The sequence below is a fragment of the Trichechus manatus genome, unplaced genomic scaffold (genome assembly GCF_000243295.1).
Source record: "Trichechus manatus latirostris isolate Lorelei unplaced genomic scaffold, TriManLat1.0 scaffold00096, whole genome shotgun sequence".
Lineage (NCBI taxonomy): Eukaryota > Metazoa > Chordata > Mammalia > Sirenia > Trichechidae > Trichechus > Trichechus manatus.
In genome coordinates, this window is record NW_004444032.1 from 7,663,712 (window position 1) to 7,726,303 (window position 62,592).

General features: G+C 38.6%; 2 protein-coding genes across 3 annotated transcripts; one reads left to right on the forward strand and one right to left on the reverse strand.

The window, feature by feature from the left end:
- Nucleotides 1-8,782: 8,782 nt before the first annotated feature.
- Nucleotides 8,783-41,691, forward strand: SLC26A3 (solute carrier family 26 member 3). The gene is made up of 20 exons (XM_004382595.2): nucleotides 8,783-8,913; nucleotides 9,447-9,586; nucleotides 10,868-10,978; nucleotides 11,238-11,410; nucleotides 12,690-12,854; nucleotides 14,780-14,932; nucleotides 15,589-15,671; nucleotides 19,019-19,166; nucleotides 19,274-19,387; nucleotides 19,499-19,576; nucleotides 25,803-25,898; nucleotides 27,343-27,449; nucleotides 29,128-29,197; nucleotides 29,293-29,385; nucleotides 30,702-30,797; nucleotides 31,116-31,349; nucleotides 33,033-33,087; nucleotides 36,381-36,523; nucleotides 36,647-36,712; nucleotides 38,462-41,691. The coding sequence occupies exons 1-20, from the start codon at nucleotides 8,783-8,785 to the stop codon at nucleotides 38,483-38,485; spliced, it is 2,280 nt and encodes a 759-aa protein (XP_004382652.1). The 3' UTR covers nucleotides 38,486-41,691.
- Nucleotides 41,692-42,612: 921 nt separating this feature from the next.
- CBLL1 (Cbl proto-oncogene like 1) lies at nucleotides 42,613-60,714 on the reverse strand. Of its 2 annotated transcripts, XM_004382596.2 has the most exons (6): nucleotides 60,249-60,714; nucleotides 55,024-55,191; nucleotides 51,455-51,555; nucleotides 50,990-51,073; nucleotides 48,692-48,765; nucleotides 42,613-46,099 (listed from the first exon to the last, which is right to left on the reverse strand). In XM_004382596.2, exons 1-6 carry the CDS (start codon nucleotides 60,259-60,261, stop codon nucleotides 45,064-45,066), a joined length of 1,476 nt encoding a protein of 491 aa, XP_004382653.1. In that variant the 5' UTR covers nucleotides 60,262-60,714; the 3' UTR covers nucleotides 42,613-45,063. The 2 variants fall into 2 exon arrangements, with proteins under 2 accessions (XP_004382653.1, XP_023592812.1); XM_023737044.1 differs by lacking the exon at nucleotides 60,249-60,714 and having other exon boundaries at nucleotides 43,972-46,099; nucleotides 55,024-59,919.
- Nucleotides 60,715-62,592: the final 1,878 nt, after the last annotated feature.

The following is a 62,592-nucleotide window of genomic DNA, read 5'->3' on the forward strand; positions in this document are numbered from 1 at the left end:
ATCAACTCCACAGCAATGGGTTTGGTTGGTTTGTTTGTTTTCCGTGTGTGTTTGAAGGAGCCTTGGTGACACAGTGGTTAAGCGCTTGGTGGTTTGAACCCACCAGCCACTCTGCAGGAGAAAGATGTGGCAGTCCGCTTCCATAAAGATTTATAGCCTTGGAAACCCTGCGGGACAGTTCTACCCTGTCCTATAGGGTTGCTATGAGTTGGAATCGACTTGATGCAACGGGTTTGATTTTTGGTGTGTTCTTGAATTTATCCCATGAACATTAGATTTTAAACAATTCCACTAACTATAGGCTAAAATTTTACGTCTGGAGCATTAACAGTGTGAAGTAAATATATGAGTAGTCTTTAATTGACCAATTAAATAGCTGTATGGATTGCTAAGGCTTAAACAGCCTTTTTGAAGATGACAGAACTTTTTGCCTTAATTATTCAAATAATTCTTATAGTTCTTCAACTAAATCTGCCTTCATAGGTAGATCATCGGATCTGAAGGCTGGGAAATGAAGCAAACTTTTTGGAAAGGGTTTCTTCAGGAGAGAGAATCATCTATTAGAAGGGCTTTAGAAAGGCCACCTGGTCCAGAAGTGAGAGATTTATCTGCCAGATACCCCGAAAGTCCAAGATTAAGGACAAGGGGGAGAGGGGAAAAAGAAATAGATGCAAGAAGGGTAGAGAGTGAAAGAAAAACAAGGAGGAGAGAGAGAGAAAAATGACTGTCATTGGAATATGGTAGAGTGCCCTATGTCACCAGTAATACTAGACCTTGCAGGGGTACTTATCCCATAGATTACCAGCCCTAACGAGATAACAATTTATTTCACTTTTTAAAATGTCAAGAAAAGACTTCACAATTTTCTTTAAGTGTGCCTGTGATGAACAATTTATAAATTGTTGGATTAAATAATTCTCTTTTCCAAGATAAATTTGTACCTCAGAGGAACAGAGTAGCAAAAGTCAACCACATAAAGACTGTTCCTACTGAGAAATTATGAAGCAACTATTTGATATTGGGAAGCAAGTAGTTTGTAGTAGTTTAACACATACTTTGCCTCCTCTGTCTAGATAAATGAATAAGTTAGGTATATAAATAAATGAACAAAGCCGAACCTGCTAAATAACCTATGCTTGACTAAGAACATGGGTTCACACAATGAGAATGAATTTTTTAAATTACTGAAATAAATCAAATAATAACTTAGTCCAGCTTCCCTCCACAATGAAGGGCTTTGATTCTCCAAACAAAGAGAGAAAAGCCTCCTCTGGCCTCTCTTTCACTTTGTAAAGAAACAAAGGAGAGAATAAGCCACCTCACTTCAAACAGATTGAGCCTCAGGTTATCCAGGCTTGTATTTTGTGTGTGTGATGTTTAGAGTTTGGGTATGGGGGAGGGTATGCCTATGCTCAAGGGAGAGGGCACTGAGGCTCTTTTCTCTTGCCTGTCTCTCTTGGGGATCAGGGCTAACAGGTCCCCCACATCAACATGCCAGAACATAGAGAAGAGTGGGTGGTGGAGAGAATCAGACAGTCACTCCCAAGACCAGGCTTCTAGCTCTGTCACTTGCTAGCTGTGAGACTTCTCTGAGCTCCATTTCTTCATCCGGGAGGTCGTGACAATAACGCCTACCTTCTCTGCCTTGTTGTTGTTAGGTGCTGTCAAGTCCGTTTTGACTCATAGCAACCCCATGTGACAGAGTAGAACTGTCCCATAGGGTTTTCTTGGCTGTCATCTTTATGGGAACAGATCACCAGATCTTTCTCCCGCACAGCCACTGGGTGGGTTTGAACCTCCAACCTTTCTCTTAGCACTCAAGCACTTAACTATTTTACCGCTAGGGCTCTTTCCGTCTCTGCTTACTTCACAGGAAATAAGTGAAAGTGCCTTGAGAGCCACAAAGCCATATGGAAATGTGAGAGATTCTCTTTATTCTTATGTGAGCCTGCTAGGTTGGCACATCTTAACGTTTTTCTAACGGTCAAGCCTTTTCTCCAACAAAGACTTCTGTTTCAATTTTTGGATTCCTCACTATCTTTTGAACATGATTTGCTTTCTCTGCTTTGTTATCACTCCTCCCAAATCTATCTGTCCTTGAATGCCTAACTCAAGACCCACAGTCCTTCATGAAAACCTCCATCACTTTCAACCCATATTCATGTCCTTTCTACGATTTATTAATTCTACCAGTCATTGTGGGCACTCATTCTCTGTATGCAAACTTTCAAGTTCAGGACTACATCATTTATCTTTTATATATATTTTTGTTCATATTTCAGTTAATCTCAACAAACACTTTTGAGCACTTACCCTGTTACGGGCACCATGCTAGAGAGGATAAAAGATGATTAAGACTTGGGCCTTGCCCTTGAGGGGAACTCACTCTGATAAGGAAAAGAAACTTGCAAACAAATAATGACAATACGATACAATATGGGATAGAAATATGTACAGACAGAAATACAAGCTACAGAGAAGGAAATGATTAACTCTATCAGGGAGAGTTAACAAATGCTTTACAGTGTCTTCTTAACTTATATAACTCGGTTCCTGATAAACCATAGGCCGATAAATGTTTGTTCAATGAACAAAGGCACAAATCAATGGTCAGGGACAGTCGAGTATTTTTAAGGATGCATTGGAATTTACCAGGTGTTGGAGGAGAGGAGAGGAACACAGATAAAGGATACAATGTTTGCAAACCATAGAAATGTTAAATACCATGGTGTGTTTCTAAACTACTATAATTGTGAAGGTGGAGGGGGAGTAAAGACGTTTAGGGGACAGGTCAGAGTCAAAATATGAATCACCTTGTATGCCATGCTAAGAAGCTGGTACTTTCTTCAAGCTATAGTGAGCCACTGAACTTTTCTTAAGCCATGGGAGTTACTAAGATCAGCTTCCCATCTTAGATAGGTAGATGCCTAAAAATTACATTAAAATACTGAAGTGATGAAAAAGATTTAGAAATAGATAGTGGTAATGGCTGCACAACATTGCAAATGTAATTAATGTCACTGAACTGTACACTTAAAATGGTTAAAATGGCAAATTTTATGTTATATGTATGTTGCCACAATAAAATGTCTTTAATTATGTTAAAATAAACAGGGGTGAAAATGGAAAACTGCTACTTCTGGATATAAGCTCAGAGTAAACATGGAATGAAGTCATAGAAAAGTTGTCAGCAGTAAAATTTTCAGACAGGTTCCAGTTGACTTTGTCATGTAGGCAGAGTTGTAAACAGGGTCTACATAGTCAATATCAAACTCAGCCCTGGAGTCCCTGCATGGTGCAAATGGTTAAATGCTTGGTTACTAACCAAAAGATTGGAGGTTTGAGTCCACCAAGAGGTGCCTTGGAAGAAAGGCCTGGCAATCTACTTCCAAAAAAGCAGCCATTGAAAACCCTATAGAGCACAGTTTTACTCTGACACACGGGGTCCCCTTGAATAAGAGTCAATGCGACAGCAACACCTTCCCTTCAGTCTTGACAACAGCCCTACAAGGAGGGTAATAGCACCGCACTTTTACCACTAGGGAAACTAAGGCTTGAATCACTTGCTTACTGCAACACACTTAAGCAGTGGCAAAGCAAGGATTAGAAGCCAGGTCCACATGACTGCCAAATTCTCCCTTTATTCTGCTGCACCCCAACTATGTTTTAGGTTTGATTTGATTTTACATACTATGGAAATAGTAATGATAGCAATAGAATTGACTTTAAAAAAATATATTGTCTAAACTAAGATTAAGCTAACAATGAGCTAAATTCCTAGAAGATGTTATATGGCCACTATAAATTAAATAAGTAACACAGACTTCTTGAATTAGAAATGCAGGTCACATTTTATGTTCCTGCCCACAATGGCCGTGAACTAGAGTTGTCTGAAGTATCCATATTATTTTAGGGAAAAAAATTCTAAACTTTTCCTTTCGCCACCTTGCTTTGGGACTCTGGGGAGGAACTGCCTCCACACCCTTAGGATCTTTACCCCAGTCCCACCGCTTTCGAACCCTTTCTATAAGTCAGCTTATTCTCTCTCTCCAGGGAAAGACTCTGGCTGCAAAAACAATCTGGAAGGACTTGTGAGGATGCTAATAGCTTTCAAAGGATCATCACCACCAAAACCCAAAAGTGTTCCCCGGACACCATTTTAGCTCAGTAATGAGGTCCCTCTCAAGGTTCACCCTTCAGCCAAAGGTTAGACTGGCCCATAAAACAAAATCAGACTAATGGGGCACAACAGCCCAGGGACAAGGACTAGAAGGCAGGAGGGGACAGGAAAGCAGGTAATAGGGAACCCAAAGTTGAGAAGGGAGAGTGTTGACATGTTGTGGCGTTGTTAACCAATGTCATAAAACAATATGCATACTCACCGTTTAATGAGAAACTATTTGTTCTGTAAACAATCATCTAAAGTACAATAAAAAAATTAAAAAACAGAACTTGCCATTGAGCCACATGATACAGAGTAAAACTGCTCCATAGAGTTTTCTTGGCTGTAATCTTTATGGAAGCAGATTCCCAGGCCTTTCTTCCAAAGTGCTGCTAGGTAGTTTGAACTGCCTACCTTTAAGCATAAGGAAAAACGGGAGGGTTTTTCATATTCTAAATGATTATGGGTTCATTTATTTCTCCCAAAGAAATAGCTACTCAGCTCAGGTACACATCTATGATGCAGCTTAATTAATTAATTACCCTGCTATGTTTCAAAAGTAACTGAAGCACACAGGAGTCACAGCATGTAACTAGAAATCATTGCCTGCCCCAGCCCTTGACCCCTTCTGACCTCTCTTCATCAGTATTAGCACTGAGACCCGCTCACTCCAGCCCCAGTTACTCCTAATCACCACTCTGGCCTTCTCTGATTCTGGTGCGATGGTCTCCCTGCTTCTCGCCAGCTTGACATCAAAGAGAATGTAGGGCTTTTTGTGCCCTTGATTTCTGGTCTCTCTTCAGCTGCTGTTTGGGTGCATCTCAAGGTGCTCAAGGGAGTAATTCTGTTTATTCTCCTACCTTTCACTCCTTCCCCCAAGTACAGTTATCAGGAGACTGTTGCACTTCTCCGTTGTCGAAGGACTTACTCATGAATAGGGCTGGCTTACCTCTTCTTTTCCGCTGACTGGCACAGGGGAGTTCTGAGATCGATCAAAAGAGCAGCGTTCTCAGCAGATTTCAGACATAGTGTGGCATTTTTAGTGGCGTCTCCATGAAGACCCTCCTTAACTTGAATGGCTAACGAGGGGTGGTGTCTTTGAGAGGCTGCCTGCTGCATGAGTGGCGGATGCATATAAAATGACTGGGGGGAATGCCTGGGAAATGTTCTTCTGCACACCTGCTGGCCTCCTGGTTTCAAATTACCATTAATTAAAAACAAATGCTAATTATCAGTTATGAGTGTCTGGGTTCAAAATAGTTGTTTCCCAGGAGAAAGCAGACCCCTGAAAGACTAGAACACTGAATAGATAAATGTTGAGGAGGAGAAAGGCCATAAGACACTTCTCAGTGGAGTGGGGCCAGCAGAGTGGAGATTCTCAGGTAACTGGAGGCCAGGCTTGGGCTGCAGGTTGGAGACAGGTGGAACTTAGGGTGGGTGGTATGTACATGACCATCCCTAGAAATATCTAAAAGTTACTGGAATAGTTGAGAAAATCAAACTTCAGAAATTAATCCCAGGATTAAATTTCTGCTCAGAGGGGAAAAAAAAGCAAAGAAAAATAAATGTGTATGACTAAACCACAGCACCATGGTATGTATGTATATGTATGTATATGTGTACATTTATGTATGGATATACACACACGTATATAAGCATAAAAGCTAAAAAAAATTAAAAAGAGCACATCATAGGAAATGAAACAGAAGTGGGAATGTATACAAAAAAGAAAATAAGGCTTGGACTTCTGAATTTCCCTGAGAGTAAATTTCAATCCTCCAAAAGTCACTAATACCCTAACGACATCGGAGAGAAATTTTAGTCAAAAAGATAAAACAGAATATGAAAAGGTACACATTAACATGGGCGTAATAATTGAAAATGGAGTTGTGATACTAGAAACAGGAAAAAAATATTTTCCAAGAATTGCTGGGGAAAAGATAACTTGATCAGGTAAAAAAAAAAAAATTAAGAAAATCTCTTTGAATTCCCAAGAATCCCAGCAATTATGAAATAGAGAGTGACATTAATTTGTGACCATCTGGAGCTTCTCTTCAGCAGAGGTACCACCATGGTGGTCAGCTTAGGGGCTAACTTGTTACACGTGGAACATGAGGCAGCAGCTTTTAGGAGCATGGATGGGAGCTAGGAAAAAATAAAAAAGACTGCAATGCGGCCCTCAAGTCCTCTCTCTCCAAGTTCTGGAAAGATTTCTACACTGCCCTTTGAGCCCTTTCCTTTTAGGCAGTGCTTGAGTGCAAGGAGGGGGTTTTTCCAGGTCTCTGGCAGGATGAGCAGAGTTCAGGCCCTTGTTGCAGCTGGAGGCGTGAGGGGATCACTAACGAACAAGCTGCGGTCATTCTCGGAGAAGGAAGTTAAATAGAAATGAAGTTATTTCTGCCATCACTGTCACTGGCAAAAAATTAGGCCGTGACTTAAAATGTACTATAGAAAAAGGAAGAAAAGAAGTACCTTCAGGGTCTTTTATTAGGAACAGAACTGATGAGTTTCTGTGAATCCTTGGTAAAAACGTGAAGAAAGCAACAAAAGAGTGGAGTCTTTTTTGATGTGTTTGTTCATGGCAGCATCCGAGAGAAATAAAAATACTCAGTACTTTAGTCTTCTTCATCCTGAGGTTGGCGAGGCAGGATACCTCACAGGAGTAAAGCTGATCTTGAAAGACACTCTGGAGAGCCTTAGCAAGATATCCAAGATGTCAGGAGTCATTGACATGGGTTAGATCTTAATATTAATGACTCACCTATATTGTTGGTAATTGGCAAAAAGGGCAAAAGCTCAAGCCATGCATAGTGATGGGCAAGCCAACTCCACTTCAACAACAAGTTCTTCTGACAATGGGAAATACTATAGAGTTAATGGAATACGATACCTGGAACAGGGGGTGGGAAGGAAAGAGGATAGAGATGGGAGACAGGGAGGACAAGCAGCTGGGCAAGGGGCTGCTCAGAAGGAATAGCCAACCAAAGTGCATCTAAAAGTCATAACAAGCTCAAAGGGACTCAAATTATGGAGGTCAAGCCAGAGAGGGGGCAGAAGCACTACATTACTGTCTGAGAGAGCCAGTGCAGGGGAAGATAGAGGAGGCTAGGGAATGGAACTGGGGAGAGAGCTGGTGGTCAGAGACAGGTCAGGCAAGGCCAGGAGATAGAGCTAGCATCTGATTCCTGCCTATAACTTTGAGCTCTGCAAACAAGCTAAAAATCCTTTGATCTGTAAAACAGCACCGAGTAACACGGGCAATTTAGTGTGAGATAATTTAATAACTGTGATTGAGGTCAGGGAACAAAACTCTGGACATTATTGGTGGTAGCACAGAACTAAGATTTTTTTAATGGTAACAGTCGGGATGTTCCCCAATTATGTTCATTTTGGTAAACAGAAAAGCCACGTGTTATAGAAGAAATAGCAAAGGAAGTCTAAAAATGGAGCCCCATTTTCAACAGCTGTATGACTTGTATGAAAAATTACTTAGTTTTTTTCAGGGGGGTGTGTGGTAGGATTTTCTCATTTGTAAGAAGAGAATAATAATAATGGTACATAGTAAGTGCCTCAAATAATTGTGAGGGCTGAACAGTAATGTGCATAAAAAGATTTTGTAATACTTCGTAAAAATGATTTTTAAAGTATAATAGGAACAGAATTGAGACAAGAATAAAAAAATTAAACATTTTGTGCAGAAAATGCTAGTAGTTAAAATAATAACTACCATTTAGTGAATGCGTATATTTACTTCATGTCATAGTTTACTCAACTGTAAACTGTAAAACTTTCTAACTCCCAGAAACAATAGAAAAATAAATGGACAATATCTTTGAATTTCACGAGTTAAAAGTATTTTATAAGATACGACAAAGATTGTTGTTGCTGTTAGGTACTGTCAAGTCAATTTTGAGTCATAGCAGCCCCGTGAGACAGAGCAGAACCGCCCCATAGAGTTTTCTAGTCTGTAATCTTTATGGGAGCAGATCGTCAAGTCTTTCTCCTGGAGGTAGGTTCAAACCAACAACCTTTCAGTTAGTGGCCGAGTGCTTAACCATTGCCTACCAGGACTCCTTATTACAAAGATTATAACAGGTAAATTGGAACAGCTTTGATGGGAGTTAGGGGCAGTGACTAGACTTTAAATCTAATCTGTTCCTGTACTCCAGTGCCAAACTTTGGATACTTCTCTAGAAAAAAAAATTTAAAGTAAACGCCTTTTCGTGATGAGAAGAGCTTACTTTATAAGTAAAAAATTGACTGACCTATTAGTAAATGGAGTCCATTTTTATTACTTTTTGGCAATCTTTTTCAAAAAGTAAAATAAAAGCTGTTGTTTACTTACCCAAAGGAGCTCTGTCCAGCTCGTTGGAGTAAAAAGTGGTATCACTGTGGCAAAACACAGTCTAGGTCCCTTAATCCTTCCTCTTTTGATCTCAAAAGGTGGTAACATTCAGTTCGGCGCTCACTCATCTGTAAATTGCATCACATTGTCTCTATGTTATTTAAGAAGCAAGCTCTGTTTGGTTTCAGGCATTTTAACCTTCCAAAGGCAAGAAGAAGCGTTTGCCACAGTTGTTCCAAGGGTCCTCCACTTGCACAGCCACCAGGGAAAGGAAAATGATCGAATCCATGGGGAATCAGTATATTGTGGCCAGGCCAGTGTATTCTAAAAACACTTTTGGGGAAGAATATAAGAAGAAAGACAGATCTCATAAGACATTTCTGGATCATCTCAAAGAGTGTTTTAGGTAAGAAATTTTTTAAGATACTAGCCTTAGGAATAAATGAAGAACTTCCTGCTAAATTTTCAAGTTTCAGGCTCTCCTTCCTGGCTCTAGCCCACAGGCTACAGACTTTGCTGGTTTCCCACAGATTCTTTTCATCTTTAGCTTCCAAACCTCCCACTGCCTACCAGAGTTGGGAAGGTAGTCTCTAAAATGAACACAGTCTTTCCAAATCGGAAGCCTAATAGATGGGGACAGAGACAAATTCTCAATTGAAATGTTGCACAATTCAAGCTGAGTATGACAAATGAGCTCTGTTACAGCTAAAGACAAGCAGCACTTTTCTTTAAAAAATTCTTTGATAGTGGCCAGGGAGTGACTGATATGGGTAAGGAGGTGAGTTATTAGTGGGAATGGAAGTGCTAATATATTAATTGTTAATATATTAGATTCTTTACCAAGGCACCTACCAGTCCTTCCAATTTTCCACCTACAATTAGGTGCTGAACTAAAAATTTAATATTAGTTGACTGACCTGTGGCTTTCCATGTTTTCAGCTGCTCCTCAAAAAAGGCCAAGAGAATTGCCCTGTCTTTGTTCCCCGTAGCATCTTGGTTACCAGCATACCGGATAAAGGAATGGCTACTCAGTGACATTGTTTCTGGGATAAGTACAGGGCTGGTGGCTGTACTGCAAGGTAACTTTTTTTTTTTTTTAATTGAGATGTAATTCACATACCTTAAAATTTACCCCTTTAAAATGTACGGTGGTTTTTGGTATATTCTTAAGGTTGTATGACCATCGCTGCCATCTAATTTCAGAACATTTTCATGACCCTCCCCAAAAAACTTTTGCCCGTTAGCAGTCACTCCCCATTTCCCCCCATTCCCCCATCCCTGGCAATCACTAGCCTACTTTCTTTCCTACGGATTTTCCTATTCTGAACATTCCATATAAATGAAATCACACAATACATGGCTTTTTGTGTTTGATTTCTTTCACTTAGCATGTTTTCAAGATTTGTTCATGTTGCAACATGTATCAATACTTCATTCCTTTTCGTGGACAAATAATATTTTATTGTATGGATATACCATATCTTGTTTATCCATTCATCAGTTGATGGATTATTTTCATTTGGAGGCTATTATGAATAATGCTATTATGAACATTTGTATGTAAGTTTTTCCATGCACATATGTTTTCAATTCTCTTGGGTATATACCTAGAGTGGAATTGCTGGGTCATATAGTAACATTTTGAAGAACAGTCAAACTGTCTTCTGCAGTGGCTGCAGCATTTTGCATTGCCACCAGCAATATATGAGGGTTCCAATTTCTCCACATCCTCACCAACACTTGTTATTCTCTGCCTTTCTGTTTATAGCCATCCTAGTAGATGTGAAGAGGTATTTCACTGTTGTTTTGATTTGTATTTACCTGATGACTAATAATGTTGAGTAACTTTTCCATGTGATTATTGGCAGTTTATGTATCTTCTTTGAAGATATGTCTATTCAAATACTTTTGTCCATTTTTAAACTGGGTTATTTGCCTTTTTATTGTTGAATCATGAGTTCTTTATATATTCCGGATACTAGACCCTTATCAAACATTTGATTTGCAAATATTTTTCTCCCACTCCGTAGGTTTTCTTTTCACTTTCTTGACAGTGTCCTTTGAAATACCTTTTTTAAATTTTGACCAAGTCCTATTTATCTCTTTTATTCTTTGGTTGCTTAGGGTTTAGACGGCCTATCTAAGACACCATTGCCTAATCCAAGGTTACAAAGATTTATACCTATATTTTCTTCTAAGAATTTTATTGTTTTTGCTCTTGCATTAATGTCTTTAATCCATTTTGTGTTAGTAAGGTAACTTATTTTTAAGGTCCAGTCTTAAATACTTGAAGAAACTAAAGAGAACTTTTCTGATTCCCCTTGCACAAAATAAGGACTCGACTGCTTGTGTATTTACAGGTCTAGCATTTGCTCTGTTGGTCTCCATCCCCCCAGGCTATGGGTTGTATGCAGCCTTTTTCCCAGTCATAGTCTACTTTTTCTTGGGCACTTCTAAACACATATCTGTGGGTAAGTGAGCTACTGAGCTAATTAATGTTCACATTACTTTTTCTTTATGAATTCTATTAGCCACAAATTCTACCAACTCCAAATTGGACACCATCTGGGAGAAAAGTCAAACATTTCCTGTAAAAATTAGGACTGGAGTTTGGGAAAGGAGGGCAGAGTTACAGATGGCAGCCTTTTCGTATGTTCACATTATGGTTGAAAGACAATTATGCTTTAGGGAGGCATATTTTGACCACGATTCATCCTCTGTGTTAATTAGGTCCCTTTCCAGTTCTGAGTATGATGGTGGGAGCAGTAGTTGTGAGAATAGCCCCAGATACCAGTGAATCTGCTACAGAATTCTCTAATAGCTCAATGAGTAATGGCACAACACTGGACGAACAGAGGGTGATGGTGGCTGCAACGATCACAGTCCTTTCTGGAATCATCCAGGTAAGTACTTTCTCCTGAAACCTATCCTCCTCAGTCGGCTCGTCCTGACTGGTACACATTTTTCTCATTTTTTCTCCCTCCTGCCAGCCCTCCCTACTCTTCCTTTTGGTTGGTATCCCTCCTTCAGTGGCCTACAGCCAAATAATTTAAGAAGGGACACTCACTGCTACCAGAAGTAGAGGGGCAGATCCACATTGCAAAGATGAGTGAATACAGTTCTGGACAGGAGGAAGAATGGGTACAGGGAGCCACATGTGGTGAGGAGTGAAATGCCCAATTAAATACAATACCTGGGGATTGACAGTCACTAAAAATAGCTATACACAAGTAATAGTGACAGTGAAGGCTTTGAAATGTTTTTCTAATTCTTTAGAGACTGTAACCTAAATGAAAGGGGTGGAGACTTCGCACTTTGAACTATGCACATTAAAGATTTGGGAGAAGCTGACAAGGACTGTGGAGGAAATTAAAGCCTCCCTCCCAAGCCACCCCTGACACAGTAGTTGAATAATGAAGATCTCATAGACACTTCAGGATATGGTCTAAGTTTATGGTTACTGATATTATTGTATAAGATACCCCTAAAGAAAGAAAAAGTTGATTTCTACAAGGACATAGTGGTGTTTCCTATTGACAAACATCGTGGTCAGAATACCTTTTTTGGACCTAGTGCTTTTGTGTGCTCATAGCTCCAGCTGCGTTCCATGAGACGTGAGTGGAAAGACAGGCCAGGTATCCAAGATTATTGCAAAACACCAGTGTTGTGGGGGAATTAACCACCTCTGTTCTCCAGTTAAAACCGTGCAATTCTAATGTCCAGAGTACACTTATGATGTCCAGAGTACACCTGGACATATGCAAGTTAGAAACTTGTTTGAGGGACTATGAATGGACACTTGCCTACACATGCTACAGCAGCTGGAAAGTATAACTTAAAATTATGTGGGCAAATTTATGAGGGCTGATGCCAGATAAGATTCTGCTATAAAAGGTTTATGAAAGACTCTTCTAAAGATATTGCGCTTCAAAAAAAAAAAGGGATGAGGAGAATAAGCCTGTTACTTCTTATGTGTCTACTAGACTTTCATCCTACTGAGCACCGTGTAACATTCCATGGGGGTGGGGAGAGCCCTGGAAAGGGCTTCAGAAGACCGGGGATCTGCTTCTTCAAGGCATACAGGAGCAGGCTGAACCTTTACATTTTAAATCATTTAAATTGCAGATCCTTGACTTTGCTGAAGTGTCCTCGTAACAAAGGCCTTTGTCCTTCTCTTTCCAGTTGATCTTGGGGGTTCTACGGACCGGATTTGTGGTGATATACCTGTCCGATGCCCTAATCAGTGGCTTCACCACAGCTGCCGCAATTCATGTTTTGGTCTCCCAGCTCAAATTTATTCTTCAGCTGACAGTCCCAGCACACACTGATCCATTTTCAATTTTCAAAGTAAGTATTCCTTTCCTTTAAAAAATACTGAAATATATGAAACTCACTATTTTGTTTTTGGAGACCTTTCTTTAAATGCCTTTCCTGTGGGGCTTACCTACAGCTTGCAAGAAATCAATGGGTTGTAAAATTTATTCACATCAAGAAAAAGTAAGTGGCAAAGAGAAGAACACTAAAAATCAGTCACCTCTACCATACAGCTAACATTAGCAACAGCGATTAAGTGTTATTTCTTAGATTTGACTCTTGAGTATTTTAAAAATATCTAAGTACATTGCTGAAAGCTTCAATATTTTGTTCCAATTTTTAAAAATTTTCCCATTTGAAAACTTGAAAGAATTTTGCTAATTGAGTTATAATGTTTTCTTATGTCTCAAAAAGCAGGTCTTGTTATTTTAGAATTAAGGTTCTTCTGAACCTTGTACAAGTCCCTGTTTATAAAGCAAAAGGAAATGGCTGATGTGTAAAAGGAGCAGATCCTGCTCTTAGCACTTCTAGCAAATAGTCTCTGGGAGTTTGAGACAGAGCTTGTTTCAATCTGGAACTAATACGCTCTGCTTTCATCCAAAGCTGCTCCAGAATCAGTGTACCCTAGGAGCAGTTCGGGAGCCAACTTGGACCTGCCTGAGGTGTCATGGGCCCTATGGGTATGGAAGTCAACTGGTTTCTAGAAGTCAGACTATGCATAGGGCACAGTTAGCCAGGCAATCATTTCCAAAGGTGACAAGCAGTGTCGGCTAAGAAATGTAAAAGGTATAGACCTAAAGGAAGCCAGGAATTAAGGGGATGCATGCTAAGAAAAAAACTATCAGGGACCAGAGGTTATTCCCTGGTCAGATCAGTAGTGATTATCGTGAAATAAAGAAATGATGACTGTCTTAGTTATTTAGTGCTGCTATAACAGGAATACCACAAGTGGATGGCTTTAACAAACAGAAATTTATGTTCTCACAGTTTACAAGGCTAGAAGTCCAAATTCAGGGTGCTGACTTTAGGGGAAGGCTTTATCTCTCTCTGTCAGCTCTGGAGGAGGGTCCTTGTCTCTTCTGAGCTTCTGCTCCTGGGCAATTTTCATGTGGCTTGGCATCTCTCTTCCCCCATCTATGCTTATTCGCTTGCTTGTTTAATCTCTTTTATATCGCAAAAGAGATCAACTCAAGACACACCCCATATTAATCCTTCCTCATTAACATAACAAAGACAACTCATTCCCAAATGGGATTATAACCACAGGCATAGAGGTTAGGATTTACAACACATATTTTGGGGGGACACAATTCAATCCATAACAATGACCAAAGAGACCTAAGAGCAGAAGAGACCAGTTGTAAAAATGGGAAAAACTATCCAATAAAATTTGGCATTAGCCTAAGAGATTCCCAGCAAAAATGCCAGAAGCATCCTTACAGCAGTGTGGTGCCCACACTATGCTTACTTTGTTGTTGCTAGTTGCCACTGAGTCAGCCCCCACCTCATGGCAAACCCATGTTGTGACCCATAGGATTTTCACTGGCTGATTTGCAGAAGTAGATTGCCACACCTTTCTTCCTGGTCCTTCTTAGTCTGGAAGCTTCACTGAAACCTGTTTAACATCATAGCAACACACAAGCCTCCACTGACAGACGAATGGTAGCTACACACGAGGTGTATTGGCTGGAAAGCAAACCCTGGTCTCTCACATGGAAGGGGAGAATTCTGCCATTGAACCACCACTGCCCTCTCTGTGCTTACTTACCCTCCTCACAACTGCATGCTGGTCTCTACAATGTCACTTGTATGGTTAACATGAGCAAAACACAGAATCACTATCAATCTATGTCGGTACTTTTTCTTAAATGTTAATTTTTATCTATTTGGAATTAAGTGTTGAATCCAAATTATACATTAATATAGGACTTGAGTGGTTTTTGTTTTTATAATTTTAGGTTCTACATTCTGTATTCTCACAAATAGAGAAGACTAACATTGCAGACCTGGTGACAGCCCTGATTATTTTGTTGGTAGTATTTGTGGTTAAAGAAATAAACCAGCGCTACAAAGCCAAACTTCCAGTGCCCATTCCGATTGAACTCATCGTGGTAACTGAACATCTTAAGACTTTTCTTTCATAGTTTGTTAGTCTAGTGTGTTTACGTTGAAAGTCCTTCAGCATTTGTAGATCAGGAGGTTTTTATGGGACCGAGATGCCATCTCTGCAATTTCTGGACATAGTGCTTAGTCATTCAGAATTTAATAACGTTCTTTTACACCTTTCAGTTTGTTCTTTCCATGTAAGACATGGATGGTACAGAGAGCAAGATGTCTGAGATGGCATGGTGATAGACCCATTTGAATTAGAGTTGTGGTTTCCAACCTGGCAGCAGTACATTAGAATTGTCTCAAAAACAAAGCAAAATAAAACAAGTTGCCCTGAGTCAACTCTAACTCATGGAGACACCTCCATAGGGCCTTCAATGGCTCATTTTTGGGAAGTAGATCACCAGGCCTTTCTTCTGAAGTGCCTCTTGGTAGACTTCAACCTCTAACGTTTCAGTTAACAGCCAAGCATGTTAACCATTTGCATCACCTAGGGACTCCAGAATTGCCTCAGGACCTTTTAAAAAGTAACAAAGCTTGGGCCTGGAGATCTTTAGTTAACAAGCCTAGGGGTGGGGTCTGGCAATGGTATTTTTTCAATGCAAGACTCTTCATTTTATCTCAGATTTCTAATTCGGGTAATTTTGCAACTTTGCAGACTGTGATTGCAACAGGTGTATCCTATGGCTTTGACTTCAAAAACAGGTTTAATGCGGCTGTCATTGGGAAAATGCAAAAAGGGTGAGTCTTTTATGATGGCATCTGTAAACACTAATCAGAGTGTAAGCAGTAGTTACTGAGAGAGTCGTAGGAACTGAAATGCATGAACCCGTGTCAGAACTCTCTCTGCTCCGGGCATCTGTGAGAAAGGTTCCCTTCTCTCCTAGGAAGGGGCCACGAACATGGTAAAAGTCCATAGTTAATATCAGAAAGTTTCTCTTTGTGGAAGAACTCATAAGCCAGATGACGAGCAAGCACTCACACCTGAATAAAAATTAGTGAAAGTAGAAAAACAGGCAACATATACCCATTTCTCCCCATAACGAAATACCAAATGAAACCAGATTTCCTCATCTGTAAATTACTATAAACAATAAGTAGTGTTTTGTTTGGGGTTACTGGAGCCAAGTTCTGAAAGTTCAAAAGAGATACTAAGGAAGACCCGCAGTGCTGGAATAGTTCAGAGAGGCACACTCTGTCCTTTCTCATGATCGCATTCAAAACAAGACCAGAGCAACTTACCGCTGCAGGAGGCTGGGAGGCCTGTGTGTACAAGGAATTTGAAAATGTATTTCATTGCATTTAACGGATTGAGAAGGGAGATCCAGTTTTGTGCCCTCTTCTTCCTCTCTTTGCCTTCTGACCAGAGATAGCATCAATTTCTTCTTATTTGCTTACCAAGGAAAAGTTGCTTTCCTGTTAAAATGAAAAAGCTCTCTCTCCCTCCACTACCTTACCCTGCCTGAACAAGCATTTGAGAATCCCAGAAGTCAGTATTAGGTTAATGTTAAAATATCCAAATTCTTTTAAAACAAGTATATATATATTTTTAAGCCAAAAACATTTTTATCACCAGATCGTCATCTGTTATACTTAATGAATGTAAACCATCACTTTTAATCTTACAGAGTTTTTAAGAGGAAGTTAGGCTGAAACTGAAAGATGATTTCTAGGGTTTCCACCTTTCAACTTTTAAGTGATTGCACTTTAGTTAAATGTATTGGGAGACATAAACCAAATAGGAAAAAAAATGAGTTTAAAGCGGATTTTGTCAGAAGGGTTTTGAAATAAAAGATAAACTTAACATCACTGAGTTACAATCTTGGAAACCCCACTTAGTAAATATATTTTAAATGTCATGGACCTCTTTCTACAAGGTGTGTGGGTGGGAGGAGGGGGCAGCTCGCGTTTATTAAGCATTCCACTCTACAGAGAGGCAGGGCCACCTAGCAGATAAGCTGCATATTCTAGAAGCAGAGTGCCTGGGATTTATTCTTGACTCACTTCTTGACCTCAAGCAAAACTACTAAATTCTGTGCATCTATGTCCTTGGCTGTAAAATGGAGCTAAAAATAGTAGCTATCACGGAGGATTCTTATAAGGATTAAGTGAGATAATACCTGTGACGTGCTTAGAACAGTGCCTGGCCCGTAATAAATGTTCAACTTTCATTACTCCTATTGCTAATTTAGCACCTAAATTAGGTACTAGGAGCTTTACATGCTTTCTATACTCTAATTTTTTCCTGGTTGATGACTGAGTGGGCCTTTTACATTTCTGATCATTGCAAATAAATTCTAACTGAAAATAATGGTTATTAGCGGTTAATCAGCAGTTGGAATGCACCAGCCACTCCATGGGAGAAAGATGTGGCAGTCTGCTTCCATAAAGATTACATCCTTGGAAACCCTATGGGGCAGTTCTACCCTGTCCTATAGGGTCGCTATGAGTCAGAATCGACTCAATGGCAATGAGTTTTTTTAATCTGTTGTTAATGAGTATACCACTTTAGAAGTTATTTTGTGAAGTCACACACATTGAATGAAGATGGCGGAATGGAACCGAGCATTGAAAGGGAACACAAAGGATATATTCACATTCCAAAGGGATCCCATAATAATCGCTAACAGGCACATTGTATTTTATAGTGTGTAAATACTATTTGTCTTTATGATTTTATTTGGCCCTCCCACAAAACTACAAAGAAAAGAAAACAAGCTTTATTGTCTTCATTTACAAATGAGGAAACTATGGTTCAGGGAGAGAAGAAGCATAGCCAGGAAGTAAACCCAAGTTTTGAGACTGTAAATCTCCATCATATCACCTTGTCTGTGGTGTTCAGAGGCCGAGCACTTAACCATTGCGCCACCAGGGATCCTTGAGACAGTAGTACTTCTTCAAAATTAGAGCTGAAATTTCATTAACATAGATAATCCCCAAACTTGGACTATTTCAGAAAAAGTTGAATGGATTCAATTAACCTTCTTCTAATAAGTTTTAGGTCAGAGATAGATTTTTACAGGAGCTGAGCATTTCAGTAAATGGATGTTGAGCTTGAGATATTTGTACCTTTTGTCATACAATTAGTAAATATCATTTCACTGCTGTAAGTTCGTGAAGCATAAACAGAGAAGTATCCTCTCTGAGTTGGAAGTTTCTGTGACACTCTATCACTTTAAACTGGAACCCACTCTCCATCACAGCCACAGTTGGCTCCAGCACAGGGCAGAGTCCAAGGCCCATCTGTTTGCCAGGAGTTTTCCATGAAAGGTTATTGTTTTCAATAGAGGGAGGACTTTCTTGCTTTCCTTGTCTCAGGATTGTGTTTGCTCAAAGAACCTTCAGCCGTGGATAACTAATGGAGGGATTGTGGGTAATGCTTTGCAATCCAATGTAACAATACAAGTGGAATCTAACATATTTTACATGAAGCTTATGAGGATATAAGTGTACATGATAATGTGGTTATACTGGCGAAAACATAGATTTACCACTATCGTTGGACTGGGTTTATAATCTTGTATCAAATTCAGGCAGTACTGCTTTTCAACAATAAGATAGCAGATTCCAAAGTTTTCAGTGGCGCTAAATTCTTTTAGGTGATAGTCCAAAGTGAGGTACAAGTCAGTCTAGATTTCACTCATTTCCCAACAGTCACCTACTATATGCCAAGAAGAGTGTCTGACTATTGACATGGTACAGTGGATCAGACAGTCACAGTTCCTGCTCTAAGTCTGGGTAGAGAGTTACAGGGATGTGTGCAGAATACCCAGCAGGAGCTGGCAAAGCATGGAGAATCTTGCCTAATCCTGACTTTATGGTCAAGGGAGACTTTCTGGATGAAAGGATGGGGATTAGAGGGATGGTTCAGACAGAGGGAACATTAATTGGAAGGCTCCAAGGTGAAAGAGTGACACCTTCAAGAAACAAAAAGAAGCTTGGTCTGGCTGGAGGATAAATTTGGGAAATGATAGCAATTAAGCTGGAGAGGTGGGGCTGAGTTTGGACTTTTCATAAGAGCAAATAGATGCCATTGAAGAATTACAAGCAGGTTGGCTACATTCAGGCTTGCTTAATCTCTATTTCAGATTTCAGTCCCCTATTGCACCTGACGTGGAGGTTTTCCAAAACACCATAGGCGATAGCTTCGCCATTGCAGTCGTTGGCTTTGCAGTGGCCTTTTCAGTTGCCAGCGTCTATTCCCTCAAATACGATTATCCAGTTGATGGCAATCAGGTAAGTATACAACTTGCACTGGGTCTAATTAGGCAACTTTAAATAATATTTTGTACCTAATTGTAATAGTGCCACTTCTAAAAGTTCCCTCCTTGTTCTTCTGTCAGGAGTTAATAGCCTTCGGATTGAGTAACATAGTCTGTGGATTCTTCAGAGGATTTGCATCGAGTACCGCCCTTTCCAGATCAGGGGTCCAGGAGAGTACAGGAGGCAAAACGCAGGTACTTCAAGGTCTTTGTTGTGTGGACCATCCTAGCACTAGTAACTGGACAATCTGAGCCAGAGAAAATGCTGAGCTTGTGATAAGATTTTTTTTTTTTTGGTCTTCACAGATTGCTGGGATTCTCTCTGCCATCATCGTGTTGATTGTCATCGTTGCCATTGGATTTCTCTTGGAGCCACTACAAAAGGTAACACTCTTCTCTATTTGATCTTTATTTGTTTATTATTGTGAGTTAGATAAATATTTACAGAACAAACTAGCTTCTCGTTAAACGATTAGTACATATATTGTTTTGTGACATTGGTTACCAGCCCCACGATGTGTCAGCACTCTCCCTTTCTCAACCTTGGTTTCCCTGTTACCAGCTTTCCTGTCCCCCTCTTGCCTTCTAGTCCTTGCCCACGGGCTGGTGTGCCCCTTTAGTCTAGTTTTGTTTTATGGGCCTGTCTAATCTTTGGCTGAAGGGAGAACTTCAAGAGTGACTTCATTACTGAGCTAAAAGGGTACGATCTTCTCTCTTTGGGTAACATTTCTCTCCTTTGGGTAACAAATCAAGGACCCGGATTCTTAAACTCTGGAAACTATTTGCTGTTGATCCAGTTGACTCTGACTCAATGGAGACTCCATGTGTGTCAAAGTAGAACTCTGCTCATAGGGTTTTTAATGGTTGATTTTTCAGAAGTAGGTTGCCAGGCCTTTCTTCTGAGGTGACTCTGGGTGGACTTGAATCTCCAACCTTTCCGTTAGCAGCTGAGCAGGCTTACCATTTGCACCACTCAAGGACTCTTTAAACTATACAAATACAAACTAAACTAGAGAAAATGAGGTAATTACAACTCTCAAGTACTCTTCTTACTCAATACTCTATGGGCCCAAAATATTTATTTTCCCCTTGGCAGCATTTTATGAATGTTAGGAATGCAGATGCCCAAACTGCCTTATCTGCTCTACTCTTCGCATGTTCATAGCCCCAGATATAATTAATTTTTAAACAGGAAGGCACCCTGGCACCAGAGGATTGACTGAAATGAAGATTTTCCTAAAGGTTGAAGCAATCAAGTTCTCTATCTAATTCAGGGAATGGTGCTACCAGCCACACTACCAGTCATTAGGAATACGCCCTACAGCTGTCATAGCTTGGTTTGGCTCCAAGACCAACACTGTCAGATTGCAGGAGGGGAGCCTGATTTCCTGCCCAGCCGTAGACCTCCCACCTCCCACCTCGTGTTACTCGTCCATCTCTCCTGAACTGTAATTTTTCATGGTTTAGTCTAATGCTTTGTACACTTCTGCAGCACTCAGATTTTAAAAAAATAACAGCAGACACTGGAAAAAATAGGACCTCTAGGAAACCAAACCAAACCCATTGCCGTCAAGTCAACCCCAACTCATGGCGACGCGGTGCCACTGGTTATTGGATGGGTGGGTTTGAACTGCCAACCTTTACGTTAGTAGTCACAAAAACCATTTTCACCACCAAAGGGCTCCTCTAGAAAACCAAAACCAAATCAAACTCCTTGCCATGGAGTCGATTCCAACTCACAGCAACCCTGTAGGACAGAGCAGAACTGCCCCATAGGGTTTCCAAGGAGCGGCTGGTGGATTCAAACTGCCGCCCTATTGGTTAGCAGCCAAACACTTAACCACCGTGCCACCAGGGCTCCTCTAGGAAGCTTGACAATGGTAAATACATTGTCCTTTGTGGTTTTGATATGATTTTGAGGTGATTCACAGAGCACTGGCTCTGGAGGCCTGTAAACCTACTTTGAATCCTGCCTAAATTTGCTATGGGGCCAATAACTTAACATCTCCGAACCTCAGGTTCCCCATTTATAAAATAGGGATGGGGGATAGTATCTACCTCACAAACTTGTTATGAAAATTAAATGAAAGAATGCATCTGAAATACTTACCCAGGGCCTGGCACATGATAAGCACTTGGTAAATCATAGCCATTATTGTTAGTATCATTATTATCATTATACAAATATTCTATTCCGATTTTGATGTAGAGATATGATCCAACCCACCAATGTCTGTTGGTTGTTATCTAGTCCTTTTTTCCTGGTGGGTTGGTAATTGAACTATGAACTTGGTCCCAGGTTTCTGGACTCCCAGTGTGGTCATTCCAAAAGAGGCTCACTGGTAAAATTGATCTCAAGCCGGGCGGAGTTCTGTTTGCCAAACATATGTGTTCTCCATCTAAACTACTGATTTCAAAATGAATTACATTAAAGGAATCAAGAAGTCACCACTAATGGAACAGAAGAAAGTGTATTTCAATAAAAACAAATGCACACACACTCACCTTTACATAGAGATGAATTCTGGCCTGGTGTGCTTCTTCCCACAGGTGCACTTGGGTGCTACCCAGCCAATAGCCATTTAGAGAAATGAAACAATTACTATTTAAAATCCTAGCTCCCTTCTAAATAAGCAACACCTGAGGACCTTGTCCATGATGTTAATCAAAATCCTTTCTGTAACAGATCCATGTGATAAGCTCTTGTGAGACTATTGTGTCAGAAAGTCTTTGTTTCAACTAAATAGCTGGTTTGCTTCGTTTTATCATTTGAGGGCAACAAGTCCACAATAACAGCTAAATAGAATGTTTGATGAGTGCTTACTAAGCATCAGCAGAGATCTAAGCACATTATGTGTATTTAATCCTTTACATCTTTTGCAGAATTGATCCCAGGTTCCTGGTAAAATTGTACCCCTTTTCATTTCTACAGTTTCTCAATGCTCTGTAAGCTTTTTTTTTTTTTTTTAAGTTTTCTTTTTTTTAATTATTGTGCTTTAGGTGAAAGTTTACAGAACAAATTAGTTTCCTATTCAATAGTTTATACACAAATTGTCCCGTGACATTAATTGCAATCCTCACACTTAGTCAGCACCCTCCCCATTACCAACCTGAGTTCCCCACTTCAATTCCTCCAGTTTTCCTGCCCCTTCCTGCCATCTCATCTTTGCTTTTGGGCAGATGTTGCCCTTTTGTTCTCATATAGATGATTTTTCTAAGGAGGACTTTCCTCACGGGAGTTACTGTTTATTTTGTAGGCCTGTTTATGATTTGGCTGAAAGGTGATCTCTGGGAATGGCTTCAGTCCCAAGTTAGAGGGGTGTCTAAGGGCCGTAGTCTCAGGGGTTCCTTCAATCCCTCTCAGACCAGTAAATCTGGTCTTTTTCATGAATTTGAACATTTTGTCCCACTCTAACCGGCACCTTCTATTGTGATCCTGGTATCATCTAGTTCTTATGGTTTCAGGCTAGTGGAAGCTGTGGTTCCTGTGGTCCATTAGTCCTCTGAACCAGTTGTTTCCTTGACTCTTTGGTTGTCTTCACTCTCCTTTGCTCCAGATGGAAAGACGCCAACAGTTGTATCTTAGATGGCAGCTCACAAGTTTTTAAGACCCCCAGACACTACTCACCAAAGTAGGATGTAGAACATTGTCTTTATGAACTATGTTATGCCAATTGACATAGATGTCCCTCAAGACTATGGTCCTTAGCCTTCAAGCCCAGAAACTCAGTCCCACGAGGTGTTTGGTTATGTCTAGAATGTTTCCCCGACTGTGCCCCCTGTGTGCTCTATTATATATATGAATATACATGCAGCACATACAAATATGTATGTAGAAATATCCAAAGCCAAACCCTATATATGTACGTGGATGTGCCCCCATTCGGTAAAGCACTTGGCTGCTAACCAAAAAGTAGGCAGTTCGAACTCACCAGCCACTCTGTGGGAGAAAGATGTGGCAATCTGCTTCTATAACGATTTACAGCCTTGTCCTATAGGGTCGCTATGAGTCAGAATCAACTCGATGGCAGTGAGGTTTTGGTACCCCCATACACCCTCCCATACCTATTCAGCATACGTATCTACTTATGTATCTACTCATATATTATTGTTATTACTGTTGTTGCAGGGTTGTATATATTATAATATTTGCCATCATTGCCTTTTATTCTTGCATACTTCTCAGTGTCTTCCCTTGCCTTGGTCATGTGGTGCTGACTTCCCCATGTTGTGTACTGCCTTTCCCTTCACCAAAGTTAACACATGTCTACTTTCTAGTTAGTGATTTTCCCTCCCTCCCCCTCCCATCCTTGGTAACCATCAAAAAATGTTTCTTTTTTTTTTGTGTAAACCCTTTCTTGACTATTTATAATAATGATCTCATACAATATTTGTCTTTCTGTGAGACTGACTTATTTCACTCAGTATAATGTCCTCCAGATTCATCCATGTTGTGAGATGTTTCACGGATTCATCATTATTCTTTATCATTGCTTAGTGTTCCATTGTGTGTATATACCACAGTTTATCCATCATCTGTCGATGGGCACTTAGGTTGTTTCTTTTTGCTGTTGTAAATAATGCTGCATGAACATGGGTATGCATATGTCTATGCTTGTCATGGCTCTTATTTCTCTAGGATACATACCTAGGAGTGGGATTGCTAAATCATATGTTCTTAAAGTTTTCTGTTGAGTATTTTATTGTAAATTGTTTGTAGTTGTTTTTCTATGGAGTAGTGACCAAGTGGGAAATAATGCTAAATGAAAAGAAAAATGATGTGTCTCTTCTAACAGGTGGCATTTGATATGTTTTATATGGATAGTAAATTTCCCTAAAGGAAAAACTTATTGTCTAACAGGATAAAGATACTAATTTTTAATTATAAGTTTGCTGTTGCAATTTCTTTTTATTCTTTTAAAAAACTTTTTATTTTGAAATAATTATAACTCGTCGGAAGTTACAAAAATAGCACACTCAACTTCCCTTAATGGTACTATCTTATATAGCTATAAAAAAAAAAAAAAACCCGTTGCCAGCGAGTTGATTCTGACTCATGGCAACCTCATGTGTTTTCCGAGTAGAACTGTACTCCATAGGGTTTTCAATGGCTGTACTATTTTCAAAAGTAGATCACCGGACCTTTCTCCAAGGCGCCTCTGGGTAAATTTGAATCCCCAACCTTTCTGTCAGAAGCCAAGTGTTTAACCATTTGTGCCACTCATGGAACCATTATTCAGTAAAATCTTCAAAAGCCAGAAACTGTGTAAAGTGGAAACCTGTGAGAGAAGGAAAACTCAAATATTTTCCACCAAAACAAACAATAGAAAAGTGGTAAGATCGCACCCTGTCAAAACCAGAAAACTTGTGGGACGTGGAAAAACAAGGCAGTCTTGTTGAGTTCCAGCTCTCACAGATTCCACTGTATAGCTATGTTGTTGTTAGATGCCATCGAGTCAGTTCCAACTTATAACGACCCTCTATACAACAGAATGAAACATGCCCGGTCCTGCACCATCCTCACAATCATTGCTATGTTTGAGCCCATTGTTGCTGCCACTGTATCAATCCATCTTGTTGAGGGTCTTCCTCTTGTTTGCCATATTAAAACAACAGCAATGGATTTTTTTTTAATGTGCATTTCGAAGGAGTCCTGGTGATGCAATGGTTAAGCACTCAGCTGCTAACTAAAAGGTTGGCAGTTCAAAGTCACCAGCCACTCCGCAGGAGAGTAGACCTGGCAATTTGCTCCTGTAAAGATTCCAGCCTAGGAAACCCCATGGGGCAGTTCTACTCTGTCCTATAGGATCGCTACAAGTTGGAAGTGACTCAGCGACACACAGTAACAACAACAACATGTGCATTTGGGAATCCCTGGGTGGCACAAACTGTTAAGTGCCGGATTACTATCTGAAAAGTTGGTGGTTTGAACCCACCCAGAGGCACCTCAGAAGACAGGCCTGGCACTCTGCTTCTGAAAGGTCACTGCCCAAAAAACCCTATGGAGTAATTCTACTCCGCACACACTGGGTCACCATGAGTTGGAATCGACTCAACAGCAACTCATTTTTTAGGGGTTTTTATGGGCATTTGACCACAGTAGGTTCCAGAGATACCACAGGGAACAAGATGAACATGGTTCACACTGTCCCAGAGAGTCTGCTTCAGATCTTTGTTAACCTCTCTGTGATCTTTAGCTTCGTCTTCCAAAGTGGCATGATGGCTGTTCATCATCAAAGGTTAGAATTTAGATCCAAGTTATCTTTTACAGACAGCAGCCCCCTGCCCCCACCTCCAATAAACAGACACACATTAGACTGTGCTTGGGAAGATCTGCCTTCCTCTGTCCCAAGGAAATAGCTCTTAGGTGCCACCAGATCATCCATGGCATAATCACTACCACTGTGTTGGGAACAAAGCCACGCACAGGGACAGGTCAGAGTCCCAGTTCTCCAGTGTCTTCCTTGGCCTCTGCACACTGGAAAAGGGCATATCCTTTGATATGCTTTGAGGCCCTTTAAAGGACTCACTTATCTACAACCTTCACCTTTGCTTCTGCATGGTTTATTTGACTAACTTAAAGTACATCTGGTATTTATGTTTTTAACAGTCTGTCCTGTCAGCTTTAGCACTTGGAAATTTAAAGGGAATGTTGATGCAGTTTGCTGAAATAGGAAGACTGTGGCGAAAGGATAAATATGATTGTGTAAGTAGAAGTAACAGTATTTTAAAGAGAGATAAATCGGGGTGGCATTTTAACACTGATGTAAAATGCATATTAATTTTGTAAACCAAGTGAAATTTCATTCGTATATCTGTTCAAAGCAATCTTTGTTTGTTTTAGTTGCTGGCTATCTTTAAACTGCATATTTCTAATGATCATTCTCTGGGATTTCATTTTAAAAGGATAGGCTACTTGCAAATACAGAACTTTCTTAGATCTGACCTAAGAGTTCTTGCAGTCATTCTGAATGCCACAGAAGCTCTGAATTTTAGGGTATGCATTGCTTCTGTTCTTCATTACATAATATATTAGTTTCCAGAGAATCTGCGATTCATAGTGACCTTATAGACAGAGCAGAATTGCTCCATAGGATTTCCAAGGAGCGACTGGTGAATTCAAACTGCCGACCTTTTGGTTAGTAGCCGAACACTTAATAACTGTGCCATCAGGGCTCCGTGAAAACCTTAAATTCTAAACATTCTTTTTTGGAAATACTTTACAAACGTTCTCTCTTGCTCTCAGCATGCCTTGCTATGAGAAAGAGTCCATAGTTAACAACAGGGTCAAAGTCTGTGGCATAAAAATGCTGTTAACACATCCTATGCTACTTAACAAGCATAAAGTAATAATGTTACACTTGGTTTACTTTTGTTCCCAACAGATAATTGTTGGAGATTTGAACACCCTTTTGGCATGCTAAAATCTTTATAGAGGTAAAAACCAAAACCAAACCCATTGCATCAAATCGATTCTGACTCATAGTGACCCTGTAGGAGAGTAGTACTGTCCCATAGGGTTTCCAAGGAGCAGCTGGTGGATTCGAACTGCTGACCTTTTGGTTAGCAGCCGAGCTCTTAACCACTGAGCCACTAGGGCTCCTTTGTAGAGAGAGTAGCCATTAATTAAACCAATAGAGCAAGAATAAGAGGTTAGTATAGGGAACAACCGAAAAAAGGAGAGTGAGAATGGTTGTACAACTTGATGTAATCAATGTCACTGAATTGTACACATAGAAATTGTTGAATTGGTGTATCTTCTGCTGTGTATATTCTCAACAACAATAAAAAATAGAATAAATTTTAAAAAAAGAGGTTAGTATAGGGTCTGCCAATTAATTTGATAGTTTTAATGAACAGCAGCTGGTTCTGGAATTCTAGCTGTGACAGAGATACAATCACTTCTTTAACTGGGACAGGGACGGGATTAGAAATAGGTACACTCTGTGGATCATTTTATATTTGCTTATGTTTCCGTGTTTGAGAACCTGAGGCAGGTCCCTTCTCCTGTACATTTGCTCCCTAATCCAAGATTACAATTTCCAACCTCTGTTTTTGGCCCTAGAATTTCATGCTTTCTTATAGTTCTGGACCTAAGACATTGTATTTTAATCAAAGTAAATTGTAGTGTATGTGTTGTTTCTTTTTAGCTCATTTGGATTGTGACTTTCGTCTGTGCCATTGTCCTGGGACTTGGTTTAGGCCTGGCAGCTAGCGTTGCATTTCAGCTCCTAACCATCGTGTTCCGGACACAATTGTGAGTGTTTGCTGTGCCCTGCATCCTTGCAGCCTTTGACCTGCCCAAATCAAAAGAGAAAAAAATTTTGTCACTGGTTACGGGAAAAGTAGTTTGGTTAATAAGCATGCGTGTCTGTTAAGAGTGGCCAGTATATTCTTCCTCAGTCGCCCCGAGACCTGGAGAGTAACGTGATGGCCTGGCTTTAGAAACTTTGGCCAGTTAGCATACCTGCTGTTAGTCTGCTCCCTGCTTTGATGCCAGTTCAAAGAAATCATATAAATCTCTGAATCTGTTTGCCCAGCTGTAAACCAGAGTAATTATATTCTAAGAGGGTTCAATGTCTTTCCCTTCCACTTGTTAAACATGAGAATGTGTTACTGACAGGAGTGTCAGATTCTCCATGTGTCATGGAGGATTCTCTTTATAGGTAGATTATACTCCCACCTTAAAAGCATGGAGCTGGAGTGGAGAACTTTTCAAAGGCCTCTCTTGTCCTAAAATTCCACAAAGATAGACAGACAGACGAATGGACAGATGGTTGGATGGATGGATAGACAGACAGACAGGTAGATGGCTGTCGTTGAGTCAGCTCCAAGTCCTAACAACCTTATGTACAATAGAATGAAACGTTGCCTGGTCCTGCATCATCCTCATAATCACCAGCATGTTCAAGTCCATCACTGTGGCCATTGTGCTAATCCATCTCACCGAGGGTCTCCCTCACCCTCGCTGGCCCTCTGTTTCACCAAACACGATGTCCTCCTCTAGTGATTGATCACTTCTGATGACATGTCCAAAGCAAGCAAGTAGGACAACGTTCTGTTGTGATCCATAGGGTTTTCACTGGCTAATTTTCAGAAGAAGATCGCTGGGCCTTTCTTCCTAGTCTGTCTTAGTTTAGAAGCTCTGCCAAAACTTGTCCACCATGGGTGACCCTGCTGGTATTTGAAATATTGGTGTCATAGCTTCCAGCATCATAGCAACACACAAAACACCACAGTAAGACAAACTGACAGACAGGTGATAAAAAAAATTCCACAAAAGCCACCAGAATTCTTGATTCTTAACAGTCATCCAGTCCAAACAGCTTTTTGATTCTTAAATCTCTGTTGTAATACCACCACCATGTGGTCACTCAACTTATGTTGGTTTACAAGGTGTGTCAGAGAAATAAGACTCCTTGGGAACTAACGAATTTGAGAACAGAAGGTGTTTTTATCATAGTTAAAGCTAATCCTTGACTGATGAAATACATTTGTATTAAAATGTTCCCTTACTCTTTTATTCATTTGTATCTGCACTCATTTCTCTACGGGGGACCTAACAAACATTGAGACAAACTGAGTGGTCAGAGCCAAGTCATTTTACTTCTCCATGTGCTCATCCATAAAATAGATCTGCCTTACCTCACCAAATAGCTGTGATATTCAGAATCAAAATGGCAAAAGCATATGGAAGTTGTTTGGTAACAGTGACATGGTAGGTGCAAGGCATTGTTTTAGCAGCTGTGTGGGAGGACACAAAGATAAGTAAAACAAGGTGCTTGCCCTGCAGACTCTTGGAGGGTATGATTCCCCAACCTTCCAAATTTTGAAGAGTGAGCCTGCTTTGGTATGCTAGGAAAAAAATCAATGTTAGCCTTATAGGCCTAACAAATATGCATAAATGATTCATTTGGTGTTGATTTTCCCTACAGTCCAAAATGCAGCACACTGGCTAATGTTGGAAGGAGCAACATCTATAAGAATAAAAAAGATTACTATGATGTAAGGAAGATTCTTTTTGTTTTTTCTTTGACTTGCTAAATCATGTTAATATGAGTTTAATGGACACCATCTAATCTTACTTCTCTACCTTGTAGATGTATGAGCCGGAAGGAGTGAAAATCTTCAGATGTCCATCTCCTATCTACTTTGCAAACATTAATTTCTTTAAGCAGAAACTTATCAGTGCTGTAAGGTTTGGGGTTATTTGATGTGTGTGTGTGAGAGAGAGATTCCACTGAATATCTGGGAAAGAAATTTTTGTTTTTTAACAAGAGGGTCACTGACTTCATATATGTTGGGCTGGATTTTGTTGGTGTTTTTGTGTTCCATGTCCCAGGCAGGTGAGAAGAACTTACAAACGGTCTGTTAGTATGTGGGAAATAAACCTCTTTCTATGAGGTCCAAGGCTTTTACCAAATTCTGTTCTAAAGATGTTTTGGGATGCTGGCTTTTATAGATAGTATCCTACAGATTTTCTTTGGGCAACTTTAGAAACAGCGAAGGGACATTTAGTATTTGAATGCATCGTTGAGGAGGTTAAGGATAACAGTTATAAATGAATATTGAACACTAAATAACTATAAATACTGAGTGTCCCCAGTAAACTGGAGATAACAAGGAACCAGTTTTCAAAGTTAAGAAACAGCATGCCTTTTGGACGGCTCTGGACCTTGCATAGAGCTTCTGCCTTAAACCCTATTATTATTACTTTGGTACGCATTGGATATTTTTCTTCTGTGTACTTTGCTCCCTGGCCCAAGATTACAACTTTTTACAAAATGAGATCATATTGTATATATGGCTTTATATACTGCCTTTTCCACTGGATCTACTATTTTTCCATCTGACTACATTTTTATTAAGGATTTTTTTTTACATGATTTGATCCTCCTTATTACTCTGGAGTTAAATATTGCATCAGTAAGAACACAATTGTTTTGAAAAAGGGAAAATGAGAGTTGGTCCCAAGTCTAGTACTAAAATTAGACAATGAAAGCATGCAATAAAAAAAAATAATAAAATAAAATCATATAATTTTAATATAGTGAAAATTATACAGAAGCAGAATACTAACTAGAAACCCATTGCCATAGAGTGGATTCTGACTCATAGCAACCCTAGAGGACAGAGTAGAAGCGCCCCATAGAGTTTCCAAGGAGCACCTAGATGCCTCCCTTATTCAACAAATAGAAAATAAATAAAATTTAAGACTTACGTAGGCCAAAAATGCAAGCAGGTTTAAATAGAGTTTAGATACATAGATGGATGTTCATGGATAAATCCTAGACTGCGCAGGGGTTTTAGGGTGTTGCTAACCACATACAAACTGACCAGACCATAGTTCTTATGCAATGTTGTTGTTTTAAGCACTTCTAAATTTTATCACAAGTATCTTGATTATTTGCCCGAATCCCTCAACCCATCCCAGTTAAAGTTATTAGAATTATACTATATAGGTAGCAGAATATTCAGTACTCTTGTAACACAGAAATGGGCTTTGCAGATTGGCTTTAGTCCACTTCGAATTCTACATAAGCGCAATAAAGCTTTGAAGAAAATCCGAAAGCTGCAGAAGAAAGGCCTGCTACAAGTGACACCAGTAAGTTTCTTGTTCACATTAATGTGCATTATAAGTAAGAGCTTAATAAAATACAGTTCAATGTGTTAGCTCCATTCCCTTAAATGAAATGCCTGCTAAATAAGGCATCTCATGTGTCATTTAACGTCAGTGTTTTTAAATGGTGTCTTTGAGGGTCTCCTTAAAATGTTTATTCTCCTGGACAAAGTACCAAAAAAAGTATCTACAACCTCATTGTTTGTCCCAGCTTTGAATCTGGGCTTCAGAAACACATGGGTTACCTGACATACACAATTTTTTCTTGGCCAGAGTTATCATGTTTTCTATCCCCTTCTACAGAAAGGATTTATATTGACTGTTGATGGCTTAAAAGATTCTGATGAAGAGCTGGACAATAATCAGATAGAAGAACTGGATCAGCCAATCAATACCTCAGACCTGCCCTTCCAGATAGACTGGAATGATGATCTTCCTGTCAATATTGTGGTCCCCAAAATCAACCTTCACAGCCTCATCCTCGATTTTTCAGCAGTGTCATTTCTTGACATCTCTTCAATGAGGGGTCTCAAAAAGGTAATTTCTTTTTTCTTAATGGAAACAACCAATCAGGGACTAAAGGTAAAAAAAAAAGTGTTTGTGGAAGGATGCTCCTTTAGATACTATATGCTTAATTAGAAGGAAATTCTAATCTTAGAGTATTCCATGGTGGAAGGGGAGCTGACAGGGGTAGGGAGAGAAAGAGGTATTCAATGAACTCTTGAAAAGTACATTTCCCGTGGGACTGCATAGACTTTTGCAGGCAACCACAACCACAATCCTATTGAATGCCGAACCTGCTCTCACACTCCTATCAACTTTCAGTTCTGTGGTGTCCTCAAATTCTCATGGGCATCGTACCTAAATTGTCCTCAAATCAGAAAAGACTGGGAAAGGTTCTGGGGAAAAGTGGAATAGTTTTTACCATCATTGATATGAGCAGATAAAATTTCATTTGGCTATTTAACAATCTTTCTCAAAAAAAAAAAAAAAAAGCCAAGTAGATATATAAAAGAATCAATGTCTTGTGTGATTTAAAAACAGGACTGAAGAATCAGGTTGAGATCTGTTTTATTTCCATAGTTTTGTCAGCATTCCTAAAATAGTTTCTACCAGAAATGCAGAAAAAGATGTAAAGCACATTTAAGAAATTCTGCATTTGCCCCACTTCTTTGGGGTTTCCACAAAAATCTGCCCATGTAAGAGCTGAGCTAAGAACTATTAAGCATGGGTGAACTGAATACAAAATTAGAAAATGGGATTTAGTTTCCTTAAAGCTTATATTAACATCACATAACTCTCTCAAGGCTGCTTACTTTTTCTTTTCTTTATTTGAGCTGAGGAGGGAAAAAATGCACATGCCCACATGCACACACACCCACACACCTTTAGTTTTTAGTCCTAGAAATATAGCACAAAGGATGAAGACTCTGACTTAGGTTTCTTTAAAGCCTTAATTCTTAGTTCATTGCCTAGTAGAGGTTCTACAAGTTTATCGATGATGATATTAATGATCATCTAAATTGATCAACAGTAAAAGCTACTTTTCTTACCTTATATGACCTTACTCACATCACTACTGGTATTTTCTCTTAGCCTAAACCAAACCCGTTGTTGTCAAGTCGATTCAACTCATAGTGACCCTATAGGATAGAGTGGAACTGCTCCATGGGGTTTCCAAGGAGCGTCTGGTGGATTCAAACTGCCGACCTTTTGTTTAGCAACCAAGCTTTTAACCACTGCGCCACCAGGGCTCTTCTCTTAGCCTAGAGACCAGGAAACAGGATTGAGATACATTGGTGCTAGATACATCTGGTCACTGTGGATAGAACAATCTAGGAGCCATAGGTTTTTTGTTGTCTTTTTTTTTCCCTTAGTTTTTATATAGATAGAAATCTCTAGATCATCCTATAGAAGATCTTATTTTAAAATTAAATCAGAGCTGATTTTGTGACTTTGAGGCAGAACATTTTTCCATAATACTTCCCTCAAGAATGAGCATTTTAACCTCTTCCTGAAAAAGAGGGCTATTTCCTTTGGGTTTATTTCTTTCCGTCATAGAGCCTTGTTTTGAACATTGGTACCTCTTTATATGATTACCTTCTCAAAATGTAAAAGGTTTCTGAAAGCAACATATCACCCATAAGCTATAATTGTGATAGTTTATGTTTCTGACAACTAAAACTGTTCCCTAAGGAAGATGTACTTCCTTTTTAACAGATTTTGCAAGAATTTATCAGGATCCAGGTGGATGTGTATATTGTGGGAACTGATGGTAGGTTGGTTTACTTTTATTTTTTATGTTCTGACAATCACTTTAGGCTCACTGCCAATTCACAACATAAATCCAAAAAACCAAACTCATTGCTGTCAAGTCGATTCTGACTCATAGTGACCCTATAGGACAGAATAGAACTGACCCACAGGGCTTCCAAGGAGTGCCTTGTGGATTCAAACTGCTGACCTTTTGGTTAGCAGCCATAGCTCTTAACCACTACACAATCAGCGTTTCCATTCGCAACATAGACAACCTCAAAAGAACAGGTATTTTATATGGTTATCAAGAAGGAGATCTAATTGAGAATGGAGCCTATAAAAATCCCTATGGAAATAGCATTTAGATTTTAGTTGTATTGATATATAATTAAATTAATTTTACAATTTGATTCCTAATTTAATAGGCAGCAGAAGAGTGAACATGTAACCATTTTTTTTACTCTAAACTTCCTGGAAAAGTAGCCTTATTTTCTGTCACTCTTCCTCATCTCCCACACACTCCTCAGCCCATAACCTGGTTTCTGCTTTACCTCATTGATGAGGCTGCCCTTGCCAAGGTCATCAGTGATATCCAGATTGCCAAGATCAACTGCCTCCATTCTAGCCTCATGCTATCAGAGATTTCCTTAGCATTTGCCTTGAAATGCTCTTCTTTCCTGACTTCTGCAAGACCATTCTCTTCTGATTCAACTTTTTGCCTCTCTAATAGTTCCTCAATTTCTGGTATTAGCTCCTCCCCACCCCTTAATAGTTGGTCTTTCCCAAGCTTTAATCTGAAACCCTGTGGTTTTAATTAATTCCATGGACTCTTTTCTCTAACTCCATGGACTCTGTCTAGTCAATTTCCTACATGTTTATGAGTTCAAGTGTATCTACATGTTAATGAATCCCCAAACTACACCTCCAGTCCAGACTTCTCTTGACTGAACGCCCATGTATTCAACTATCTGGATGTCCCCCAAGCAACTGAGATACACGTTCCAAACTAAATACATGATCCTCCCTCCCATAACTGCCCTTCTCTTTTCCTCTCTCAATCACTGCATCCCAGTTGCCCAAAGTAGAAACCCTGGAGCCATCTTCAATTTCTCCCTCTCTCCTCCCCTTTACAGTCAGTGAGTGACCCACCAAGTCCTATAAATATTTCCTCTTGAATCAGTCTCTTCCTCTCCATTTCTACAGCCTTAATCCGAACCTTTATCATTTTTCACCTAGGCATCTGGAAGAACCTTCTAACAAGTGTCTTTGTTTGTCCCTAGAATGGTCTTCCATTTTGACTAGAAATCTCCTTAGAAAATTTATCCTTTAAGAACTGTGAAAACGTCTTGCTTCTTCGGGAAGAGCACTGTGCTCTTCAGGCTTTTGCATCTGCAGAATACATACATATCCCATTATTCTGCAGTTCTGCGTTTATGTCCCCATTAGACTATAATCTCTTCCAGGGCAGGTACTGGTCTTGTTTATCTTCTTATTGAACAGACGTTCAATAAAGACTTAGTGAGCACCTACTATTTGTCAGGCACTTATTCTGGGTACAGAGAATAAGACAAGCCCCTGCCAAATAATAAGCAAATAAAAACATACTTGTGGGTAGTGATAAATGCTGTGAAGAAAAAAGCAGAGTTAAAAGGCCTAGAGCAAGAGAGACAGTGTTATTTTAGATGGGCAATCAGGGATGCCCAGTAATGTGACATTTGAGTAGAGTGGAATGAAGGGAGGGGGTCAACCTTGACAATATCTTAGGGGTAAGCATTTTAGGGAGGGGGACGGCAAGTAAACAGGTCCTGAGAGAGGCATGAAATTGGCATCTTAGTCTTCTCCTATCCACTGGTTCCTACTCTTAAACTTACAGATGTTCTAGCTTCAAGGGTTCCTTATACTTGAAAACATTCTCTTGATCCTGTTGTTGTTGTTACTTGCCATCGAGTCAATTTCAACTCATGGTGACCTTCCCTATGTGTTTCAGAGTAGAACTGTGCTCCATAGGGTTTTCAGGGCTGTGACCTTTTGGAAGTAGATTGCCAGGCCTGTCTTCCGAGGTGTCTCTGGGTGGGTTTGAACCGCCAGCCTTTCAGCTAGTTGAGCATTTAACCATTTGTACTACCCAGGGATCCTAGTAACCCCTTAATCTACTAAGCAGTTTTACTCTATCATCCCAGATCTTGAAAGTGTCTGTTCCTGCCATCTTTGCTGCCTGACATCCCTTTCAGTCTTTAAATAAGATCATCATCTCCATCCCTTGCTCTGGTGGCCACTATGCCCTACTCTCTCTGTGTCCCTTGTCACTGCCAGGTCCTGTCAGTGTTAGATGCTTGCCTGTGAACAGACTTTCCAACCTTCATGCTTTCCCACCTTCTCTTCTTCCAAATCCTAGTCATTCTTGTAAATGTTATCTGCTTTGTCAAGTTTTTCCTGATACCCACCAACAAGAAATAATAATCTTTACTTTCTCAGAATTTCCACAGCACATGATCTGTACCTCTTATTCATTCAACAAAAGTGTGAGACCCTAATATATGCTGGGCATTATTTTAAGAAGAAAACAAATAAAAAAAGATCGCCCCTGCCCTCATTATTATACACTTTTCCTTTTAGTACTATAGTGATACATACATATTCTACCTTCCTTAAGGACAAGATTCATGTCTAATTTATCTTTTGATCCTTTATATTACCCAGCCAGGGATTTATGGATAGCAAACACATGGTAATATTTGGTTGGGTAATCTGTGCAAGTGCTACTTAGTGCTTGAGACCCCTCAAAGATGATGGGAAAGGTAATGCAAGGTGCAAAGAAAGATGTTTTCTGATGGAACCTAGCAGCTTTGGGAAAATGGGCTACAGATAAGTAACTGGCAAGTAACAGGTTTGGCGATCAAGAATCACAGTGTGTTTCTGGTCCATAAACATGTACTCTATTTTGGCAGAATCCCAGTTTTTAATAAGAAGCCAAACTTGATGCTTCAATCTAATAAGCAGGGAGATTAACACTCCAGGTTCCTGCCTAAAGGGGAGTGGACTGGTTTTCTTCTAGGAGCTACTAAAGTTTTTCTCGTTTGAACCTTTTCCTTCTTCCTTTTGATGGGCATTAAATCTATATTAGAAAGATATCCTTTAGTTCCAGAAGACACTGTACTAATACTACACTGGTATTGTACCACTGCAACCCACAAACACTTAAACCACCATAAAATGCACATTTGCAAACAGAAATTCAAATCACTAGCCTCACAGAGAAATCTGTGGCGAAACAGTTACTTCTTCCTAAATGTTATTCTGTCTTTTCTTCAGATGATTTCGTTGAGAAGCTTACTCGGTGTCAATTTTTCGATGATGAAGTCACCGACTCAATATTTTTCTTAACGATCCATGATGCTGTTTTGCATATTTTGATGAAGAAGGATTATGGTACTTCAAAGTTTAGTCACAGCCAGGTACCAGCTCTTTGGTGACTTTCACATTTATATAGTCAATCATCTGTACTTCTTAAAATTCTCTTTTTCAACATTAAAAAAAAATTCTTGTTCCTAACCCACAATTACTTCTGTTTATCTCAGGAAAAAGAAATGAAACACGACTTTACCATAAATACAAATGGAGGATTACGTAATCGGGAATGTCAGGTAATGTTTATCAACACTCTTTACCCAATCACCACAACAAAAAAGCTTGGAAGTAGTGACATCTCTTCCAAGTGCACAACTCCAGCACTCATTTGAGCCTCTGTTCCCCATGCCTGGAAAAGTGAAATAATGCCAACCAATCTCATAGGGACTTTGGGGGAAAATAAACTAGTACAAAAAGAGTGGAAAATAGTGATACTAGTTCTCTATTAATGCAGTACTGAGCGTGTATATAGAACTTTTTGCTTTTCAACCTACTTAAAACCATCACCTTTTCTGGCCTTTTAATTATCCATGAGGCAAGGTAGGCATTTCTATTTCCATTTACAGATGAATTAGTGATGGAGCTGAGAAGCTAATATACATCTCCTGACTCCCAGGTGCTTGGGAAGTCCTTAGCACAGTGCCTAGCCCAGCAATAAAAGTTAAGCGATGCCAAATCATTGCTTAACTGGAGAGTTCTATTTCATTCTAGAACATTCATTTCTAGAATATTCTATCCTTTAAGGCAATGTTTCTAGTTTGGAAGAAGCAGGATCACAAATCAAAATACGTATCTGCTGTAGACCAGGTATGTGGTAGGTGCATTACATTCATCCTCTTAACCTGTACAACAATATACAAAGACCATATCTTCATTTTGCAAGTAGGGAAACTAAGAAACAGGTTCACAAAGGTTAACTAATTTGCTTAAGGTCATACACCAAGTAACACCAACAGGATTTGAACCAAGATCTGTCTGATACCAAGACCCATGGTCTGTTTATTATGCTACACCACCTGTATCCTTCGGTGAAAGACTGATGGAATTGCGGTTCCTGAAAAGAATCTAATGATTGTCTCCAACTATGGGAGGTGGCTGGTGGCACTTCTCTCTTAGCTGAAGAAAGGTCTAATAAGAAAAGCAAAAGGAATCTCAGTTACAAATGAAGAAATTCATACCATAACCCTGGACCATTATCGAGTGATATTAAGTAGGAAAAGTTTAGATAAAAAAGACATTCCAAAAAGTTAAATAAAACTGAGGCGAAAGGAGAGCCTACGTTAGCCCCATCCTGTTTCCCATGGCTGGCTTCCAGAGAAACCCAACTGTCCATCTTGCCAGAGCACCCTACAAGAACCTCAGACCAGAAACCCTCTCCCCAGTAGGTGGATCCAGAATTGTCATCAAGTTTTAGGGTATAAAGAAGAGGAACAGCATTTAAACCTAGTGTCCGATTGGAGCTTTAGAACCAACTGTCAGACAGAAATTGAAGTCAGTGTTATCTTGTATCTCAGTTTCTCCATCTATTAAAAAAAAAAGGAAAATTTAACAACAGCTATTTGCCTTACTTAGAGAAAGATAAATGAGCATTTGTGAATAGGCCACCTGTGGTGATTCAGGCAAATGCTCAGTGTCAGAAGTGCCTGGCCAGCACACAAAGCCCCTTGGAGTTCCTCGTGTGGCCTCTGAAACCAATGTGAAGAAACAGATTGCTACAACAGAATGTATTGTTATTTTGATTAAATGAAATCTTTGAAAGACACACTGAAACGATAACATGGTTATCAAGTAGGTCTGAGTTAACCAAGTGAAAATGGAAGATATTTAGTCATTAAAAATGAAGACAAAATATTTGTTGATGACTGGTAAATTTTGGCTCCTAATTCTGACCGGATTGGCCAATTTACTTTTTAAATACAAGACATGATTATTGAAAAAGATACAACTTATCAAATTTTTTAACTTTTAACTTTGTCTTCTTCCAGGTACCAGTTGAAACAAAATTTTAATCGAAATATAATTCAGAGGGATCATCATCTGACCGCCACATAAAGAACAACTTTATGCCCGGGATGTTATTGATGCATTCATACATTGTATGAAGAGTATTTTTATTTCACAGAATTATGTTTCAAACTTTGGAATGAGATTGTTCTAGCATGGTATATTTTTCACGTATCTAGTACAAAATTATGTAAATAGTCTTAATTTTATATCTTGTAGATTTACCGAAGGAAATTTTGTTTATATGTATTTTTTATAGCACTGAGCAATTTCCATCCAAGTCACTACCTTCATGCATGTTTTGCAGTGTATTTACACCACCGCTTTGGATCTTGTAATTTATAAAGTTCTTACTAATATATATTCATTTTAAAAAAGATTAAGTTGTACAGCAGATATGTCTTGTTTTGTTAAATTTCTTGTTAGCTTTCTGGAAAATGCTTGCTTGTGGATCCTCTGTAGTGGTCCAGCTGGGAACAAGCTTCAGGGGAATCTTCTAACAAACCCTCTCTAATGAGATGTCTTTTCCCAGATTTTATATGGTCATCACTCCAGCTTCTTAAAGTATCCTATCTCCTATCCAGATTTAGACACAACCCTTCTAATGCCAAATCTGTAACTACAACTAGCTTTTGATTCAAATCCTTATTCCCCCCGCCCCCTCTTCGTATAAAAATTGTGTAAGTTAATGGAGCTGTAAAATAAAAAAGCAAGAAGGTGAGTGGTAAAGAGCATAATGGGTAGTCAGTTCTTGGACTCACTGGGAAGAAAACAGGTGTTAGGAGAAAGTGGGATTCTTTTTTTCTTCACTACTGGTTATTACTTGTCACTCACAGGGCGGAGTAACGGCACTAGGGCTCAGTTTAGCGAGAGAACAAGATTCAGCTGACAAACGCTTCTCTTTTTTCACTGGCATATTCTTGGTGCAAACAGCATCAGCACCAATAGAAAAAGATTCAGTGCCCTCTCTTAAACATCAAACCACTTTCTTAATTGCAAAAACTGTTCCAACTGTTTTAGATCCCACCTCTAAACATTTATTGCCAAAGTGCTCCTCCATCCTTTATAAGTGTCTATTGAGAGAGATTGTCTGTTGGACTTAAAACCAAATACAGAAAGGTAAAATAAAGGTTTATTTACATAGCTAATCTTAATGAAAAAACTAGAATATCCGCACTTTATAGCAGTGTTTCTTAAACTTTTTGAGTCATGGACATCTTACAGTCTCGTGCACCCTATGGACTTCAGGGGGAAAAAACCCACACATACGCATTTATGTATAATGTCCTATGAATCTCAGGTTAAGTCTCTTTGAGAGCAGGGAGTGGAAATTGAACACACGAGCCTATTGATCCATTTGGCCTCAAGTGCAGTGCAGCAAAAGCCTTATATAGAGTTGGTGCTGATGCCAGCATTTTCCCATACAAAGGTACCCCTCTACACTTCCTTACCAACCAAAATAACATGAAGCAGGAACAAATACTGCAATTCTTGTACCCACATCACAATATATTCAGCCTTAATATCTTAGAGGTTCATTTATTCTCATCCTTAAATGTTTTTTTCTCTTATGCCTCTAGGGTGGATTACTCTGGGTAATAGGAATACATGGCCTCTACTTGCACCTTGAAATAAATACTGCAAATTGACTAGTACAAAAATCTGATCCCTGATTTAGGAAGAGGGCAAGAGACTGTGTTGGAAGAGAAAAATAAAACTTATATAAACCAGAGCAAGACTAAAGGGGAGAAGATATCCAAAGATGCAATTGGGAGACAACTTGGGAAGAGATTACTGAAATTATGAAAGATTAATACATGAAATTTATCTTTAAAAATCATTTAATAATTCTTTAAACATTTGATACATATTCTTGTCTAAACACAGCAACTTACCACTTATAAATGCAAATGAAATGTTTTACACACAAGCCTGACCCTACACTTGAATGAACAAGAAAAAATGGGGAACATTTAGTTCATTTTTCTGGCATCACCATGTGGATGTCAACATATCCAAAACTGATTTGATTTTTCTCCCCCTAATCTGCTCTACCAGCACCTTTTCCACCTCAGTTGATGACAAGTCCATTCTTCCAAAAGCCCTAGAATCATCCTTGACTCTTCTCTCCACCTCAAATCTAACCTGTCAGGAAATTGTATTGACTTACCTTTCAAATATGTCTAGAAAAAATTCATTTATTTCTCAAAACAGCCTGTATGAGGTAGGTACTACGATTATCCTCATTTTTCAGAAAAGCAAGATAAGTCAAAGCTGAAAGAGGACAAGTAACTAGTCAAGGTTATATAGTTTCAAGTGGTAGAACCAGAATTCAGTATAGACAGCCCAGAGTGCAGGCTCTTAATTATTAAGAAACATTACCTCCCCAAAGAAACTAAAGCCTGCCTAAAAACAGATTTATTAGTTTCACCCATTACAGTTCCTGGGCATCACTAAACCCAAGAATAATATAGTTGCATTCTACAGATTTGTTCCAGTGTCACTAATTTACTTATTTAGCACTGTACAATGTACCCAGAAAAGCTATTAGGAAATATATTACTTATGTTCAGACATAAATTTAACATCTCTCTCTCTCATGGTTATGTGTGTGTATCTGTGTGCTGGTAATCTACTTTCAAATGTAATTTTTTTCCCCTGGCCACTATGCTTTGAAAAAGAATGTAAGAAATTTCTTTGAAGAATACTTAAGGATGACCATCAAGAACGATTCCTAGATAAGTTAGAATCTAAGCTCCTAAAGAGCCGTATCTGTCTTGTTCATTATTACATCCACACATCTAACATTTAATAGGTGCTTCATTTTATGTACATATAAAAGGATATCCTTCCACAAGTCACTCACTTGACACTTAAAATGATACCACCAGGATGTCTTCTGTAGATTATTAACAGCCTCCTGACTGGTCTCTCTGCTACCTTTGCCCTTCTAGCCTTTTCTCAACACACAGCCAGAGTAATCCTTAAGAGCCAGATCATTCCACTCCTTTGCTCAGAACCACATGATGGTTTCCCATGTGAGAGTAAGGTCAAAGTCCTTACAATTGTCTGTAAGGCCTTTTATGGTCTCCCCACTCCGTCATTACCTCTTTCCAGTCTCCTCTTCCTCAGGAGTCTTGCTGTTTCTCAAACATGCCAAGTACAATCCTACTTTAAGGCCTTTGTGTTGGCTGTCCCCTCTGCTTGGAAAGCTCTGCCCGAAGTTATCTGCATGGCTAACTCTGAAATCTACTTCAAACCTTTGCTCAAATGTCACCTTTTCAATGAGTACTACGCTGACCACTCTATTTAAAATTGCAAACATACTACCTTACTTCCTTGCTTTTCCTTATATCACACTTTTAACATTTTATAGAATCTAACGATGTTTATTGTCTCTAGAGACTGGTGTATCCTAAGTGCTTAGAATAATGCCTACCACATAAATACTTCCATAAATTTAACAGTTCTCTCTCATTATCGTTGTGTGTGTTACTAGCATATTTTGAAATGTAAATTTTTCACTTGGTTTCTAGACCACAATTGAACAGATTACATGCAGTATCAAACCAGCGAAGAAAAATAAATCTGGCTGAATCAGAATATAGCATGTCTGAGTATGATTATGTCAAACTTCCATTAACATCAATCACTTGCTGGCTAGTCTATTAGAGAAATATATTTTTGTTTTAGGCACTTATGAGTTTTTTCCATGTACTTATAATATAGGACTTTTCCAAAAAGACGAAACTCTTCCAATGTATTAGAAAAAAACTTAAAATGCAGCTTAGTAAATAGTCACTTCGAGTTTGAAAACTACGTTCAAACACTGTTTCCATTTTTCTTTCAGTGCACCTAATATTTACACAAGTTTTGAGCAAAAGGTTTTTAAATGACAAAATGGATATATAGTACTGTTTCCTACAGTCTTAGCAACTGATCTCTCCCCAAATACTCTATTATAGTCTGAACAAATATGCCACTGAAGAAATACCTGTAACATTCAACTTGATGACTTTAATCTTCAAAAAAGGAAATCTAATTTTACCAGAGAAAGTTGTAGCAATATAAACATGGAAAATTCTATATTCTCCCAAATGTCATCATTAGGTAAAAATTCATCTAGGCAAAATAGTATTTATGCTTTCATTTTATTGTTTTTAAGAATTAAACTGCCACCTCAGTAGTCTTTTAAGAGCAATATAATGAAACATACATACATTGAATTTAGACTTATGTCCACCATAGCTTCAAAGGCTTCCCTGAAATAAGGCTGGGATTCACATCTTTTTCCTTAAGGAAAGGAACACTAACAGTAATTTTATCCTTCTACACACCCACCCTCATTCAAACAAAAACTGTATGAATTCAAGTCTAATACCACTTAAAACTTTTGTCTGCTACAACACATTCATCAGATAGGCCTCCCTGCATAACATATATTTCTTAAACCTAACGGAAATCTTTTTTTTTTTTTTAAAGCCTACTTCTCTTAAAATGTGGAATTTCATCATGATACTGACTTTTTTGACCAATAATACACAGGCTGGCTAAGGGGTTTCACACCACATTCAACCCTAGTGAATTTCAATAAAAAAGGTGAGCTCTTCATAGTAGAAAAGCTCTAAAGTGAATTTGGCTATTTCCTTACTACATGAAACAAAGAATGGTAATGGATTTTCAACAGTACTATTTTAAGAGCTCCTAAACAGGGGCATGAAAGGGAATCAAGTTTGTACCAGTCCAAGTACCTACAGTAATATGACAGAAGCACTCACCACCACCATTTCAAACTATCTCACTCCCATGCTTCTAATAAAAAGAATTTCTTACTAGAAATACTGAATTAACATTAGACTCTCAAACTGCTAGGTGTGAAAATGACTTTTTTTTTTTAAGTGTATTAGTTATTTTTGGCTGGTCAAAGGTTGAAATGACCTTTTATATTATTTCTAACTTCAGCTCTAAGCTCAGAGATGCCTTTGCATCTGATCATCTAGGATGGGAATCTGTTTCGTCTGTACCTGACAGAATAAAATGGCAAATTAGCAATCAGCTGATCCTTCGCCAAAAAGAAATATGTTCTAAATTTATATACTACAAACTATCTAATAAACGAAATCTGTATACTACACATTTCATGTTTATATTATGCACCATTTTAGGGGGGACAAAAAATTTCACAGGGGTTTACTCAAAGGATATATAAGAATATCAATTTATACATATGAGTTCTGTAAGTGGTTATCTTAGCTGGACTATAACAAGTCCCTATAATGCAAAAGCTGACTCTAAAGGCACCTTATAAAGCACTGAAATTCACAATTTAGTCATTATTTTTCTCCAATACAAAATCATGTGGTAGTCTTCACTGTTAACTTCATGCTAAAATGTTCCAAGTTTAGAATGCTCCAATAAAAGGAATAAGAAATAATAGTTTTTAAATTTCAAGTTAGAAGAAAAACTTACACAGTAATGAGACCTGAGCAAATGCAAGTTTGTGATTTTAAGAATGTCTTTCATTAATACGTTATCCAAATTCCTCCATGGCATTCAAATTATAGTTTAAATCCAATAAACAAGAAACCACTTACACACAGGATCAAACCCTACTACGAGATGAGGAATTGTAACAAGCCTATCCAGCCCTTAATATTTAGTTTATGACAATTAGCAGAGCAGGACACATTTCATCTAAATGATACCACTGAACAGTAATAATGTTATTTAAGATTAGTAAGTGTGGTGCATTATGTGACTCCAACCATTCACTAAAAAAGGATGAATGAGTAACCACATCCCCCACCAGCTTGGCACCTATAGAGACAGTTACTTTTACCATATCCTTCCAAATAATTAGTAATGCCTTTTAATATTACAAACATAAATAATATTTTAGTACTGTAATTCCAATGTATTTTGGTGCTCCTGAGGCTGCCTAAAGATGAAAAGGCATCCAAGTGAAGTGCATTACATACTTACTATACCTCAAAATTTCAGTGCCTACTATGTGAAATAATTTTCTGCCATTTAACTGCCTGCCTTACAGTAAATTCTAGTAGATGTTTACTTTGAGAATTTTATTGTAACTTTGGGAAATTAGTGGTAAAACATTATGGTTTTAAAAAACAGTACGTGGCTGCACTTAAATTCACGTAAAAATAGCATTTTTACAACCATATTGAAATTTAATCCGTTTACACAGGTTAACAAAATGTATCACAAGAAAAACTAAACATTGGGTTTAACAAAAGCAATACTTTTGAAAGTGGAACAATGAAAATTTTTTTCAGGAAATAATATTACAAATGGTCACCTCTGGGTCGATTTACCACACTAGGAGAACAAAGTTGTTAAAATATAGCTGTGCTCAACTGAGCCACTTAAATGCACTACAGTATAGTACTTGAAATCAGTCCTAAGGTCAAGGTTTAAAACCATTTTAAGAGACAAGACCCTAAAGTGTTTTACAGCCCCCTCTGTAAGAGGTGCTTTTCCTTCCCCAAACAGTCAAAGCTTAATTAAAAGGTTGACTACATGTTTTTTTTTTTTCTCATCATATCTTCAGTTCAAAATACTATTATCATTGGTAATAAGGTCTATATCTTGTCTGATCTGGATGATGGGGTCCAGGAAGTGGGGTTTGAGAAGGCGGACCCTGCATTCGTGGAGGAGGCGGCGGCCCTCTTGGTGCAGGCCATATACCAGGACTCATTCCCCCTGGTTGTGTAAATGGAGGGCTCAGAGTTCCTTGATCTTCAGTGAACTGGGGTAAAGAGTTAGGATTATAATGGTGAGGAGGGGGTGCACTTACAGGTGGACCACCATGTTGAGGTGGGGGAGGTCCTGGAGGAGGATGATTCATATAAGGTGGCATCTGGGCAATAATATGTCCAGGGGGAGGGGTTATTGGTGGTGGAGCAGAGGTCATTGGTGGAGGTGGAGCTTGACTATAAACCAAGTGAGGAGTACCTGCAGCCTGGGGAGGATGTGGCATTGGATGGCTTATTGGTGGTGGAGGAGGTGGGGGTGGTGCATAATGTTGCTGTGGAGGCATAATATGATGAGGGTGCGATACCACTGGTTGACCCTGATATTCAGGATGATGGTGAGCAGGTGCTGGGGCAGGAGGTGGTGGTTCTCTAGCACCTGAATTTGAGTCATCCTGAATAGGGACAGTTATTAAATTGCTGTGTTTTCTTGTTGAAATACGAAAGGTTTCCTGACTGACCGAACGAGGTGGAGGTGGAGCCATGGACAACTCTGCTGGAGGAGCACGAATATCCTCATGTGGTTGATTATAGTGCTCGTGTGGCACGTGTTGCAAAGGAGGTGGTGGCATCATGATGTGCTGCTTTGGTGGAATATGGCTCATATGATGCTTGTCTGGCGGCATTATAAAACGATCAGGGATTTCAGTTGGTGGTGGGGCAATAGGAGGATGAACGTTTTCAAGTGAAGCACGGGTAACAGGTTTTCCAGCTCTCATATGGCGATGGTTGATATGAGCCTGTAAGTCTCTTTGAGACAAATATGTTCTCTTGCACCCTTGAACAATGCTACACATGAAGAGAGAACCTCGTGTACACTGTTCAATTCGCTGCACAGGATCACTACAGCTAAATTAGAAGGGGGGAGAAATCAGATTTACTAAAAACAATATAAAAATAATGCACTTAATTTCAGAGATACACCTATTTTTAAAATTTGATTACTGTGTAAAATATAGCAAAAGTTCACAATTGAAAATTATAATTATCATCACTGAATCTTAAATCTTCCCCAACTTGTCATCTGCTAGCTATTAAACATCAGCATTTCTATCCATCTCAGAACTCTTACTACAAGAATAAATGAAAACTATTTATTAACCAAAGTATGTTTTAAGAAAAGATCTTATTCTTTCCCAAGGCCTAAAATTTATCTAATTTTCTCAAACAATTCTATGCTTTGCCTCCATTTGGGTAACATCCAGGAAGGACAAACCAGAGGATCTGTCAGTTACAATCACAGATTTCAAACTTGCACAGTATTTAATGACCATTAAGTATTTGTTGAGCAAATAATACTAAGTGGAAGACACTAAGTGGAAAGTGCTATAAGAAATACAAAGATGATTAAGATCATCCTAATCATCAGGGTTCTTAATGTAAACAATTAAAATTCAAACCTTGACTATTAAGAGTCCCTCAGGACTCAAGTCTTTCTGAATTGTCAGACAAGTTTACTACTAAAAAGGATTATACCTTACTACCTTTCTAAATAGTGAGGACTAAATTTAACTCATCTTTTCTTAATGACTCCAGATCAATATTATATCTATTTTTCATTTCACTATATAATCCACTCTTTGCCATCAGAGTCTGCTTGGTATAGTGGCAAGACGACTGAACTAGGAATCAGAAGAGCTGGGGTCTAGTATGGGCTCCGTAATCTTGAGGAAGTCATTTAATCTCTCCGGGTTTGCTTCTTCATCTGTAACATGAAGTTAAAATGTCTACTCTACCTAACTTACAATCTGTTCATACCCACTTCTCCTTACTTTAAAGGATACCCTTAAGATCAAATGAGACAATGAAAGTGACAATAATTACCTGTAAAGTACTATATTATGATAAGCTATTATCATTTAATGTCGAGTCCTTTGAAACTATATTAAATGGCTCCATACTCTTGATTTTGAGTTCTACTTTTCCATCCTTGCTACTATAAGGCTGGCACTTCTTATTGAAACTAGTAGGCTTCCTTTTAGTAGTCATTTGGCATACCTCTCATTTTTTGCTTCTAATTCGCTGTAAGCTCAGAAATATGATCGTGTTAACAGGATTACGATGTACCTTCTTTTGGGTGATGCTCAAAAGCAATAGTATATAATACTTAACATCAACACTGGCATGGCTGCTGTGGGAGTCTTTTTTTTTCCTTTCATTTACTGATTTGAGGCTGTTAATCCAGACAGACTTATGTTCTAAGACAGACAAGGGCCATAAAAGCAAGTACTTACTGGAGTTATTTAATGCCTTGAAAATGAAACTTCCTTTTAAATATGAACATTATGTAAAAGAGCAAAACCTTTCAAAGCCCTCTATACAGTGTTTTATCACATCTGAAATCCTTTATTTCAATGAAGCAATCAAGTTTCCTATATAATATAAAGTTAATGTGCATTGTTAGAAAATTAGGCATTAAAAAACCCAAAATAAGTGAATATGCACTTTTAATTTCCTAACTCTTCTGAATTATAATTCTAGGGAAGAAGCATTCATTACACTTACAGTACAGAATTTTTAACAGATTAACAATTTTAACAGAATCTGTTACTTTAAGTCTATGTCAATATACCAAAAAGATTAGTTGTTACTGAGCTGTCAATAAATCATCACTTTCTTTCCCAGTGATGCCCATTTTCCTATGTCGTAAGAGGGAGTCATCCCTGACAATCTCCCACAGTTTTGCTATCAGCCAATACTACAAATCTTGGGATAGTTCCAACTGCAGGTCATAAGGAATCCAGGAAGCACACCATGGTTCCACGAAAGCCTCTCTCAAAGATTCCCTCAAGCCTTCCTCACCAGGGGTTCCAAATTGATATAAAAAGTTCTAGTTTATTCTAGATCCTTCAAGAGCATTCCAAAATAGACGGATATCAATAAATCTAGCTCTTCAAGACCTGTCTGAGTCTATGCCATGAGGGTGTTTTATACTCAAGATGCAATAAACAGATTTAAAGGTAATAAGTAAGAGCTTATACTTACACAGTGTTTACTATAGGCTGGATATTATATACATATTAACTCATTCAATCCTAATAATAACCTTGGCAGATAGGTATCATTATTACCTCATTTTACAGATGAAGAAGGAGCCTATGTCACACAGATAAAAAGAACAGCAAGGATTTAAACCCAGAAATTCTGATGCCAGAGTTTTTACTCTTAATCGCTATGCCATGTCCTGTCAAAAAAGAAAATAACTGTTTTTGGTTGATAACACTATGATTCGTCATTTTGACCAATCTGAAGTGACTGGCAGCAGCTACCTCTCCACCATTAGAATAATGTCACAGCCAACTCTGGGCACATAGAGAAAGATTAGCCTCATCTACACATCTGACATCCTTCTCTAGTTTGTATCACACCCTGGCTTTAACCCAGATTACGAATCATTACAGCACAAACATTTATTATTTAAAAATGTAACAATGATCTTACCCTGGACACATCTTATCTCCCTTTTTTTCATGTAAAATAGCACAGTCATAGCAAAAAACATGTTTGCATGGAATCTGTGAACAGAGACATATTATATAGTTAAGCATACTAGAACAACTTTAAATTTTCCCATAAGAAATAATAGCAAGCATAGTGACCTACACACAGAACACCCTTGAGAACTTAATAAATGAACATTTATTAAGTACTAATAATACAAAAGCAATGGCTAACTTTTTTAGTCACAAAGATCTCTGAGAATCTGTTGGAAAGCTTTGGCCCTTTTCCCAAAAACATATACATGCACATTTGCTTACTATTTCTGGAGGTGTAAACCCTAAAAATGTCATTCATGGGCCCGACAGGTTAAAAGCTCCTGATGAAGAGTACTATAACTGTGTTTTATCTTGTTTCTCCTGAAATATTTCAAAGCAATAAAGTAGCAAATATCTCCTACATTTAATTTAAGCAGCATTTTTCCCTGGTATTCTTAAGCTAATGAACTAAAAACAATCTGAAAATAAATCAGGACACAGTAAAATGTTAAAACACTATTAATATCATAGTCCAGTACGGTTACTTTGCTACGATATACAGAAAAGAAATAACGCATAATCCATACCCTTTACCATCACTGATTTATTATTACACCCAATCCTCAATTACTGACATGGTTAGGTTCCAAAGACCAGGCAGTTATGTGAAAATGTAGAATTTTTTTTCTTTTCTGTTTTCCAACCACCCATTTGCCCAATTTTTTTTTTAATTTAGAAAATATGATTATAAAAATAATAAGCTAAGATTAACTGATATGCTCATCACTGTGATGAGTCCAGTTATGGATTATCCTCTGCAGAGAAGGAAGCCTGGATGGATAAAAAAGATGGATAACGCCAGGCTGTGTGACTGAAGCGCTCACAGCTTAAGCACTTCACCTTCCTTCTGTGCTGGGTCAGAGCTTCCTTCATGCAGCCGCCTCCAGGGTTCCACTCCCACCCCTGCAAGCCCTGCATTTACGATCCCAGAGCCTGCTCTGCCCTCCTGGCCTGGTGAGTCACCAGGGTTTGGAGCTGGAAGCCTGGCCACACACTCAGCCCTACCAAGGCAGAGGCTTCAGGCCCAGTTTGGCTCACTTTGGGGTGTCATTAAACTTGCATGGATTTCTTCCAAATACACTCTCCGACGTCTCTTCTTTCCTCCCTTCCTACCCTACATCAATTTTGAACTGCAGGATCTTAGGCCACGTAAGAGCTGGAAATCCAGAAGAGGAACCCGCTGGCTCAGTGCTGCCTGCACTTCTACCCAGAGGCCATGGCCACAGAGGAGGCCAGCCCAGCACAGCACCTGGATGCAGCAAGAAGGAGCAGAGGGCACTGGGCAGTGCGGCCCAGCTTCCCAGAGGCTGCCTGGAGACCCTCCTCAAGGGAGGGGATGCTCTGCAGTCGTTGCCGCCATGTCCGTCGCCTCGTTAATGCACAAAATAGTCAGACAGTAGATTTTTTACTATTGTCGTAAATGTTAAATGCTGAATAACAAAATAGTTGATAAGTGAGGAGTAGGTGTACTGAATTCATTTTTTCTCAGACAAATACAAAACTATCTTTCCCTGAGAAAGGATATATCAAAATTACTGTAAAATTAGGTTTATAAAAAATGTTTAAATTATTGTAATTCAATTTTCAGAAATTATGTTATTTATTCAGTTTTTTATGTCAAAAGTTATCACCTTCAGAAATTAATAACCAATTTCACTCTGCTAAGGCAAGAAAAAACATATTTTTCTTAATAAACTAGAAATAATAAATGTAAGCTAAGAGCTATCAAACAGGCCAAAGAAATTATTTAGTTTTCAGAAGTTAGTATTCTTATTATTTTACAAGCAATTCAAAATTTATCAAGATAATTGTACTAAATTCGTATTATCCCAGAATTTCCCTTAGCTATTTTATACTTACTTAAAATGTCACAAATTTAAAGTCATTAAACAATGATAAAGGAGCAATGGTGGTGTAAAGGTTAAGCACTTGACTGCTAACCTAAAGGCTGGCAGTTCGAACGTACCCAGCAGCTCCAGGGAAGAAAAGACCTGGCAATCTGCTTCCACAACAATTACAGCCAAGAAAACCCTATGGAGCAGTTCTACTATGTCACATGGGGTCACTATGCGTCAGAACCAACTCACTGGCACCCAGCAACAAAAGCAAAACAATGATAAACCTATCTACTTCAATTTCAGAATCCTACCTCTACGCAAATGTTTACATTTACAAAAACAGAATTTAACTGAGTTATACTTACCATTCGCCCATAGATTTTAATAGGTAATCCACATTTGTCACAGAAATGAACTGGTGTATCATCCTTTTCACCTAAGATGTTTATCTGTTGAAATAAATAATTAAAATTTCCTTTTAATGCCAATTCTAAATTTTATATCTATAATTTACACAATAAATTGCTAGGATTTTATAAAAGTTGTTAAAACAACTAGAAATAAGGTTTCTTGGCATAATCCCCACACAGTCCTCACCATTAACCATTAGTGTGTTTGTTTTTTTTAAAGCAGCATTACTGGTTGTTGATTTTATTTGACCTTACCATAAATTACCTCAAATTATTTTTGAAAATAGTAGAAATAGACAGGGCATTAATAAATAAATGATTTGGGTGCTGAAAAGTCACAGCTGTAACAAAAGTTCATACCAGACATTCTTCATGCATTCTGCAATATTCTAATGTTTTAATTTTTATTTATAGTTATACCTGAAAGTCCCAAAAAAGGTGTCCAGGAAATCTTCGCTGATTTCCAAAGTGTTCACCCCCTTTACAGTCATATCGTTCTTCTTCATTATAATCAAATCCTTCTGAGAAGAAAAAAGTGTTACCCATTAACTTTCCAAATCCCAAATTTCATTATGGAGGTATACATACATGGCAAAATACACCCACTCACTGAAAAATCCATTTGATTCCTTTCAAAGCTCTTCGGAGAACAAGCTAATTAAGACTAATTTAAAACATCAGCTAGAAGTGATCTTGGCGATCACCTAGTGCAAATCTCTTCAGAACAGAGAATATTATAGCATGGAGACTTGTAATAGCTCAACACATAGAAGATTAGTGGCAGAGCCGGGAAAAGACTCCCAACCAAAGGCTCTTATCAATTCACAAGGATGTCTCTAATATAAAACTTTACTGTTTATCATCATGCTGGCTGCACAAATTTTTAAGATATTGGTCATCATTTTTTCTAACCTATCTATAAAAGTAGTATCACGTTTCAATAGTCATTTTATTGTAAAAAGAATATAATGAAAACAATTCTACAGATTTTCTTTTTATGACTGATTAAATCAGGTATCCTCTTCTTCAGCCCCAACCTGAGCCTGATTTTAGAGACATCAACATATTCCTACCTCATGCTTTCAATTAAAACCTCTCCCTGATTTATCACCCAAAGATAGGAGCCATATCAGATCTACTTACAAGTATCTTCTACCACACTACATATACATAAACATCAATATAATATGAAGATCAAATAGAGTCAATTTCTCTGGCCTACTTAAAAAGCTGCTGGAAATCCTCTCAATACTCTCATCCCATACAAAACAACAGAAAACCAATGAATAGTCTGATGAGAATTCTAGGTAGAATCCAATTACCTAAAGTAAGGCTGAGAAGACAAATCTATCCCTCCAAGGTGCCAGGCTTCTCACTGGTAAACAGAGCAGCCAAAGCACACAACTTTACCCTCATGGCTAAATTACAGCACCAGTGTACTTTATACATATATATACACCCACATATGTATATACATATACATGTATATGTATGGGTGGGTGTGTACACAAGCACACACACACAATGACAGAAGAATTTTTTAAACTTGATACAGAAACTCCAACATGAATGGAACAAAGAACAGCTATAGTTCAAAATCAAGGTGTTTTCGTGAGTTACTCATGGGTGTCCTGTAGGCTCTTACATAGCCTATTTAACACCTTATTTAAAAAAAAAAAAAAACTGTGTCATCTGAAACTTGAAGTAAGAAAAATCAATTTTTCAAACTATGAAAATTACTGAGCAGATCAACAGCCAAGGAAATTAGGAGCACAGTATCATTTTCAGAGTAGTTCAACTTACATTCCCATCATTAAAATGTATTTGTACAGACATCATACTGGCATCCAAACTGAATACTCTGATCAATCTCTAGGAAAAAAAAACAATTTTTTTTCCTCCAGGGTATAGGTGAATCTAAAGTATCCAAAAACTGTCCTCAGCCTCTAAAGGTCTAACAGTAGTTCCTTCTGGAAATGGGTGGGCAAGTGGAGGGGATCTGAGAGAGAAAAGGCAGAAGGAGGATTTTAGCTTTTCTGCTTTTTTTTTGGTGGGGGGGAGCTTATTACAACAAGAATATGACTGTACCTTACTTATTTAAAAAAAAAAAAAAAAAGCCAAAAGGAAGGGGGAAAAACACCTAGGTAGTTACAGATAGTGTAGCAGCAGCCCTAGGTTGCTACTGTCCACAATTGATGACATTCTGCCTTCAAATATACATGGTGGAGAGAGAAAACTTACCATAAAAGAAAGCATATTAGAAAGTATAATAATTAAAGCAGCTTTATTCTAAAAAAAAAAAATACAGACAGACTCCTGAAACAGAATAGAAAGTCTAGTAGTAGACACAAATACTTTCAGAAATGTAATAAATGACAATGGTGGGATTTCTATTCATCGAGGAAAAAAGAGATTTAATGGTTGAAATAAATGGCTAGCTGCTTTAAGAAAAAGTAGATCCCATTTTTTGTTTTTTTTTTTAAATGAACAAATACCTATCCACAAATGCTCAAAAGGAGGGCTCAGCAAACTTTTTCTGTCAAGGGCTAGATAGTACGTATTTTAGGTTTTGTGGCCAACTGTTGAACTATGCCATTATAATGTGAGAGCAGTCACAGATAATACTTAAGCGAATGGGTGTCATTGCACACCAATAAAACTTTATGCACAAAAATAAGGCCAAATTTGCTCCACAGGCTGTACTATGCTGATTCTTGTACTACAGGATAAGAAAACTGCTGTATAGTCATGAATAGAGGAAGGCCTCTTTAAGATATCATAAAGGAGAAGAATGGATATCTGACCACACAGAATCTTCAAACATCTCTATAATAAAATTTTATGTACAAAATTCAAGAAACAAATGGGGACTATATAAAACCAGTTGCCACAGAGTCGACGCCAACTCACGACGATCCCATATGTGTCAGAATAGAATTATGCTCCATAGAGTTTTCAATGGTTGATTTTTCGGAAGTAGATTGCCAGGCCTTTTTTCCAAGGTATTCCTGAGTACACTCAAACCTCCAACCCTTCCGTTGGCAGCCAAGTGCATTAACCATGCGCACCACCCAGGGACTCCAAGGATATATTAAAAAGGGCCAATTTTATTAATTTACAAAGAACTTATAAAAATCAGTAAGAAAGATAAATAACCAAAAAGAAATATGGGCAGCAGGTACGAAAAGGGAGATCCGGAAAAAAGAAATGACCAATACTATGAAAAGATATACAACCACACTAACAAAGAAACTTATACAATTTCAAAATTTAAAAGGTTAATAGTAGCCCATGTTGGTAACTTTGAGAGTATAAACCGATACATCTTTTTTGAAGAGCAATTTTAAAACGTCAAATTCTAAAATGCACAATTATCTATCCACAGAAAGTCTAAATTTTACAAATTATACATGCTAAGATATATGTAAAAGGATATTTACTGCAGCACTGCTTATAATGGCAAAAGACTCCAAAAGATGTTAAATAAATTATGGTATATCTATAAAATGAAATACTGTAAACTTTTTTCTTTTAAAATAATGTACATGTGCACATATGTACTGATATGGCAAAATCTCAAATGTATGTTCCATGAAAAAAAGGGAGTTAGACACAAAAAATACTACTTCTGTATAAAAAAACAATCTTAAGAAGATTACTTTTGGGGAGAAGGACAATGGGCAGAGGGGCAAATATTACTTTTAATGTTATGTCTTTCTGCAGAACTGTAAACATTTAAAAAAAAAAATGGGTGGTGTTACTTTCAACAAAAAAAAAAGAAATTAAACCAAAAATATTTCTAAAGGGAGAGAAAAGTACAACATGCCAAAATGAGAAGTCAAACAAAAAGACTGAAAGATGAATAGAGTATCTAAGATTTAAAAAAAAAAAAAAAAAGAGGTACTACAAGTAAATGCAATCACATGAGTTATTTGGTGGAATGTGATATAATAGAAATATTGCTGGACCTGTTAGTTTAAACAAATTACCTTCATCACCAGTTGAAGCCTTTGCAGGCATCCTGTTTACAGTCCTTGGAGTTCGTGGTGCAGTTTTGGCTTTGTTCGCTTGCTTGGAGATGAGCTTTATAGGAATTCGTCTGCGAACATCAAGACCACCCAACGATCCAGAACTATTAGTGCCTTGTAACTCATTATCTATGTTCAAAAAAAAAACAAAAGTTTCAATTTCTTTTAGTTTTGCTTTTTGAAGATTATTCTGCCACAGGTAGAAAAGCAACATGTCCAATATTACCGAGAGGTGAAGATTTGCATTCTGATTGTAAACATTATTATCATACAAGTTTAACTATCAATTTTCTCTACATTGAATAAGCCCTTAAAGAATGCGTCTTTAGCCATTTTTGAGACATAGAACCCTTTAAAAGAAGCTGATAAAACATACAGAATCTCTCCTTACATAGGTGAACAACAAAATTTTCTATGTAATTCCAGAGGGGTTTACAGACGCATCAAACTCTCAGGAATCCAAGATAAGAATCTCTGTTTTCAAGTAACTATAAGAGACTTTTTTTAAAAAAACAGAAAACGATTAAGGAGAACAAGGAAGAAAACTATCCCTATCTCCATGTCTGATCATTAAGCATGTAAAGCAGGCACTCAATAAATATGCTAAACTGAATTTACATCAGGACAATCAATACAACTGGACATGCAAAGCTAACACCGACAATGGCAAAATTAAATGAAGTTAGTTTTAAGGAAGTTCATCAGTATCCCCTTAAGTGTAAAACAGCTTTTCTAAAAAGCGTTCAATATAGTAAAAACGATTAACACCATTTAGTTCTAGAAATATGCAGTAAGTTACTTGTGCTACAGCATTTCTAGAGACACAAATGTAACTACGTTACTCTCAGCATTGTAATGGAAAGTTATAGTTCAGCAGGACACAGTTTCTGTTTGTTCGACTAGGCCTAAACAACTGACATTTTCTAGTTCCTGAAATTTCCCGCTTATTATCTATGAAATAAATTATTAATTCATGCTCCATGAATAACAATTATTTCATAGAACTGACTCCATTTCAAAGCTTAAGAGCCAACTTTTTTCAAGTATATGAAGATATTACAATACAGAAAATATTCACCTCAAGTATATGAAGATATAATACAGAGAAAACTCAACTCTACCTACTAAAGACAGAAAAAAAGTTGCCCTAACACAAAATGCAAACAATTTTTAAAAATTGTAATGTTTTGAATATGGCAAATTATTGAGCAAGGCTGGATAACTACTCCTGTAGGAAATACTACAATCAAGATTGACAGCCAAACTGTCCATAGTAAATTAGGTAAACCCAAATTTGAAGTAGTAAGTTAGTACTAACAATCTCCAAGACTACTAGAATTAGAGGCACATGTAAAATTCACATTCATTTGCACTCTTTCTGAACAATATACAGAACAAAATTCAAAACAGGCCCTTATTTGAGTAATTTAAAATGTCCTGCCATCTACTTTCTACTATTTTCTAATACCTAATCCCCCAAAAAATTAACGGAAAAGGGATTACACAGATAGCTAAAAATCTTGTTAGGGTAAGCCCAACCAACTTAACTTTCAACACTTCACTAAACTACTAACAAGCTGACTAATGTTATTTCATTTCATGCAAATGAAATTCTAATTGCTTACCCATGTGACAGCACTTAGAAGCAATTATCTCTAGTTGCTAATCCATGTAGCAGTACTTACAAGCAATCCAATTACCAAGGGCAGATACGACAGAATGACTTTTTTTCCTGCTCAAAAGCTATTTCTGACTTTAAAAAGAAGTTGTTGTAGACAGTTAATAGTTCAATACTGTCCTTCATACATTAAAAGGACAGCTAGCAGTTTTACATTTGTAAATGAGGAAAATACCACCACTTCATTACTACAAGTTCTTTGCACACCACCCTCAACACTTGATATAACTACTGTTGCCTGCATAGTCTACCACTAATTTCAAGAGCCTGCTGTAACAATGGGCTCAAACATAGCCAACGATTTTGAGGATGGCACAGGACCAGGCAGTGCTTCGTTCTGTTGTACATACAGGGTCGCTAAGAGTCGGAACTGACTCAAGGGCATCTAAGAACAACTGCCTCTTAACACCTTGCAGTCTGCCTCACAGACTACAAGTTCATAAATACAGTACAGCATTTAATAACGACAACACTCTGGATTTGTTTTGGGGAGTTGTTTTTATTAAGAATCAGAGCATACTGCAATATGCAAATCTTTCACCATAAAGCATAATTTCCTTTTGAATATACCAGCTAAACACATAAAGCCCGTAACAAAAAGACCTTGTGTATTACACAGAAAGTCGTCATTAATTAAGGATAATAGGCCACTTAAGGTGAATCCACTTTAAAAAGGAATAATACTTTCATTGTATACAGTTTTTATTTCTTTACTAGTATTTTATTTTGGAAAAAAAGGAACCAAGAAATATTTTACAAAGTTTAAGTTAGTTTCAACTAAGTGCTAATTCTTAGAATGACCAAAGAATGAATCCAGTGTTAACTGCGAGTTTCTTGGAATAATTTTTCTGGCAAATTTTTATTATGGCACCACAAGACAGCCTTCATTTTACGTTCATTTTTGTCAGCATGTTCATTAGATGGGCCATTTTTGCATAACATTTGAGGGTTTCATCAATTTTCCCAAGGGCCTCTCTTAATCCTTTGATATTAAAATCATTCTTTAGAAATGTCTACCCTGTCATGATGTATTCACTTAACTGGCTAACTGGCATCTCACTGGTCAATGGCTCTATTTGTAATTCAAATAATTATCGAAATTCAAGGTTATGAATTTCATGAAAAACTGCATGTTTTGCAAGGTTTGTAATTTTACCTAACAATCATTGTACAGCATTTGATATTGTCTCCTAATATGAAACATCAAGGAGACTGACTCACAAAGAAATAATCTAAAAGAACAGATGCTAGTGTCAAGCAGAAGAGATACTTGAGTGGCAACTAATGTTTTAAGTAGTCCGGTCATTAGTGAAGATTTTCATGCTAGATGACTTTTACTATACTCAGATACACACCCATTCCTGCTACAATTTTCTAACATAACATCCTCTACACTGTGGAGGGGACTGGATTCCCATTTCCATAGGCTCAAATCAGTAATATTTTGCTGGCGTTGAATGTTTGCTACTCTAACATCAAATCCCTGAGTTTCAACTCTATGAACTGTTCAAATCACTGCAGTTCCTTAGAGCCTGGTTATAGAACCTCTTCTCTTCTATACTTGCTCTCCTTTAGTGACCCATGACTTAAAATATACCAATAAGGTACTGAGTCTCAAACATATATTTTCAGCCCATATCTTCCCTTTGATCTCCAAATGTCCAATTGTCTACATGACATTCTCCCCTTGTATGTTTCAACATACATCTCAAACTTAGCAGTATGAAACCAAACTCTTGTTCCTAAATTTCTATGCCCCACCTTTACCCCTAAAAAAATGCCTACTTTTCTCTCAAGTTTTCCCCAACTCAATAATGGGCACTAACATCTACCCACCTGCTCAAACCAGAAACCGAAGCATTTCTCCTTTCTCTCATATACCTCCAAACCAATCCATCAGCATGTCATTGAGTTCTACCACCAAAATATTTACCGATTAGGTCTGCTTCCACTCATCCTCACTAAACCAAGCCATCTCATCTCTCTTTTGGTCTACTGCAATCTCCTCCTAAATGGTCTATTTTCTACTATCCTTGCCTCCCACTCTTAACCCATTCTCCATAGAACAGCCTATTACTTTTTAATGAGATCATGTTCCTCCTCTACCTGTTCAGTAGCTTCACAGTGCACTTAAAATAAAATTCAAATCTTTATCAGTGCCTTCAAGGTCCTGCACCCTCTGACTTCCTCTCCAATTTCATCTTAAGGCTCTTTACCTCTTGTTAACTAGGCTACATCTAACTGGCCTTTTTTAAGTTTTCCATACCTCAGAGCCTTTGTACTTGCTGGAAATACTCTTCCTTCTGCTTACTTCATGGTTGTATTCTTCCCATCCATCAGATTTCAGCTTAAATATTTACCTTTCCAGAAAAGACCTTCCCTGAACATTCTCTCTAAAGTTTCCTCCTATTAATCTCTAACACAGTACCCGTTTACTGTCTTCAAAACACCTACATAATTTGTAAATATTTTAAGTTGTTTTTACAAAGCTTGTTTACGATCTTCCTCAATAGAATGTAATCTCCATGAGGGCAGGAACTCAGTTTTGTTTAACATTCCAACTCGAGGCTTAAAAGTACACACGTGTACACACACACACACACACGTGTGCTGAAAACACACATCCCAATTACTACCTAGACACCAAAAAGTATTTTTTCCTACCTGTGATATGATTAACTGTACAGAACACTTTATAACTTCGACCGCACTTTATTTAATATCCACGAACCACAGGAAGCAAACGCCAAAAGCCAAAAAAAAAAAAAAAAAACCCACACATAACAACGGGGTGGAGCCAATCTTACCTGGAGAAACGGATGAAAATTCCTTGATTTTAAACTCTCCTTAGTAAATAGTCCCAAATGATAAATAAGGGCCATAACCAAAGAGCGGGGCATGCTTTAGGCTCCGAGAGAGAAGGTGCTCCGAGTAATATTTCGAGAACTATATCCGACTCCCTTCTCCAATTCAGCCCATGAAGGACCAGAGAGACAATAACGACAGGAGGTGACCCACAGCAGCACCCGCCCGAAGCCGACTGAGACAGCAGGAAGTCTCTAACCTACTCTCACCCAACCACTCCCAGCCGAAGCGGAGAGCGCAGCGAGCGAGCGACGCTTCCCCCACTTCAAAATTGGAATCTACCAGCCAATCCTCATAACGAGGTCAGAGCACCCGGGATAAGGAAAAAAAAAAAAAAAAAAAAAAGCCAGCGCTCTCCCCTCCTCTCAAGGCCCGCGCTGCCCGCCGTCCCGGCTCGGAGCCCACTAGAGCCAGAGAAGAAGCGGCTTTTGCCGGTACTGAGGCTGCAGCTACCGCACCGGACAGTAGGCCGGGAAGCAGCAGGCCTCTGCCGGGCACGGAGAGAAGCCTGTGGAATTTCTTTCTTACCGCCACACCCTAGTGCTTTGGGGCGAACGTAAGCCCCCTATGCCCGCTGGGCGACCGGCCCCAGGCCGGCCAAGGGGGCATGGAACCAGGACCCCCTCTGCCTCCGCCTCCTTACCAGTGTGATCCATGATTCGGCTCGCACGGCACAGTGGGAGCGGAAGTCAACTGCGCCGGAGTCGCACGGAGCGCGTGCGCGCTACCTTCCGGAGCGCGGAAGGCGGAAGTACGACCGGGTCGCCCGGCTTTGGCCTCCAAGGGCTTCCTTTTCTCGCCTCCCCAGCATAGTTTGGGCAGAGGGAGAAACAGCGAGTACGCGAAGAGCTTTAGTGTCGAGGTTGCTAAGTAGTTCCTCATAGGCTTCAAGAGGAAGTAGCCTTTAAGTGTGGAAAGGAGACCGATGGCAACGGGGGAGGGGGAGTGCGGTAGTAGCCAAAGGAAAGAATTCGCGGCTGATAAGACGGTCTCCCGCCCCCGCGGCGCGTTTCCTTCTGGGACTTGTAGTGCGCAGGGCCCTGGAGTTGGCGAGGCGTACTGCGCAGGCTTGGACGTTGGGCTGGCCCCACCCCGGCGGGCGGAGTAACGGTTTAGAAGATCCTAGGGTCTGCGAGCGTTGGTCTCTACTCTTCTACGGGAAGTGTAAACGCCGGCACTCCGGAAAGCGTACTCTAGTGGGAGTTTCCCAGGGGATGGTTGAACTGGCAGAAGCTCCCAGCTAGAGGAAAAGACTCTTCGTCTTATTGTCTAAATTTTGCTTTGTCGTAATGAGCTACGTAGCTCCACGAAGAGCAGACTTGGTATATGCTCAGGTTCCCACCTCTTAAGTTTCTAACAGTTGAAACACATTTATATCATGCTGCACTACCACTCATTTTCTAGAGAAAACGCGTGTTGCGCTAGGATCCCCTAGAACCTTTCCGCAGGGCTGGCGAACGCCGCGCAGCTGCCTCTTATTACGAAGGACACCTAGCAATAATGTGCAAAGAGGGGGGCTGCAGGAGGGGGGCATAGAAATGGAGTGAGATGAAGAGACCGTTAGGGCTTGGCCGGAAGGGAAAGGTGAAAAAAGAAAGGCCTAAAATGAGGAAGAGAGTTACCACAATAGTACCTAGTTCCAGTTCTTGGTCCCAAGGGTTTGTGGTTGCTGCTTTCATCTTCCACAGCCAAAACAAAAGGAAAGTGCCAAAAGGTGATGCCTTAGAGCCTTAAGTGCAGTCTCCACCTCGCGGACTTGGCTCATTTATGTCCACTCCCTTCTCCAGCCCTTTACACTTGGTGCTCTCGGATGAGTAGAAAGGAGCACAATTAGTGGAAAATACAGCTTGGGAGTCAGGGGATTTGGGTTCTATTCTTGTCGTCCCTTGGTGACGACATCATTACCTTGTGTTATTCACGCTTTCAGTGCCAGAGATCCTAGATGAAGAACAGATCATTATACTGACCTCTTATAGAATTGTCTTCTCGGTATTGAAATCATAACAAAGTATGTGTAACAGTGTGTTGTATCTGTATAGTTATGCAACAACAGCTTTGAATAATTCTACTATGATCAGTACTATTTATTTGGTGATTGTTTTACTAAGATCTTTTAAAAGACTTCCATTGTGTTTGCAGCTTTATAAATAAGTTTTTAGGTGTATTCATAACTAAGGACATTTGGAAATCAAAATTACCCTTGCTTTTGTTAAAATAAAAGTTCTGTATTATTAAGTGGCTTTCAAGATGCTTGCAGTTGCTGGAACTGTTTTTGTTTGGGGAAGGGAGGGAAGCTTAACCTTTCTCCCATGCTTTGTACCCGTTTGTCTAAAAACTGCTGATATGGCCAAGCACTTGTCACCAATTTGGGGTATAAAGGAAGAGTATTTTTCATCCAGGAAGTGTTTTTTTTTTTTTTTTGTACATAGTTTATTAGCTAAATTTCAGATTAATGCAAATCCAGGTTCAGGAAGCCAATGTTGGGCATAGAATGTTTTGGTTAATCAGATATTATTAATGTCTGCTGATACTAATATTTAAAGACTTAGAACAACATATGATACTTTCAACCTGTATTTTACAAATTTTAATTTGTAAGTCAGAAGTTTTGACAGCATTTTATGGTGCATCAAGTTATGAAAATTTACTGAGGGAAGACTCACTTATTTTAGATTACCTATTGATAAAATGTTTGATAAACATTTATTGCATTATTTGATTTTCCATCTATTACTTTCAAGCATTGCCTCAGTTATGTGCTGTATATCCATTTTCTTCCTTAACAGTAGTTGCCTTGCTTTACCAGTACAGTAGCATTGTGACAAATTAGTTTATTCTCTATGCTTAAACTAAATGAAACTGTACAAAGATTTATACATTTTTTAAATATATGTAATTAAGAGCATGTTGGGCATTAATTTTTTGTAATTGATGTAATTAAATGAAGTTTACATTTCAAGTTAGTCTCCCATACAGAATTTTTTTTT

Coding starts and splice junctions, on each gene's coding strand:
- CBLL1 (XM_023737044.1), bottom strand. CDS start 55,276: ATGTTGCTTTTCTACCTGTGGCAGAATAATCTTCAAAAAGCAAAACTA. Junction 51,074..51,454: donor ACCTTTTTTGGGACTTTCAG/GTATAACTATAA, acceptor TTATTTCAACAG/ATAAACATCTTAGGTGAAAA. Junction 46,100..48,691: donor GGAGATAAGATGTGTCCAGG/GTAAGATCATTG, acceptor CTTCTAATTTAG/CTGTAGTGATCCTGTGCAGC.
- SLC26A3 (XM_004382595.2), top strand. CDS start 8,783: ATGATCGAATCCATGGGGAATCAGTATATTGTGGCCAGGCCAGTGTAT. Junction 9,587..10,867: donor GCTGGTGGCTGTACTGCAAG/GTAACTTTTTTT, acceptor GTGTATTTACAG/GTCTAGCATTTGCTCTGTTG. Junction 11,411..12,689: donor TCCTTTCTGGAATCATCCAG/GTAAGTACTTTC, acceptor TTCTCTTTCCAG/TTGATCTTGGGGGTTCTACG.